Here is a 72,089-nt window from a genome sequence, read left to right on the forward strand (position 1 = left end):
TGAAAAACCTTAGAATATTCTAGACATGTAGAGAATTCTAGAGAGGGGGCATACTTGTAAATATAGAGGGACTTGTGTAACAATTATTATTTATCCATTAGTCCCTATGTGAGTAGTATAAATAGAGAGGCATACATTTGTAAAATCCATCAAGCAAAATCAATCAAATCTTCTATAACAAAAAGCTTCCTTCTAGCAAATTTCTCTTGTCTTTCTCAATTACTATTCCCTTAGCGATCTTGAGTGTAGTAAACTAGGCTGACTTGGCATAGCAAGATCGTGAGCAAGTTGTGCAAGAACGTGAACGAGTTGTCAAGTGCCGCACGTGCGCTTAGTTGAAGACTAAGGACGTGACAACGTGGTATCAGAGCGAAGGTTACGACTGAGGGAATGACAAACGACGGAGAAATCAACGCTGCTAAAACCCAAGCCAACGTCATCCAGGATGCTGCTGGCAAGAAGGGCCATAACAAAAAGAGGAATGACGCCAACAAGAGCAGGAGGTGCCGCCAGAGGTTGTGCCAAATGAAGGGCTTACATCCTGATAACGTCCAAATCCACCCTATTAATTAGAATGGGCACGGTCGTATGCAAATATATTTACCCAACTATGAGTCGGGGTCGAATCCCACAGAGAACAATATGTAGGCGATTAGGAAAAGTAGGAATTTTCACCAATGATAGCTAAAGCCAAACGATGGATAATATTTTGGTTTTGTTTGAGAGAAAATTATAACTAATGCAAAAATGTAAACTAACCTAGAAAGCAAGTAAAATGATCAATGGCCACAAGCATGGATACAACGGAAACTACGCTCAAGTAACGATCCAATGTATTTCATGATTTACAAATAATGGTGAGTTTATATTACTTAGCCTCGGATAATGACTCTAAATTAGCTTCTTCCGAAGACTAACTAGACTACCTAATTGAATATCCCTAAAGCAATTAGGAGCATTAAGAACACCCGAATATGGCTACAAGTGGTGTCGCCTATTCCTAGGTCGATTTCCATTAGATGAGGGTTAACGCCCCAAATTCTTGTTAATTAATCTTTCCTAATCCCGAGTTTGCCTCTTCCAAGTTTAAACCGAAATAAATGGGCAAGTCTTAGGGTTAGCTACTCCCTTAAGAATCATTCAACATGAGATTAATTAAAGAAATAATAACTCACTTCATTAGGAATAAAATCATTCAACACATAAGCAAAACAAGAGATTCAATCCAAACTTTAATCAAGAATACTTCCATAAACGAGATTCAAGTATTGAAATAAATACTACACACATAAATATTCAATACAAAACAAGAGTAGAAGAAAGGATTAAGAATATCTCATTAAAGTGCTTCCAATCTTCTCCTCCAATGTGTTGGTGTGAAACCCTAGCCTCCAAGGACTTGTGTTGAGCCAAAGATATCTGATGTTTTGCCCTAATTTTCTATTTATATGAACTGGAATGGAAGAAATCGTCAAAACCCAAGTTCTGGTCGAACTGGGCAGAATTTCCTTCTACGCGAACGCGCCACGTTTCTGCGCGAACACGTAGAATCACGCGCTTCCTTCAGCGCGGTCGCGTGTCCTTTCTACACGAACGCGTGGACTTAATAACGCGCGTGGGCGCGGTCGCGTCGGTTACCTGCGCGAACGCGCAGAGTAATTTTCCACGAAATTTTCCAGAACCTTCAGTTTGTTTCCAGTTTTGCAGCTTTTTTGCTTGTTTTCCACACTTTGGCTCTAGGGACCCCGTATTACCTGAAACATACTAAAAATCACGTAAAATAACATAGACTTGCTTAAAAACAAGTAAAACTTATAGCCGAAAAGCGTCAATTGTGGCGTAAAATCACGCCACATCACATCCCAAGAACCATCTACCACTAAGGCGAGCGAGGATGACGTGGAGGTCCTGTCCGAGGACGTCTCGCTCGGTAAAGAGTGGGTTATGAAGGTTAATGTGGGGATGGACGCCATCGACATATTTGGCCAACGTTTGGGAAAGGTGGAGGGCACTCTTAGCATTCTTGAAGGGCATACTCTTGAAGAAATTGAAAGCATCCGAAATGACTTTGAGGGGCGTATGCAGGCTGAGATTGAGGTAAAGCAAACCATCACTGCCTTAAAGTGCAGACTCATGGAGGCGTTGAGTACTATCGATGCCATGAAGGCAAAGATAGTGGCACTCGAAGAGCAGGTCAATGTTGGCGTAACCGAGGCAGCCAACAATTTTGTTGTGACGAGGGAAACTAAGATCGAGGCTCCTAAGCCACTGATGAGTCGTGAAATTACGCGATATTCGACGCTAATTCCTTAAGATTTTGTGACCCCTTAAGCACTTTTGTTGTTACTTTTTGTGTTTTTATGTTGTTTTGTAGGAAAAGATGCCCGGAGAGCATAAAAGAGCAAAATGGATCAAAATGGACCAAAATGGAACAAAATAGAGCAAAACAAGCCAAGTAGCTGAAATGAGTGATCGGAAGATACCAAGTGAAAAGAAAGTCAAAAGGAGGTCAAACTGGACATTTTTGCAAAACTGTCAAAACTGGACAGTTTTGCAAAAACGGGACAGATTTGCAAAACTGTCAAAAGTGGACAGTTTTGCAAAAACGGGCAGAATTGCAAAAACAGAAATATGGGGGCAGATTTTGACATTTTTTGGACTTGGAAAAATTTGGGGGGAGCTACAAAAGAGAGGCTAGGGCAAAACATTTTCCATCTTTTGCCATTTTGCAAGTTTTGGAGGCTAGGGTTTTCACCTACACCATTGGAGGAGAAGATTGGAGCACTTTAATGAGATAATTCTTAAACCTTTCTTCAATTCCTTGTTTTGTATTGAATATTTTAGTGTGTAGTATTTCATTTCTAGACTTGAATCTTGTTTATGAAAATATTCTTGATTAAAGTTTGGATTGAAACTCTTGTTTTGCTTATGTATTGAATGATTCTTATTGCTATTGAAGTGGGTCTTTGTTAATTTAATTAATCTCGTTCTTGAATGTTTCCAAAGGGATTAGCTAACCCTAGGACTCACCCATTTACTTAGATTGAGCTTGGAAAAGGAAATCTAGGTTGGGAAAGATTAATTAACAAGAATTTGGGTCATTAAACTCATCTAATAACTTGAGCTCGGACAGTGTTCAAAGGGGTTCGTGATGCACAAGAGGTGGAAAACTTTCTTTGGCACTTGGAGAATTATTTCAGGCATGGAAAAGTGAGGGACGATGAGGCCAAGATCAACACCGCTGTGTTGTACCTAACAGAGACGGCCATGTTATGGTGGAGAAGAAAGGTCGCCGATGCTGACAGAGGTCTATGCACAATCAACATGTGGGATCAGTTCAAGCATGAGTTCAAGCGACAGTTCTTCCCAAATAATGTCTTGTATGAGGCAAGACGTAAACTTAGAGAGTTGAAGCAGATAGGGAGCATTCGCGACTATGTCAAGGAGTTCACCACCCTTATGCTTCAAATTCCCAACCTTACTAGTGATGACTTGTTATTTCACTTTATGGACGGGTTACAGAACTGGGCTAAGCAAGAGTTGCAACGCCGACAAGTCAGTGATATAGACCAAGCCATAGTGGAGGCCGAGTCTTTGATGGATTTCAAGCATGACAAACGCGACAAAGGCAAAGGTCATGAGTCAAGGGGTGGCAATACCACAGGTGGGGGAGACCGCGCAGTAAGAACAATGAGTCTCAACAATACTACTCCAGGACTCAAAATGCCAACAAGTTCGATGGCAAAAAGTCAAATGGTCGTCAGGGTTATGCTGAGAAGATGGCGCAGGTCGAGAAAAAGGGATGCTACATATGTGGAGGACCACACGGCTTCAGAAATTGCCCCGACTTGAAGAGCCTCAATGAAATGGTTCATGATCGAAAGGAGCAGACACAAAGAGAGAGTTCAGACACCGCACAGTTAGGTATGATAGGCATATGTGGCGCTGTCAAGGAGCAACCCATCCAACCCGACGAGAATAGAAATCAATACGTGGATCTCACTATAAACAACAAGCTCGCTCGGGAATTGGTGGACACTGGAGCAACTCACAATTTTGTGACCGAGGTTGCAGCGAAGAGACTAGAGTTGAAGCTCGCTCCAATTAACGCCCTCGTTAAGACTGTGAATGCTAAGCCAGAAAATGCTCGTGGTGTAGCTAATGGCGTTGGTGTCAAATTGGGTGATTGGAAAGGTACGACAAATTTTACTGCCACTACTATGGATATCTTTGACATTGTTCTGGGACAAGAGTTCTTTAGGCATTGCCACGCGATGATCGACCCCTACCTCAAACGTCTTTTGGTCTTGGAGCGAGAAGTAGCTTGTATGGTGCCTACAGTGACTATACCGCATGCAAAGGGACAAACACAACTTTCAGCTATGCAGCTAATCAAAGGTCTCAAGAAAGGAGAGCCAACATTCATGGCAACCATTGCAAGTTTGGAAGAATACAAGGGTCCCCAGAACACACTGCCTCCTTGCATAGAGAAGTTGCTCGAGGAGAACAAAGATGTCATGCCCGATGAGCTACCTAAGCACATGCCTCCTAGACGTGAGGTGGATCATAAGATTGAGTTGGAGCCAGGGGCTAAGCCACCCGCATTTGCCCCTTATCGCATGGCACCGCCTGAGTTGGAGGAGCTTAGGAAACAATTAAAGGAGTTACTAGATGCCGGCCACATTCGCCCATCGAAGGCACCCTTTGGTGCACCGGTGTTGTTTCAAAAGAAGAAGGATGGATCGTTGCGCCTGTGTATAGACTATCGGGCACTTAATAAGGTCACAGTGAAGAACAAGTACCCGATCCCGCTCATTGCCGACTTATTTGATAGACTTGGACAAGCCAAGTACTTTACCAAGGTGGATCTTCGCAAAGGTTACTACCAGGTTCGGATTGCAGAAGGGGACGAACCAAAGACAGCCTGTGTGACAAGGTACGGAGCCTTCGAGTGGTTGGTGATGCCCTTCGGGTTAACCAACGCACCCGCTACATTTTGCACTCTCATGAATGAGATCTTTCATCCCTACCTGGATCAGTTCGTGGTAGTATACTTGGATGATATAGTCATCTACAGCAACACTTTGGGGGAGCACGTGGAACACCTACGAAAGGTTTTCCAAGTTTTGCGAGAGAATGAGCTATACATCAAGAGGGAAAAGTGCGAGTTTGCACAATCAAAGGTGCACTTCTTGGGCCATGTCATTAGCAATGGCGAGCTATGCATGGATGATGCTAAGGTACGAGCTATCCAAGAGTGGGAGGCACCTACAAAGGTAACCGAGTTGAGATCCTTCCTTGGCCTTGTTAATTACTACCGGCGTTTTATCAATGGCTATTCAGGTAAGGCAGCACCCTTGACCGAGTTGTTAAAGAAGAGAAAATCATGGGGGTGGATGGAGCACTGCCAAAAGGCGTTTGAAGACCTTAAGGAAGCCGTGACAGAGGAGCCAGTTCTAGCGCTGTCCGACTTTAGCAAAATGTTCGAGGTGCATACAGATGCTTCTGAATTTTCCATTGGGGGTGTCCTGATGCAAGATAGACATCCCATAGCATTCGAGAGCCGCAAGTTGAACGATACTGAGCGGCGTTACACGGTGCAAGAGAAGGAGATGACTACCATTGTGCATTGTCTTCGCATATGGAGACATTATTTGTTGGGGTCGAAGTTCGTGGTCAAGACTGATAATGTGGCCACTAGCTACTTCCAAACACAGAAGAAGCTCACACCAAAACAGGCTAGGTGGCAAGATTTCTTGGCTGAGTTCGACTATGTGTTGGAGTATAAGCCGGGCAAGGGTAACGTTGTAGCCGATGCCTTGAGTAGAAAGGTCGAGCTTGTTGCAATTACTTCATCAAGTTGGGATATACGGGAGGCTATAAAGGAAGGCATGCAACATGATCCCACAGCTAAGCAGCTTATGGAGTTAGCCACCCAGGGGAAGACGAGGCGCTTTTGGGTAGAAGACGGTATATTGCTCACCACAGGTCGGAGAGTCTACGTGCCGAAGTTTGGAGATATTAGGCGGCGTATTATGAAGGAGAGCCACGACACCTTATGGGCTGGTCACCCAGGTCAACGCCGCACTAGAGCCTTAGTTGAGTCGGTCTATTATTGGACGCGCATGCGTGAGGACATAGAGTGTTATGTGCAGACTTGTCTTGTGTGCCAACAAGACAAGGTTGAGCAAAGGTAGCCCGGAGGACTTTTGGAGCCACTACCAATAGCGGAGCGTCCATGGGAGAGCGTGACTATGGACTTTATCACCTGTCTACCGAAGTCCGACGATTATGGAACTATCATGGTGGTCGTGGATAGATTTTCGAAGCATGCCACTTTCATGCCCGTTTCACCAGGATGTACAGCTAAGGAAGCCGCCAAACTATTCTTCAAGAACGTGGTGAAATATTGGGGCTTACCAAGGCATATCATCAGTGATCGAGACCCCCACTTCACTGGAAACTTTTGGAGAGAGTTGTTCGACATACTTGGAACGGAGCTACACTTTTCCACTAGTTTCCACCCGCAAACGGATGGACAAACAGAACGGGTCAATGCCTTATTGGAGTGCTATTTGAGGCATTATGTGAGTGCACACCAGAAGGATTGGGCAAGGCTCTTAGACCTAGCCAGTTCTCCTATAACCTGCAACGGAGTGAGTCCACCGGACGAACACCATTTGAGCTAACCACAGGCCAGCAACCACAAACTCCACATTCACTACCGGCAGCATTCGAGGGGAAGAGTTTGGGGGCTTACCATATGGCCAAGGGGTTCGAGGAGCAGCTTGACACTGCTAAGTCCTACTTGAATAAGGCAGCAAAGAAGATGAAGAAGTTTGCTGACCGCAAGCGTCGTCCCACAGATTATAAGGTTGGGGACATGGTTTTGGTGAAGTTTAATCCAAGGCAGTTTAAGACACTACGGGACGTGCACCAGAACATGGTACGGAAGTATGAGGGGTCGTTTAGGATCGTGGCCAAGGTGGGTAAGATCTCATATAAGTTGGAGTTACCGCCTCATCTTAAGATTCACCCCGTCTTCCACGCTAGCGTGCTCAAGCCATACCATGAAGACAAGGATGATCCCAGCCGAGGTCAGTCGAGTCGGGCGCCGATTACCATCACCGTCTCTCATGATCGGGAAATTGAGGCTATCATTGATTACCAGGCTAGGCGAAAACAAGGGCAGAAAGCCACCACCATGTTCCTCGTCCATTGGAAGGGGCAACCACTGGAAGAGGCCACATGGGAGCGTTATGAAGACTTGTGGCAATTTAAAGACAAGATTCAAGAGTTTATGTTGCAGCAATGCGCCGCGGTCGTCGCAACATCAGGTGGGGGAGAACGTTGTCACGTCCTTAGTCTTCAACTAAGCGCACGTGCGGCACTTGACAACTCGTTCACGTTCTTGCACAACTTGCTCACGATCTTGTTATGCCAAGTCAGCCTAGTTTACTACACTCAAGATCGCTAAAGGAATAGTAATTGAGAAAGACAAGAGAAATTTGCTAGAAGGAAACTTTTTGTTATAGAAGACTTGATTGATTTTGCTTGATGGATTTTACAAATGTATGCCTCTCTATTTATACTACACACATAGGGACTAATGGATAAATAATAATTGTTACACAAGTCCCTCTATATTTGCAAGTATGCCCCTCTCTAGAATTCTCTACATGTCTAGAATATTCTAAAGTTTTTCAAGAAAGTCTTCCTAAATATTTTATAAGGATCTAAAGACTCTCCAAGAAAACTCTCCATGGCTCTAGAATCTTCCCATAAATGTTAACATCTTTGCCATGTAAGCATCCACATGTCTAAAATATGTGCTTATGTAGCAAGATGACTTGGAAGGTCATCACACTATACTAAATAGACGCATTCCTTTGTTTTCTAACCTTAAATTCCATTATCTGCCATTATGGCTGTGGGTTTGTGGGTTTCAGAAGGTAAAATGTTGCGTTCTTCACTTAATCATAAGCATAAGTCCTTTAATTTTCTTCTTTATCCTCTATAATTATTTTAAGCTGGCTTTCTTTCTAATCCTTTACATTTTTCTTTTCTTTCGCATGTACAACCGGAGCTGAAGAGTTTCACTTTGAGACTCAACGATACTTCTTACGGAGTCCGCATACCATCCACCGTCTTCGTTTTTCACTTTGCCCAAACAGAGAATTGCAGAGCATCATTATCCCTTCGTGAAAGCCGAAAATGGCTAAAATCATTTTATGTCACTTCGTTTATTTGCTGGCGTGATTTAAATGACTTGTGTGACTAACATTTATCTAACTGTGTGATTATGATAAAATATTTAGCTGTTTATGTTTAACCGAGCCTATTTTATATTGGGATGCCTTAATTAGTAAATTTAGGTCTTAAATCAAGTGAGTTTAATTGTTCCTCGTAAGTTTGGGATTTTTAGTTAGAAGGAGAGATATGCTGCCAAAGCGTCGTAAATTTTACACATTAACGCTAGCTTGTTTTGAGGAAATAAAAAAAAAAACGAACTAATTTTCATGGATAATTGTTCCACTTTAGCTCCTTTCTAACACTTGAAATACGTATTTATTAAAACAACTTTTGCACAATTTATATTGAACTAATAGTCTTTCTATAAAATCTTTAAATTTTTATTAATATTAATCTTACAATAACTCTTTTAATTTGTTAGTCCGCATAACTTATTTTCCTCAAATATTTATAAAACGTTACATAATCCAGCGCTTTCTCTAATTTATTTACAGCTAAAGTATTTTAGGAAATTGTTACCTTTTCTGAAAAGTCCTATTTTAAACAATATTATTATATTTCTATTTATAACTTTAGCAACATTTACAAACTATTTTCCCAAATAGTTAAAGTATTATATTTGTATATTTTAGTTCTAATTAATTAGCATAAGTCCGGTCGGTTAACCATCATTAATGGAATTTAAAGGATGCCTAATACCTTTTCTTTAAATTAGTTGAACCCGTACCTAGAATCATTTGGTTTCGTAGATTTTAAAATAGAGTTAACTTTAGATAATTACTTTAATTAACCTTAGGTGCCTAATTCACCATAAATAATTAGGTGGCGACTCCTAACTTTAAATAACTCCGGAATTACCCGGATGTTGTAAACTATTTTGACACTGGTTAAAATTGGGTATAACACATGTATGACAAAAGAAAGCTTGTAACATTGCTTCTCAATTTGAGACAATTCTTTTTACCATTGATCTTGTCATCCCTTTCTAAAATTAAGCATCTTTAATTTGCGATCATTTATCAACTCCTCTAAATTAAAATTGCATTCCATGGATTTTGCCCTGCAAATCTAAGTCACGTCTTCACTAACAACACTATTACTATGCTGCAAATTTTGGAGTAATATTCTTATGAAAAAATCTTGAGATAAATGATGAGCTGTGACATTAAAGAAAACTTAAGCTTCAAATTAAAAGTTCATGAGAGCACATACCCTACAACCTCTCATGATTAAGAATTCATGAAAGAGTGACCTATTCAAAAAGAAAGATCAACATTTCAGATGATGTTCAATAACATTTTCCAAACTTTCCACAAGGAATTTCTTAAAAAAAAGAAAGAAAGCTAATAACTGAAAAATAAATACTACTATGACATTTATCAATTTTGCTAATTCGAGTTTTACTTCATGAACATCACCTTTTAGTATTAATATGAAACTGGGGAAGCAATGAAAGTAATGAAGAAAAGAATGACACGAAAAGGTAAACGAAAGAGCAAATGAAAAATAAAGACAAAACTCACCCAAAGATTCGTACAGTTACGTCTGGTTCTATTCCTTTGGGACAAATGCACTCAGTTTTGCGTTTTTTCTTTTACCCTCTTCTTGTGTCGGTTCATAAGTCTTTTAACAAAAAACTCACATTCTCCTTTAATATGCCATGAACAATGGCAAATTATTTTGTGATTAGGCTATAGAAGATAAAAGTAAGGAAATTTCTCACCAAAACTATTACCGAGACACGATTAATAATTAAAACTTATAATCTTTAGATGCAGGAAAATCCGAATTCAAGATTGCCTGCAAAAGCTAAAACACACAGATTATCAATCAAGCAAACTGATCTCTTTTTGTTGCCAAAAAATTGTACACAACAAAAAAAGCACTTAAAATCTTAAAATTCTCTCTTTTTACAATAAAAACCTGTGCTAATACAAACAATGAATCCATTCTATAGATTTGAAAAGGGATATTCAATAGCCTTACCTAGCTGATCTTCATCTTTTTCTTTTTACTTTCCTATAAAATCCGAAAGCGTAGCGTTCCTTCAAAGTGGATAGACACTACTAAAAAACTACTGAAAACCGACCTCAGTGAGGTCGGAAAAAAAAGCGACCTCATGAGGTCGGTATAAGCATGCTTTTAATTTTATAATTTTTTTTCTTTAAAAGACCGACTTCCTGAAGTGGATAATTTAATAATAAATTGCACAAAACACATGACTTACCTCAATAGGTCGCAAAGTTGTCATGCTAAACAATATCGACTACACGAGGTCGGTAAATATTTTAAAAAAATTAAATATATATTTAATTGGGCGACCTCATGTGGTCGGAATGCATAATTAAAAAAAATCTAAAAACAATTTTTTCAATTACCGACCACACGAGGTCGAAACATTTTAAAATAAAAATAATTAAATTACGGTAACCGACCTCGCTAAATCAAATTAATATCACATAGCTAACACCACTTTTCCCCATTTTTCATTTCCCCCTCTTTTCATTGCCTCGATTTCAGCCATCGCCGCCCATCGCCCATCGTTCATTGCCCGCCTTCCGTAGCCCAGTTCCCGCCGTCGCCGTCTCCGGCGCAGTCCACCGTCCAATCGAGGTATTTTTTTTTTCCTTTTGGTCGTTTTTCCAACAGTTTTTGTGATTTGTCACAGAATTTTTAAACATATGTCGTTTTCCTTCTCCTAAATATACAAACATAGATACATGCCCCCCTTATTCATTACCATATAGTACCAATTATTTTTCTCCTCTCCATCTCCGTTTTTAGGGATTCAGTTCCACTGCTTTGTTGAGTCAATTTGCTGATTTCGGGATCGACTTTCCATTCTTGATTCCTCAAGTAGATTAATGTGAAATTTCTATGAGATTGTTATTCAGTTCCTAGCCATTTAAGGTATTTATTCTTGACAGCTTCCTCTTCTTTTAGGATTGGGTTTTAGTTCTAGGGTTAGGTTTTAACTCTGTTCTGAAGATTAAGGTCTATTAATGATAGCCCCCCATTCCATTAACATTAGGTTTTAATTCTGTTATGAAGATTTTGATTGATTAAAATTGAAAGTTGGTAAATTTGTTAATTTTTGTGAAGGGGTAATAATTTGATGGACCATTCGATTTAGTTTCCATTCTCAGATACTATGCCTGGTGGCTGCAAATTAGCATTGGTAGATTTAGTCACGTTTAATGTGTGAACTTAGCTTGTTTGGATAGTGTCGTACTACTCTATCGAACAGTTAAGGTTAGTACTTCGTACTACTCTTTCTTATTTCTCATTGCTTAATATGCTCTTTGTTTACTTTCCAATATATGGCACATCATGTTTATTTATCAAATGGTAAATTACTCGTTTCAACTCGCTCAATTTTGCTCCACTTTGAACTCTTGGTTTTAGTGCTTTGTTGATGTATGCTAACAGAGATGGTTGGGTGAAGTAGCTTTTAAGCTTTCATTTGTCCGACAATTTGTTGTTTTTAGAAGCAGGCTTAGGGTAGCATCCACAGAACTTAAAATAAGGATATTGTGGTAAGTTTGGTTATTTTATTGAAGTTAAAATAAATGTTTTAAATATAAAAATGTACTATATCACCCTCCACATCTTCACTTATTTATCTAAGTTTGCAGGTTAGAGAATAAACTAATTATTTTCCTTCTTGGTTTGAATATAAAAATGACTCCTTCTTGGTTTGAATGATTGCACCCATTGTTTGTGGTTTGGTTCTCTCGTTATTTATCTTTGATGCAACACTCACCTACTTTGATCAGTGACTTGACTGACACTAAGATTAGTGATACAAGCATCTCTCCAGCTTTCAACTCATTTGGTGTTTATGTATTCCCTTGCATAGTAAAGACCTGCAAAACAGAAAACTGAGTTAGTAAAAATTACCACCATGTTCTCTTCCCATAGGATTTAAAGCATTTAGCAGCAACCCAAAACAGCAAGTATGTCACACCACTTCTACAAATTCCATTTTGTGCAATATATTTTAATGTTTAAATTAAACATTGAATTTGTGTATTAACAATTTCAAATCTTGTGTAATTTATGTAGATGGAATCTCGTAGTTGGATGTATACTAGAACAAATGACGGTAGAGGGGGGATGAGGCAAGAATTTATGGACGGTGTCGTTGCTTTGTTGAATATGCAATGACACTTGAACCTTTTATAATCAAAGGCTTGGTTAGGTGTCCTTGTGAGAAATGTGCATGTAGGAATTATGAGACACCAAAGATTATTAGGCTTCATCTCTATACTCACGGCTTTCAATTAAATTATACAGTATGGACTAGTCGGATACTAGTTTGGGAGGATTTCAAAACTTTGTTGTTGGTGAAAGTAGTAGGGCAGCGGAACCTGATGTCCAAAATTATAGAATGCACGACATGATTCAGGATGCTTATGGGATGCATTCCGATTTTGAGCCACAGTTTCTCCACCACTTGATATGCGACGGAGATCAAGAACTTCTTCGGCTTTGTAATTTCAGCGCTTCCTGATTGTAATTACTCTTGTTGAAAGTCTCAAGAAATTGGCGAATTGACTATGCTGTTGTTCTTGCAATTCCACAACCTTTGTAGAATGTGGAACTTGTTTCAAGATTCGGTCTTTACACAATGAACAAACGACACAATTTGCAGTTTCAAACAACTCCTAACATTTGCGATCATAACATTTTCTTTTATAAGACACAATTATTTAGCCATATTGTTATTTCTTTTATGACCGCGCAAAGCGCGGGTAGATTTGCTAGTTTACTATAATATTGATTGATTCATTATTAATAAACTAATTACTATTCATTGCAGAGAAAGTGTTTCTGGCTCCCGGAACATGAAGCTCATGTCGCCCAAAACTTCGAGAAGAAAGCAGGGCAGCTGCTAAAGGGTGCATTAGGAAGGGTTCGTGAAGACCAAGCGAAGCCTGATTGGATCCGGCCGGAGGCCTATAACAAGCTATTGTAGTACTAGGCATCTGATGAATTTAAGAAACAAAGTGAAACAGGGAAGAAGGCCAGAAATTCTACGAAGGGTGGCTCCCTACACACTAGTGGGGCTAAGAGCCAAGCGGCTGTGAGGAAGGAGCTGGTATTTTTCCTTTAGTCCTATTGTAGGATAATCAATTTATTTCATTTTCTTTATTAATTACTCAATTATTCTTTTTGCAGGAACTCAAAGAAAAGAGGATATTGCCTCAAGATGAGGCATTTAGAATCACTCACGTGAAGAAGAAGAAAAACAGTCAAGAACCAGACAAATGGGTTGAGGAACGGGCTAAGCAGTCCTAGGTAAGTTTAATTGAATTTCTTTTTCTACTATGTGTTGGTTCTGCTTGTATTAGTGACCTTGTTCAAGATATCCAAGGTGAGTTCTACCAAATTAGCTAAAAGCCAAACGAAAAAAAGAAAAACAACATGATTTCTGCTGTACCAAATTAGTGACCTTGTTCAAGACCTTGTATGTATTTTGACTTGTTATCATCCAAAAAGTTCGAGTAAACCGTTGTGAAGTGTTCAGCTCACAAACTTTTCACAGATCTTGGAGACTAGAAGCTGTGCAACTTTGGGCAGAAGCTAGAACAATTTACTACTGTACTATTTCTGCTGCTGCTACTACTGTTATTGCGACTACTCGTGTAGAGTATTGTTATGATAGGAAATGGTATTTTGGCATTTTAGAGAAGAGGTTAATTTGTTATGATGGAGTAAATAGAAAGCAGGAAAGACTTCCGATTCAAAAAAATAATTAAATAGAAAGCAAGCAATACTTCTAATTCAAAAAATAAATAAATAGAAAGCAGGTAAGAGTATAGCCTTTTGGAAATAGAAGACGAAGCTGAAGGAGATACTTGCATGATAACTTCAAACTCAAACTATTAAGGGAATTGTAAAAGTATTGCTTGCCAAGTTTCCATAGATGGACGAGTCAAATCTATGTGGGGAAAGGCGCATTGAGTAGTATTTGGTGCCTTCACTTTATTCCCATAAAACTATATCTTTTGGTGATTTATGAGCAACATTCAGTTAGAAATCTATCCCCTTTGCTATTTATGTGTTATAACTCATTGGTTGAGTTTCCTCAGCGCCATTCTGATGTTCTGTAGGACTCAAGGCTTATATAGTTTACAATATGATAAAAAACATTCTGTTATACAATATGATATTAATTGCTAGTTCTTCTTTTTTGAAACTTTTGAAAGAGGTCTCTTTCTTTGTTCGAGTTGTTACACATATCAACTCCAAACGGATCAGAATGAATTTATAGGCACATTGCTTTAGCTAACTTGCATTTTTTTTTAAGCAAAGTCCACTAATAAATTCCTGAAGTGTAACCTGCTGCTGCCACTAAATTTCTATCCATACTAGAGTCACTACACTTTCTATCTATTAGTACTTCCAGTAGCAATTCTCAAAAAAACAGCAAAACCAGGACTTTTGCTCTGCATCTTTCCTTGTGTGACTTTGCACAGTACTTAGTGAAAACCAGCAAAATTGGTCTGATGCATGTCTGAGAAAGACCAGCAACAGTACAAGTGAGCTGCTGCTATCTGCAGCAGTTGTAAGTCCTGCAATATTACACCAGATATCCATAAAGTTTCCAATATTACCCGTGATATATCCTGCAGTCCTGATTTCCATACCAACTGTTGTAGCAACAAAATGGTGAATGACTGTATTGCATTGCTGTTTTTCAATTACTATAAATAGCAGCCTATTTGACAAGCGGTAATTTGCAGCATCAAACTTCTTCTCAAAAGATATGCTCTGCTACCATTCCTGTTGAGTTCAGATTTGATTTCTACCCCATCTTCTACAAGGCACAAACCATTCTCCATTTATTGTCAACCCCTCAGTAGCATGAGTATAGGATCAGTGATATAAACATCAACAAAGGTAGTACTGGTGACTTTGTTTTCTCTTAGAACATCAATTTCAAAACCTGCAAAAAGGAAAAATATGTCAGTAGAAAAAACTGCATTTAGTTTGTTGCCATGATATGAATACAATCAACGGAACCTTTGTGTGCTCTGTTTGGTTCTTTAGCAGTACTGTAGTTGCATTGTAGTTTTGCTTTCGACTCCATTTTCAGATTTTGAGAATAGGGTGCAAGTTCGAAATTGTACTTAGATATGCTTTGATAAAATAGTGTTATATTGGTTTTACCATTTAAACAGTTGATTTTCCTTGTTCAATTTCAGATTCAATTTCAACAATCACGGGCTGAGTTATGCAACAGTCTACCACCTGGCACAGAGCCTACAGATGAACAATTGAACGAATTGTGGATTGCGACTGTTGGTGGCCCCACTAGGTTTGGCACAACTTATGGAATGGCAAATAGAGCATTTCGTAAATTCCAGTCGCCCCTGGAAGGCATATGTTCTTCCAATGATGCGGGTCATTGGATAGAGCGAGTGTTATGGCCATGGAGCAGAAGATTCTTTAGCTATCTATGCAGTTACAGGCCTCGGAGGCTAGGGATAGGCGGAGGGACGAGCAGCTACAGGCTGCAGAGGATGGGGAAAGACGGGGGGACGAGCAATTTACGGGTATGAAAGCTCAATTAGACTTATTACTTTCTTCGAGGGGAATTCCCCCTTGTCCTGATGACGCTCGTAGCTCCAAGCGTCGATCTCCCCATTCTCAATCTAGGGCACGACATCGAGAGGTTAGTCAGGAACTGGGACTTGTAGATGAGCCAAGTAGTGGTGATGATGATGGGGAGCACGTGTCAAACACAGAACAACATGGTTGAATTTTATGTATCTTACACACTTATAAATTTTTTGGTGGATTTGTAAAAATGTGAAAGTGTTTGGTGGATGTTTAGTTTGATGTTGTAGACTAACTTAGTGTAGACTAGTATAAGTATAATGTTTTGTGGATGTTTGTAAAGGTTGAAGTAGTTTAATGTTTTTTGTGAATGTTGAATTACATTTTGATTTAACTTTGAAGTAGTTTCGAGTTGAATTTGATGTAGTGCGGGTTGTAGCATGTTATTATATGTGCTTGTTGGCAGCTATTTGAGCTGGTTTTAGTTAAATATAGAACTGGTTTGCATTGTTGGTAGGTGGGCAGTGGCAAAAGTAGCAGAATGTTGCCAATTTTTTTGGAGAAAACTGACCTCATGAGGTCGGTTATTTTAATTTCATTTTCCAGATTTTAAAGAAACTGACCTCATGTAGTCGGTTGTGTTCATATCATTTTGCACATTTTAAAGAAACCGACCACATGAGGTCGGTTGTGTTCATATCAATATCCAGACTTTAAAGAAACCGACTACATGAAGTCGGTTCATGATTGTCATTATTCATAAATTTATAGTTACCGACCGCATGTGGTCGGTAACAGAAAAATAAATAAATAAAATTTTCAATATACCGACCACATGAGGTCGGTAACTTGAAAAAAAAAAACTCATATAATTTACAGACCCCATGTGTTAATATACCGACCACATGTGGTCGGTAACAGAAAAATAAATAAATAAAATTTTCAATATACAGACCACATGAGGTCGGTAACTTGAAAAAAAAAAAAACTCATATAATTTACAGACCCCATGTGTGCTTATATCGACCGCATGAGGTCGGTATGTTAATTTTCCTTTTTTTGGGACTAATCATGTACCGACCACGTGTGGTCGCCTTTGTCCGACCTCATGAGGTCGCTAATTATTTGCGACCACCCATACCAGACCTACTTTTGTGGTCGGTTTTGAGGTCGCATTTTTTCAGAAACCGACCTCGTGTGATCGCTTATATCAATTTTTTTTGGTCGGTTTTCAGCAGGTTTTTAGTAGCGAGATTACACTTAAAATCTACTGAGTAGACTATTACAGTAGTCATTCAAGTGAAATTATTTAGAAAATTAATGATGGACTTTTGAGCTTCCAAAACTACTCCTTTCATGCACGATGTCATGATTAATTATAACTTATAACTTATAACTGCTGCTAGTAGTAATTTCCTTTTCATTTAATTATCTGACATTTAACTGTTATAACCGTTGCTAGTTAGTAGTAGATATTAACCAAAAATACAATAAGAATGAGAAAAATGCCAAAAAAAAGGAGAAAAAAGATAAATGCAAATGTTGGCCATAGAGAGGTGTCACATCACCTTATTTATGTCTAGTTTTATTATATATATAGATATAGATTATATTGGATCTTTTGTATACATTTGATTAGGGAGAATCTTCCTATTTTAACATTTGTTCAATAATTCAAATTTGTTACAGACAGCCTTACTGGAGAACAAAACATGAAAACAGAGGTTTTTTTGTTGTGATTTTTCATACAGAATTTGATTTCTCACAATTATGATTTTCTAGCAGTGGTTTGTTATTTTGTCTTAGTTGTAGACTTGTTGTGGCTGTTAAGTGTTACTCCATCTGATATGGACTAGCATGAGCAGGTAACCCAAGTGTTCGATATATGTCCTAAAAGAAAGTCGTGCCCAAACGAACAAAAGTATGTAATCCTTCATTTCCGAGAGCCAAACTATATGAACGTTGATCAATATTTTTTTAAAAATATATGTTTCACCATATTGATATGAGAAGACTTGCAACTTATAGTATTTTTAGTTTTTTGAATATCTATGTTGACACTCAATTTTGTCCCTCCTTTATTCTAATATATTTCCTTAGGCTTCTAAAATTATTAACGAACTAAATGCTTTGTTTTCACTACTATTTTTATTTTCTACTACTTTCTATATCGTTACTTTCAATATTACTAGCATTACTTTATCACAAATTTTAAATGGTTCGTCATCGTTTCATTTTAAGATTTGTACTCGTTAAATTAATTTTACTTTATTAAATCCTTTACTTTCTACATACTAATTACTATTGGTCTTCACATAATATATATTGTACTGGTTATTAAGTTAAAAGCCCAAGAATAATTAAAACGAAGAAGGAATGACCACAGTTTCAACCAATTCACATTTATTTTAAGCAGCCCATTACCCATTCTCACCCGTCCGGCCCAAACCATTATAAAGAAATTTTTACTCATTGTAGCTTCTTTTAAGACCTAATTAGTAATATTAACTATCCTTTTATTTAATTATATTTAGTAGCTAATTAACTTTTCTAAATTACAAATGGTTCAAAAAATACATACCCAAACACATATATCTTTCTTTTTTCTCAATCACTACCTATTTCAGATTTTTCATTTCTCAAAACCCTAAAAAATCTCTCTCCCCTTTTCTCAATCACCACCACCATGGCCGCACCGTCCCCTCTCTCTTTTCTCCGTCTCCCTCTGTGCTCACCCCTCTTTCTCTCTCTCTCTCTCTTTTCACTCTGCAGATCTGGCAGTGTGCATTGTTGGTGGCGGCGGTGATGGACTGATTTTGAGATGGCGGCGGAGAAGATGACGTAGAGGTGGAGAGATTAGGGTTTTGTTGGTGATGGAAAGATTAGGGTTTTTTGGTGGTGGTGGTGTCTCAGATTTGGGTTTTTGGTGGTGGTGGTGTCTCATATTAGGATTTTGGTGGTGTTGGAGAGATTAAGATTTTTTGGTGGTGGTAGTGTCTCAGATCTGGCCATGTGTATTTGTTAAAAGCCAAATACAAATACATTCAAAAATCTACATCTCACAAATACACCGTTTTTTAATGTATTTGTCTTTGTATTTTTGAGTGCATTTTTTAGTATATTTTGTTAATAGCCAAACACATTATTTTTTTGAATGTATTTGAATTTTTTGGTCTTGTATCTGAATGTATATGTTGAAATCCATTCAAATACACGAAAATTTGAATATATTTGGCTTCATAGTTGTTGGAATGTACATAATGTATTTGAAATACATCAAAAAAAGCCAATGAAATACATCAAAAAAAAAAAATCAGTAAAATACATAAAAAAAAAAAAGACACGAAAATACATTATGGCAAAAAAAAAAAATCACTGAAATACATCAAAAAAAAAAAAATCACTGAAATACATAAAAAAAAAATCACTAAAATACATCAAAAAAATATATATTAATATCTAATTTAATAGCTCCACCATTAAAGGCTAAAATCAAGGATCATGTTTTTTTTTTTACCTTGTTCTCATGTATTTGTTGGCAACAAATACACAGCGAAAACATACACTATTTTGCCAAAATGTAGCTACAAATGGTAATATTTAAAAGGGTAACTACAAATGGTAGGAAGCTACAATAAGATAGTCATTTGAGTAAGTTTGTCGACCAGCCCACCAGGCGAGATCAGCCCATCACCCTTTAACACCAATCGGCCCACACTATCCGAATACCCGATCCAGCCCACATCCACTTTCTACCCGACCCAGCCCATGTGTCTTTTAACATCAGTTGAACCAAACCTAGCCGCACACTCACCTCCCCTCTTTCCCCTTTCGACCAAGAATCAATTTCCTTTAGCCATGGCAGAACCCGCGCCCCCATTTTCGTGCAATACGCACAGCTCACCTCTTTCCCCTTTTGACAAAGATCCATTTTCGGTGCAACCTTCCCCTTTCCCACATTTTTAGTTTCGATTTAATTCTGGTTTGTATTTATGATCCCTTGTTTGTGCGTTTGATTTTTCTGTGTTTAATTCAGTTACTTAGTGTCCCTCATGTGATTTGCTCGCTCAAGCATATAGTATTTTCCTACTGTTTTCTTGTAAATCCCGTGGTTATTTTCAGTATTGTTGGTTCCTTAAAGTGAGTTTTTGGGCAACTGTGTGTTAAAGTTTGGGGTAATTAAGTTTAGTTTTCCCTTAACGCTATGAAGATTAGTTGAAATGCAGTCCTTTGTCTTAGCATTACTGTATGTGTTTGTGATTTTGAATTTTGTAGGTTTGGTTGATTTAGATTCAATAAAAGAATCTGTTCCTTTTTTTGTTGAGATGCATCTTGCTTAAATCATCTATACAGAACTCTGTTAGGCTCAATCTCCCTCGAAATTGGTTCGCACACTAGTTGACTGCCTCACACATCTGTGTATGCCTTCATATGAGTTGACTGCTATGGCATCCCTGTTTCCTGCTTATAGTTTGATTCAAGATCTTATTCTCTTTGTTCTGTTGTGAAGCTAATATGATAAAATAGCATGCTTAAAGATTATTTAAGTTAACTTTCATAGGGACCAGTAGGAGCTATCTGTGATTTTGTCGCTTGATTGTTACAGTTTTACCTTTAAACTTAAGACCATAATGTACTCTCAAATTTCCGCCAACTTACGTGTTACAATTGCTACTTGTGCCTTGACCTGCTAACAGCCCAAATTAATCAATCCCCTATACCTTTGGCATGCCACGTCTAGTTGATACTGGATTTCCAGATTCTGTGTTTTAGAGTTAGCAAGTCTTGGTTTCTGATTACTTCTGGAGGTTCTGGTTTTGTTATGAGATAGTTGAACCAAGTCATGATATTTAAAAACCATGAAGCATTTTGTATACTATTATCCGTGAGTAGCATCAGCAATATGTGCTCGTTTGGGCATGGATTAATATACGCTAGATGACTTTATATGTGCTGAAAGAATTTATGAGTAAAATCGTTGTTTGTGCTCCTACCCATCTTTCTTCATTAAAATTTATTTTGAGGGTATTGTTGCCATCCCAGTTTCTTTAATTTTCTTTTTTTTTTCCCTCCATAATGACTTTAATCGGGTTTTCTTTCTAATCCTTTTCATTCTCTTTCTTTGCATGAACTGAGAATTTCGAATCCCAAACATCCTCGAGTTGCTTCGACAACCTTGCTGCCACATTAATGAGACAATGTTGCGTATCGCTGCTGTTCTTTGTGACCAATCGCCATGACGGCTTAGGCAAACAGTGGACGTTTAAGGCCAAGCCTGCAGCTTGCCATCAGCTGCTGTTATGCCTCTGTTTTTTCCTCTATGTTCGAACTGCCTTGGGTATACAGAAGCCTTGGACCTTGGCTAAATGTCCCATTAATTTGTTCCGTTCTTGTTTATTTGTTTGCTCTATTTGCTTGTGTGATATTTGTTGAACGTTAAGACTATTAATCAATTTTAGTCATACTGATTTTTCAGGGAGTTTAAGTTAATAGGGGGGTATAGATAAAAAAAAGGTGAAGAAGGGTCAAGGTAAGCACTGTCACGTTTTAAGACAAAGAAGGAGAGGTCACAAAAAGGGAAACTGGAATTGAAGTTCAGTCAGATCACATTGAAATAGCAATTTTACGTTTGGCCATTATTTATGAGGAATTAGAATGGCTATTAGATCCAATGAAGAAAGAGGTTTGGTCAAAATCCCACCACACACGTTTTGAAATATAAAAAAAAAAAAAGCAAAGCAAACTAGTTTTTATGGAACTGTTCCACTTTAGCTTCATCCTAACATTTGAAATGCATATTTGTTAAAATAACCTTTACACAGTTTATATTAAATTAATATTCTTTCTATAAAACCTTTAAACATTTATAAAAATTAATCTTACAAACGACTGTTTTAATTTATTAGTCAACGTAATTCCTTTTCTCCAAATATTTACAAAACATTGCATCGTCTTGCGTTTTCTTCAGTCTATTTATAATTAAGCTCTTTTATACAAACTATTATATTTTCTACGAGTCCTATTTTAAATAACATTTTACATGTCTATCTATAGCTTTAGCTATTTTTTTTCTATAATATTATATTTACACTTAACCTAATTAATTGTAAGTCCGGTCAGTTAACCATTATTAATGGATCTTAAAGGATGCCTAATACCTTCCCTCTAGGTTAGTTGAACCCTTGCTTAGATCTTTCGATTTCGTAGACTTTAAAATAAAATCAACTTTAGATAATTACTTTAATTAACTTTAGGTGCCCTAATTCACCATAAATAATTAGGTGGCGACTCCCAATTTTAAATAACTCTAAAATTACTGAGATGTTGTAAACTATTTTGACTTCGATTAAAATAGGGTATAACAATCCAAACATTAATTTAAAGTGTTTAATTAATCTAATCTAATTTAGCTTCCAACATTAGTCAAATTGAATCTCGAGAAGCAGAACGTGACAGCTATTTTGGGACAGAGGAAGTAAATCATATAAGCAGAGAGGCTTACAAACTGCACGAAAGTGATATTGAAAAATATTTATTTCCAGAGGGAGCACAAACAATTGTCCATACAAGAGCCCTTTCCAATAATGACAATCCTAAACACATTACAACTTTGCACCTAACAAGAAGTTTAGTGCAAGCAGCTAAATTGAACATCAGAAACTGCTAAACAAATGAATATAAAAAACCAGATTCAGAAACAGAAAAAAAAATAAAAAAAATTTAGAGAATCATTTAGGGACAAGTAAAGCCCTGTAGAGCCTTCTTGCTGCAAACATTAAGAAGTAAGTTAAGGGAAATAGGGAGATTAAGGTTGATTCCCAAAATGTTAGCCTTAAGTGCAGTGCAAAGGCAAACAGCAGCCTCCAAGTCCACAAGATTTTCTATAAGACTGCAGCATGGTTTTACTGGTGGAGTTCCAAGTGTTACATTCAACAAACCATTAAGCACATTAGCACAAACACCTAATTTTAATGCATCAGTTGGGCATTTGCCTTCTTTCAAAGGAGGAGGGGGGCACGGCTTTGGGGTTGGCTTTGGCTTTGGTTTTGGTTTAGGTTTAGGACCAGGGCAAGTATTGCATGCACTCACCACTGTGAAGAAAAGGATATTGAATAGAAGAAACAGGGCAAGTGACTTAGCCATATTGGACTCTAAAATTTGCTAGCTAAAGGGATAGTAATAGAGAAATGTGTTGAATTGTGATGATGCAGAATTAAAAGGATGGTTGGCTTTTATAGGCTGCGTGCATAAGGATGGAAGATCAAAAGAATGATGAGAAAACATTCTTAACCCATGTGTGTAAACCTGGAATTGTAGCTAGCAAGAAGCATATTAAATTATTAATTAATCTGGTAGATCTTGGAGGTATGTGAAGAAGGAATTAATACAGGGGTGCCATGTTCCTTGTTTAGTTCCAACCTAGAATTCTATTGTTTTATTTCATTCCTCTATCAAAATATTCTATATACTGATGGTGCATTCCTCAGGCTCGTCGGTAATGTTTCCGATGAATTTCCCAATGAAAATCCCTTACCGACGACTCAAATTACGATGGAACATCCAAATAGTCAAGTACAGGGGATAATTAGGATAAAAAATAGTTTAGGTGTACACTCAGTAAAAGGTTTCAAGTTCAGGGAGATGTAGAGATATTTTGCGTATTTTCTAGGTTACTAGTTGATTACACTTTAGATAATTATTTGTATTTCACTTTAAATGACTTGACAATATAAATTAAAGATTTAAATTTGAATCCCAAACATTGCAGAAAATCTCCTTGTACTAAAATGCTGGCTAGAGTGTTACTCAAAAGGAAAGCAAAGGCTGTGTGACTGTGTGAGCAAACTTTGACAAGTTCCACAACCACCGAGGGGTGTTCTGGGATGGATGAGATCCTTAACTAGAGTTCTCGAATTTGAGTCCTGAGAGTGGCGAAATTCCTAGCTAGGTGTGCTACCCCATGTATCCCCTGTATGCAGCGATTCTAAATTAATCGAGCTAGTGAATTCCATATACCAGATGATTATGACAGAAAAGGACAAGGAAGTCGTGAAGCCCGGCGGTTTAGCTTAAATTGGATTTCTAATTCGGTCTTGGCATACTATAAGGGCTCGTTTGGTATGATGGATAGAGAAAAATAGTCCTGGGATAAAAATTAGTACCGCCTTATCCCACGTTTGGTTGGAAAAAAAACTCGGGATAACTAATCCCGGGATTAGAGTGTTTTTTTATCCCACCTTGAGGGTGGAATAACTAATCCCGGAATAACTTATCTCGGGATTAGTTATCCTGGGATAAGTTGTTTCCAACCAAACGAGCCCTAACTGTAGTTTAATAATCTAGTCACGGGCTAAACAAGAAGCTAGCAAGTGGGCTTCACTGGAATTTTAATTAGATTAAGAATATTCTTCTCGTGAATTTTGTCAAATATCCCCACGTCAAATTATTGATATTTTCTTGTGTTTATACTGACTAAACTGCTCTTGTTAATTTGTTAAAATATTTCTAGTGGAATCATCTTTTTGTACCAAGTATAATTTAGATGATGCGAGCTTCATTTTGGTTGGATTTAATTTGGAAATTGTTTTCTAATTCACAATTTATTTTGCATTTAGACTTGTAACTCTTGTTAATAGTAATAGAGAATTGGTCTGTCTCAGAGGAACTGGTTTTGCTCCTAAAACCATCAGAACATACAATTTCACTACTAAATTGATGTCCCGGAAGAAAATCCTTTCTTAGTCCCAACACAATCAGCTTTTAAATGATTATACAGAGAAACTGATTGCCTTGACTATATACTTCATTCTATTCTAAAAAAGTTAATGTAATTGAACCTACATTCTACAAGTTGCCTTGGAAATAAGAAATTCGACTAAACTTCATTCTATTCTCACTACTGGAAAATAGGCTTATGGCAACGCCGATAAAACCGTTGCTATAGACATGCGAACCGTTGCTATAGATCTATAGCAACGGTTTAACGTGCGTTCCATCTGCTCGCGTGCCAATATATCTATGGCAACGGTTTATGCAACGGTTGGTAAAACCCGTTGCTATAGCCATATCTACAGCAACGGTTGTTCCTCTTTCTGATGCAACGAGTTTTTTGTGTGTATTTGGAACGGTTTCCAACCGTCCCCATAGCCCTTTAAGCAACGCCTTTTGAGGATATTGCAACGGTTTCGTAGAGGTTATTGCAACAAGCTTTTCCTTTATTGCAACGGTTTTTGTCTATTACAACGGTCTTTTTGTATGTATAAAAATCCAGTGCAATTATTTGGAACAGCCTATTGCAATGGTTTATCTGAAATAGTAGCCCTGGTTATAAATTGATATATATATATATATATATATATATATATATATATATATATATATAATACAATACAAATTACATAAATCTGAATGTTCAACCCAAAATGCATAATTAAGTTTTACATTTCAAGATTTAGGATAAGTTTCAAAATGTTCGCTAGCAAAAAGATTCTTAGAACATGTAGAAAGCTTCATAAAAGATCTTCTCAAGTAAGATCAACGTCTTCACTGTCTCCTTCCCTTTCTTCATTTTCGATACCTACAAAAGAGAATAAATAATGTCACTACCCTTCAAATGCACGCGCACATAATACAAAGATAAAACTTATTATAAACAGATACCAATTTTGAAAAGGGACAGGGATTGAATAACTAATTCCTTGAGGTTTGAACTTAGCTTAGCTTAAGGAATTTTTAACTGTGAGACTTTGCATTTTTTTAAGACTTTTTGCATCACACAGAGGAACCATACTTGATATAAAAGAACTTAAATGCGATCCACATTTGACTCAAAAAAATGTTATCAACAACAGCTATTTCAAAATAATGAGTAGATTGAAAACATGGAAGGCGAAATATGGACCATACTAAGTCCTATTTCATACTAATGAGAGAAGGTAAATAAATTTGGACTCCTTAGAGACAACCTCATGCTTTCACACAAAAAAAAAGTTAACTATCTAACTCAAACCGGATTAAACTTAAGCTAAATTGTATGAACTAGAAAGGGAAGCTAACACCTCGACACACATCATTAAACATGAACTGTTTTGAAACATGATTAAGCTAATAACTTAGTTTATCTACTGCCTAAGTCACACGAAAACACATAATGAAATTTAATATGGGGATGGGGTTACTAAAAGTAAGCATTCAACTCACAATCTTTCACATATAGTAATAAAACCAGTTAACCAACGAAACCAGTATAAAAATCGATGTCGAACAGATTTGGAAGAGCAGCAAAAATCGAGTCTCAAATGGTTACCCAGAGCTCATTTTATACAAGAAAATCAGAATAATCCAACATTAAACATAACATTAACTTCGGGAAACAGTAAAGCTCACACCTTTCCATGAGATATTTACTAAATCGAAGTAATTCCACCCATTTCTTATCTTCTTTAAATGTTATAACAGCAAAATAAGCAAGCAGGTATTAAATTTACCAGTTTCAAAAAAAAAAAAACAATCAGGTATTGTAAAGATGAACTATTTGAGGACATCGGGGAAGAGGATGTGATTGAGGAACAACAAGCTATAACAACTGTACACAAGGGGAAGCAAGTGGCAGTAAACAAAGATCAAGTCGTGGTACAAAGAGAATTTGTAACAGTTAATAACGAGGTACAAAATGTTGTCAAGGGTCATAAAACTGGGCAGGGGAATAATCAGAGAAAAAGTTATAACAAGTGGCAGCCAAACAATGGCAAGAATAATGGGAAGAATCAAGGCAATGTTAATAAGCAATTTCCTGCACAAGGAACCAAAACTGTGACTAAGGTTGGTACTTCTAGTACCATGCAAACTGCTAAAACTGTTTGCAACTTTGGATGATGGCAATGAAGTGCATGAAGAAGTGTTGGAGGTTGATCAAGGTGGAGGTACAAAACAACAGAATGCTACAGGTCCTAATGCTAATACTGGTGTGGTGTTGCATGCTACTGAGGGAAATCAACAGCAGGTGAATGTTGATACTGCTGTGAAATCAGTTGGGGATGCAGCAGGTACAGAGGTGGGAAAAGTGTTGAATGCTGGTGTTAATGAAGATGTTGGTAGGGAATCTGCTGTAAACTCTAATGTTGTGCAAACTAAAAACAAGTTTGCATCACTAGAGGAGGGTGAGGATGAGGCATCAGTGGAAATTGTTGATCAAGCTACTGGTAGGCAGCTGGTTGCAGCAGAGAATGGTGCTAGTGTACAACAACAGCTGCTGGCAACATTTGATGCTACAGGGATTCAAAAAGAAGTGACTAATGATGCTGGGGTTACTTTGAATCCTAAGGCATCTGTGTGCACTCCTGGAAGGCAGAAACACTAATCTGGTAAGATTAAACAGTGGGTTGAAGCTTCTTTTCCAAGTCTAAATGTGCAGAAGGTCACCATGAATAAGGCTTGCCATGAGGTTCCTTCCACCACTTGTTTTACTGGTGAGAGGAATTTGTGGAGTGATCAGGTTGAAGAGGGGACTGAATTTCTGGTGGAGGAGGCATGTCCTTAAAAGCAACATGTTTGCAATAAGGGACATGCTGCAAGGAAATCTTATTGTGCCAGGTTCCATTATAAATAATCAGGAGATACATATATTTCCTGAGCAAAGTGCAGGATACTCAGAGAAACAGCAGCAATTAATACTAAATGAAGGGAAAGATCATGTGATGGACAAAAATGCAGATACTGATGATCAGACTCCAAGTTGTGGTGTGCTTACAAAGTCACCTGATGCATTGAAGTCTAATAAACATGCAGCACAATCTGGTGGGAAAGGTAAGATTATGTCACGACCCAACCCCGTGGGCCGTGACTAGTGCCCTAGCTGGACACCCATACACACTCACTTACCAAATCGGTATATCAAAGACTTATCCGTATTCAGCATACATTAAGTTATATAGATACTGAAATCGAGTGTCGTCTTAAGCGGTCATATATAGCAAAATATCATACAGAAGCCGACGAGGCTGGCGGAAAACACATCACCCAAATATATACGTCCAGACACTCACATATGGGTCGTCTCGGCCATCACAGCAAACTGACCGCTTAAGACATCGATCACAGACATAAACGAACAATAATGACCCATGACCCACATATAAGTCTACATGCCTCTAAAAACCACAACAGAAACATATGACGGGACAGGGCCCCGCCGTACCCCAAATGGTCATATTTACAGAAACATGTACGACAAAAGATATGTACCAAAAATATGGGCTCCGGATCAAAGGAGCACTCCAAAGTAGCAGAATAGGTATCCTACACTGGCGGGTCACCAGAACGAACGTCTGCACCTGCGGGCATGAAACGCAGCTCCCGAAGAAAGGGGGTCAGTACGAAATATGTACTGAGTATGTAAAGCATGGAATACTGTAATCCAAATCATAACTGAAATAAGGAGTATGGAAAATGATTACAGAATCAGTATATCAAAGCCTGTTCTGAAAACATAAGTAATGCAAATAAAAATCATGCATATGGCTCAGGAACGTGGTTGCCACTCCGACGCTGGCGCCACAACACATCATACTCCAGAAGGTTTCAAATCTCCGTACAGCCCCGACACACATCATAACATCATAACACATCATACGCCGTAACACATCATAACACCGTATATAGGCGGTACCCGGCCCTTTAGTAAGTGGCTCGGCGAACCGTAACACATCATACTGCCGAATATAACATAGTGCGCACGACAACAAAACTGGCCCGGGACTCGGCGAACGATATAATAGTAGTATGCACGAGCGGAGTAGTGAGAAACCATATGCATATAAATAAATAATTTCCAAGACTCGATGAACATATATATTTACCGACATCTGAAAGCTCAGAAACAAGTATCGGGTCAATCGGAATTAGTATACGAAAGTTATGAGCTTTTGAAGTACAAAACCTTCTAAAAGCGTTTCAGAAGCCATTTTTGGAAAAATCAAGGCCAAAATCATGTCAAGTATCTTTCGGATATCGTTATGGATCAAATCAAATAGAACCTTGGAATCATATGTACATATCAAAATATGTATCAAGGACTTTAGTCATATTAATCATCTTTTGAACAACATTCGGAAACATATCAACTAGAACTCCAAACATCGTAAATACGCATCAAACCATATGGAGTAGCTTATGGAAGTCAAGGATATTAGCCATCCTAGAGGCTCTAAGAATAAGAATCTTTCTGAAATCGTCCATATACGTCATATATTTATTCATAAGGATCATGCCAAAGAAGAAAAATGTTAGGCCTTACATACCACGCTCGCCTCCTAAGCTAATCCCAATTCAACTCTCGGGCTCCCCAAGATCTACAATAACGTTATTAATTACCAAACGTTAGCTACAAGTACTTAGAAATTCAATTCTAACTAGCACTTGTCTACAAAAATTTCGGCAGCATCTCCCCTGTAAATACAACAACCCCGAGAATTCAACTCGACCAAATTTATCAACAATCATTTCAACAATACCAACAATCAATTTGGAACATATTCTAACATTAGTAACCCGCACAACATTCAAAACAATCCCACCAACTCCGCTCCACCCGAAACTATACAAATGCAACAAAAGCCACAACAATAGATTTTCTTCCTCCAAATTCATAAACTACAACAATAATTCACACTTTAGCAACTTCACTTCTCACAATTACATAAAATCACATTAATTCCTACAACAACTCACAACAAATTTCAATGCCGACTTGAACCATTAAACCTTCATTTACATCATAAAGGCCACAACAACACAACTAACATGCTAAATAAAATTAATTCATCTTTCCTCCACCATACAACACTACACGGCCACAATCACACACACACACACCCACACGGCCCACACACAACACATAATATTTTCATGATTTTCATTCATTTCTACATACTACAACATACATAAACCTTCCATAACCTATAAAAGAAGAGAAATTCTTACCTTTTTCCTCAATTTTCCACTTGACTAAAATTTTTGGACTTGCCACCAAGAGTAGTTTTCTTGCTTCAACAATTATACCACGTTGAAGAGGACCTTTGAATTAGTAGGAATACTAGAAGAATTAATTTTTTTGGATCAAAGATTGAAGGCTTCAAATTTTTATTTTTTTTCTTGGCCGAGAGGCCCTTCTCTCTTGCTCTCCAATTCTTTTTCTTGAAAGTTCTTGAATTGATGAATAATAGTGGCCCTTTTCTCTTTTTATTTACTCAATTTAGCTTCTACATGGGCCTTGGCCCATTCCCCCTTTGGTCGGCCACCTTGGGCCTCTTCTCTTCTTTTTTTTTTCTTTTTTTTTTCCAAGCCCAATTATTCATGACTAATTATTTTGTAATTCATGAAACTATTTTTCCAAATTTCTAATTTTTCCCTTATCCTTCCTCAATATTTCCGCATCAATATTTTCATGAACAACTTATGTATTAAATAAAATCAAAATATTGCCTTATCTCTTACTAGTCACAATTATTTCGATTTATCCAAATGTGCAAAATACGGGATATAACAGATTACTTCCCAACAGCAAAAGCAGTATGATGCAAAAAATCCAAGAGCACAAGGGCAGAATAATTCAGGGAAGCTACAGTGCAGCCAAGAGGTGGATAAAAACAATGTAAGTCCAGATGGTGTTGAGGAGAAAACACATGCAGGCAGTCCAGAAATTGACATATCTACTGCAGAACATGCAACACAAGTTGATAGTAGTTGTGTCAACAAGCAGCAGCCAAGTAAAGCAAAGGGCCAGAAATCAATGCAACAACAAACTGTAGGTATTCATTATATGCAGGATTCAAGTTCTAGTTTGCAAGCAACCGAAACTGTAGTAGCAGCAGGTAATATAGTAAGTACACCTGCAGCTGTTTCAAGTAGAAATTTTTTTGATTGACCCATCTACTAATACAACTACGACAACAACACGGGTCAGTTATGTTTCATGTCTCGGCAATAGGAACTATCTGCTAGTACAGTTACAGTTAAATGGAAATGAATCACTTCTATAAATAAAGTATATCGCAGTCAAACCTTTTGTCTAGCAAGTGTGTCCCAGTGAATATCTCTAAAAAATGGATGCAGCTTCACCTGCATTAGGGTCATAGTCATTCTACAATTTATTCTCGAGATCCCGAATGAACAGAGTTAGGTTCAATATCAAAGTTAGTTGTAAAACAGAACATCACCTCTGATGCTCCTCCAGCTCCAAGTCTCATATTAGGATCTTCTGTTAGTAATCTGAAATTTACCACGATAGCAGCTTTCAAAAGTTGAGAGAAACAAAAATTTCTACAATAGATAAGTTACAAAGATAAGAATATTGTGTTTATTATTACTAAAGCCTTTTTTTTAGTCACCCAAACTTGCAGATCTATTATAATGTTGAAAGCGATATCGAGCCAAATATTTGAAATAGTTCTACATCAACTTTGTAAACAAAGAGGATTCTTCCTCATTAAATATGTCAAGCAGTAATACAGTGATATACAAATAAGAGCAGTTAAGGTAGCCTTACTGCAAATAGAAACACTGCACAGGCAGAGTAAGAGCCTTCCCCTAGTCCCTTTTGCAGGCGTACAGAACTGCATCTATGGGGAAGCCAGAAATCAAAAATTCACGAAAAAGGATGGTGATGCTGCAAACCAGCTTAAAAATGCCATTGTTGTAGCTGACATAAATCTCGTGCAGTGGTTCACTTTACATTTGTCAAGATCATTGCTAATAAGAACTGTAATTCCAGCTGATGCACAGGTGGCAGCAAATGTAAGAGTAGAAGTGATCCCATCACCAACGGCAAATAGACTGACAATTGTTGCATTTCTATAACTTCTTTTCACCAATATTGCATATACATCAGCTATAGAAAGTACAAGGCTCCATATGATCTATAATCCAACAGCTGCTACAAGGTAGCTGAAAGCAGTAACAGTGGGGAAATCAGAGGTGGTAACCATAACACAAATAGAGATAATGATGCAAATCTTAGTAGCAACACCTGAAAAATCCAGAATCAATTCAGCAACAATTAATTATTGTTCAAAACCGAGCCAGTTCACATTTTTGGCAGAATAGATCCACTCCAAATATATAATTATCACGATTATCCTTTACATAGAAGATTCTTCGTCTGTTCCATTGGGAAGGATGTGTTTTTCTTCACGCTAGATGGAAGTACTGTCTACTCTTTGTAAATACAGAAGAATTCCTGAATGGAAAAATATTAACTAAAAGCTTTTGGCATCTAATAGAGGGTCAAGATTGTTAATCGATTTTAGAGTATTTATAAACAAGTTTTTCATTATAACTGACAATGCTTTTTTAGTCAAAAGTCGAGTGCATTCTAGTGATCCACGGTCTCTCTCAAATTCACAAAATTAATTCCTCATAATTCAAGCATGCTAGGGCCTCCATCTATATTTCCTCATCCCATAAATGAGAACTAGCTAAAAGCTGAAGGTTCTTGGAAAACGAACTTCCCAACTGAAAACTAAGAAGATGAAAATGGGACTTTAAATAACAACCAGTATAAAATTAAATTACCAACGAAACCAATATAAAATTCAATATCAAACAGAATTGTAAGAGCTACAAAATATTATTGAAATTACCTTTCGACGAGCAACGAATTGAGGCGTTTGAGAGTTGACAATGCTTCGAGCTTTCACCGTGGACAACGAGTTTAGAACAAGAATAAACAAACACAAATGAGAAGCAAAAGAAAGGAAATTCCAAGAGCAAAGAAAACCTAATTTCTGTTAGATTCTTGAGAGAAAAAATCGTGTCTCACAAGCTCATTTTATACAACAAAATCAGAACAATCCAACATTAGACACGACATTAACTTCGAAAACAGTAAAGCTCACACCTTTCCGCTAGATATTTACTAAATCGAAGTAATTCCACCCAACACAACAACAAAATAAGCAACCAGATATTGTAAAAAGATTGAGACTAAAAAAAAAAAAAAAGGAATATCAAGAAATCAGAGCCCATACTTATTCAAAAAAATAAATAAATCAAAACTCATACCCCAAACGATTTTATTTTAGAATTGGAAGAACATGCAAAATAAATCCAGAAAAAAGAGATGAGAGAATAGAGAAGATAACCTGGAATGGAGTAACCCGGCTACGAGATTCAGTAGAGCATTGATAATTAGGGTGCAAAGTGAACTAGAAATTAGTAGAGAGAGATAGAGTGAAGTGGGTGATGAATTTAGTAGAGAGAGAGAGAGTTCAGTGTTTAATTTGGTTCAATACAGATTTTACGATTTTTGGCTAAAAGGAAAAATAATGTGGTCTCTGTGTCAGGCGGGTCTACAGTGAAAATAAGGAAAATTTGGGAGGGAATTTAAAATCGTTGCAATAGAAACAAAACTGTTGTCATATTAAAACTATTGCAACGGTTAAAAAAAACCGTCCCATTAGGGACATGTATGGTGACGGTTTAGATACAATTGCAACGGTTTAGACGCTAAAGTGTAGCTATAGCATTCTGTCCTTGTGCAACGGGTATAACCGTTGCAGTACCTCGGTTACAGCAACGGTTGTATAATCGTTGCAGAGGAAGGCGTTGCCATAGCCCTAATTTCCAGTAGTGTCTGAAAAAGTTAACGTAATTGAACCTACATTCAACAAGTCGGAAATAAGGAATTCGACTAAGTGCTACCAATGAATGTAACCGTAGCACTTATGTGTGAGTATACTTGTAGTATTTCTCATCATAAAATTTATAAAAAAAATAAAAAATGAAGAAGTTCAAAATTGAAACTTTATCATAGCATACAATCTTGAGATACTTCACCTGTTACTTACTACTGAAATTGTACGTAATATATTTTTATCTTGAGACTAATTTATGACTAAGGCATTAGTTGTATGCATTTTAAATTCCATGTTAATAATACTTTGATCAACAATAACTATCCTATGAAATTCAATTTTCAACTTTGTCACAGACGATACTTACTGGAGAATACAAAACAAAGCTTTTTTTTTTTTTTTGGTGATTTTTCATATAGAATTCGATGTCACTTTTCATTTTTCCATTTTGATCTGCTTTCCTAAAGCAAATGGATTTATTGAGATAGTAAACTACTTCCTTTATGTTTTATCCTTTAAGCAGTTATTTAGATTTAGAATGGTTTCGTCCTCTTTCCATCTCGTATTTCCTTATCGTTCTACTAATATGGAAAAAAATTCAGAGAAGTTTATAAACTTGGATGAATGCTACATGCTTTTTTCCTTTCAATTATAATTCTCTACCATTATTTCTGCTATTTAGGCGTAGTTGTAGTGGCTGTCATCTGATATGGACTAGAATGAGCAGGTTAGATTTAAAAGCCGTCAACAAGGTGTTCAATATGTCCTCTGAGATTTAAGAAGGAAAAATCGTGCCCAAACAAACCAAAATATGTACATTATAAGTAGAAAGGCAAACAAACTGGACGAAAGGGATACTAATAGAAACATATTTATTTCCAAAGGGCACATAAACAGTGGTCTTTCCAACCATTAGCAATCCGAAACAAATCACAACCTTGCACCTAACGAGAAGTTTAGCGCAGGAGATAAATACAACATCACAAACTGCTACAGAAATGAATATTAAAAACGAACTTCAGAAACAAAAAAGAAATTAGAGAATCGTCTAGGGACAAGTGAAGCCCTTTGGAGCCTTCTTACTGCAAACATTGAGAAGTAAGTTAAGGGAAATAGGGAGATTAAGGTTGATTCCCAAAATATTAGCCTTAAGTGCAGTGCAAAGGCAGACAGCAGCCTCCAAGTCTACAAGATTTTCAATAAGACTGCAGCATGGTGTCACAGGTGGAGTTCCAAGTGTTACATTCAACAAACCGTTAAGCACGTTAGCACAAACACCTAATTTTAGGGCATCAGTTGGGCATTTGCCTTCTTTTGAAGGAGGAGGGGGACACGGCTTTGGCGTTGGCTTTGGCTTTGGCTTTGGTTTTGGTTTAGGGCCAGGGCAAGTGTTGCATGCACTCACCACACTGAAGAAAAGGATATTGAATAGAAGAAACAGGGCAAGTGACTTAGCCATATTGGATTCTAAAATTTGCTAGCTAAAGGGATAGTATTAGAGAAATGATGATGAAGAATTAAAAGGATGGTTGGCTTTTATAGGCTGCATGCATAAGGATGGGACAATCAAAAGATTGATGAGAAAACATTCTTAACCTATGTGTGTAAACCTGGAATTGTAGCTGGCAAGAAGCATATTAATTTATCTGGTAGATCTTGGAGGTATGTGAAGATGGAATTAATACAGGGGTGCCATGTTCCTTGTTTAGTTCCAACCTAGAATTCTATTGTTTTATTTCGTTCCTCTATCAAAATATTCTATATACTGATGGTGCATTCCTCAGGCTCGTCGGTAATGTTTCCGATGAATTTCCCAATGAAAATCCCTTACCGACGACTCAAATTACGATAGAACATCCAAATAGTCAAGTACAGGGGATAATTAGGATCAAAGATAGTTTAGGGGTGTGTTCGGTATGGAGGAAAATGTGTTCTTGAAAAGTAAGTGAATTTCTACTTATTTTCTCGGGTTCGTTTGGGTAGTGGAAAATAAATAAATTTCTTACTTATTTTCTCATTTTCGTTTGGTTGGTAGAAAACATTTTTCGAAAAATACCCACTCAAGCCCCACCACATCCACAACCCCACCAGCCCCTCCAATTTTTTTAATTTTTAACCACGCAAACTTTCAATTTTTATAATTTTTTAATAAATATAAAATTAAATAGGAAGTAGAAAATTCGAGTGGGGTAGGGGGTGTGTGCGGGGATAGGTGTAGAGAATAAAAAAAGAAAACTTTTCAAAACTTAAAAAAAAAAAATTAGAGGGGGTGGTGGGGTGTCGGGGGGTGGGTGTGGGTGGGGTGAAAAAATAAAAAAAGAAACTTTTTTAGGAAAAAAGAAAAAAAAATTGGGGGGGGGGGGGGGGCAGGGGGTGGGGGTGGGAGAGGGGGATGTGTTGGTGTAGAAAACGCAGAAGAAACATTTTTGGGTGCGGGGGGTGGGTGTTGCATAGGTTGCGGGAGTGGTTGGGGTTGGGTTGGGCAGGGAGTGTGTGGTGCATGGGTTGCAGGAGTGGTTGGGGTTTGGTAGTTGGGGAGTGGGGGTGGATGGTGCAAAAAACAAAAAACAAAAAAAATTCAAAACTTTTTTTTCAAAACAAAATTAATTTTTTTGGGTGGGAGGGGGGGTGTTGGGTCGCGGGGTGGCGTGGGGGTGGGGGTGGGTTGTGTGGTGCTAGGGTGGTTGGTGGAATGCACTTGTGGACTTGTTTTCTCTACTTTTATTAGGAAAGTCATTTTCCCCATTTTTGAAGAACTTGTTTTCCTAAACAAAATATTTTTCAAAATTTTTGGCTAAACGAACGTGAGAAAATCAAAAAATATTTTTCGGAAAATGTTTTTCTCCATAACTGAACACACCTAGGTGTACACTAAGTAAAAGGTTTCAAGTTCAGGGAGGTCTAGAGATATTTTGCGTATTTTCTAGGTTAGTAGTTGATTACACTTTATATAATTACTTGTATTTCACTTTAAATGACTTGACAATATTAATTAAAGATTTAAATTTGAACCCCAAACATGGCAGAAAATCTCCTTGTACTAGAATGCTAGCTAGAGTGTTATTCAAAAGGAAAGCAATGTGACTGTGTGAGCAAACTTTGACAAGTTTCACAACCACCAGGAGGTGTTATGGGATGGATGAGATCCTTCTATCTTTGATTAGAAATCTCGAATTTGAGTCCCGAGAATGACGAAATTCCTAGCAGGGTGTCCTGCCCCATGTATCCCCTAGGCAGCGATTCTAGATTAATCGAACTAGTGAATTCCAAATACCAGATGATTATGAAATAAAAGGACAAGGAAGTCGTGCGTTCGGGGAAATGTGAAGCCCTGGCGATTTAGCTTAAATTGGATTTCTAATTCGGTCTTGGCATATACTATAACTGTAGTTTAATAATCTAGTCACGGGCTAAACAAGAACCTAGCAAGTGGGCTTCACTGGAATTTTAATTAGATTAAGAATATTCTTCTCGTGAATTTTGTCAAATATCCCCACGTCAAATTATTGATATTTTCTTGTGTTTATATTGACTAAACTACTCTTGTTAATTTGTTAAAATATTTCTAGTGGAACCATCTTTTTGTACCAAGTATAATTTAGATGATGCGAGCTTCATTTTGGTTGCATTTAATTTGGAAATTGTCTTCTAATTCACAATTTATTTTGCATTTAGACTTGTAACTCTTGTTAATAGTAACAGAGAATTTGTCTGCCTCAGAGGAGCTGGTTTTGCTCCTAAAACAATCAGAACATACATCTGTTCATACTAAATTGATGTCCCGGAAGAAAATCCTTTCTCAGTCCCAGCACAATCAGCTTTTAAATGAGAGAAACTGATTACTTTAACTATATACTTCATTCTATTATGAAAAAGTTAACGTGATTGAACCTCTACAAGTTGCCTTGGAAATAAGGAATTCGACTAAGTGCTACCAATGAATGTAACCGTAACACTTATGCGTGAGTATACTTGTAGTAATTCTCATCATAAAATTTATTAAAAAAACAAAAAGAAGAAGTTCAAAAATTGGAACTTTATCATAGCATACAATCTTGAGATACTTCATCTGTTACTTACTAGTGAAATAGTACGAGATACTCTATATTTTAATCTTGAGACTAATTTATGACTAAGGCATTAGTTGTATGCATTTTAAAGTCCATGCTAATAATACTTTGATCTACCATAACTTTCCTATGAAATTCAATTTTCAATTTTGTTACAGACAATACTTACTGAAGAATACAAAACAGAGCTTTTTATTGGTGATTTTCATATAGAATAGAATTGGATGTCACTTTTCATTTTTTCTGTTTTGATCTGCTTTCTAAAGCAGGTGGATTTACTGAGGTAATAAACTAGTTCCTTTATGTTTTATCCTTTAAGCAGTTATTTAGATTTAGAATGTTTTCGTCCTCTTTCCATCTCGTATTTCCTTATCGTTCTACTAATATGGAAAAAAATTCAGAGAAGTTTATAAACTTGGATGAATGCTACATGCTTTTTTCCTTTCAATTATAATTCTCTACCATTATTTCTGCTATTTAGTTGTAGTTGTAGTGGCTGTCATCTGATATGGACTAGAATGAGCAGGTTAGATTTAAAAGCCGTCAACAAGGTGTTCAATATGTCCTCTGAGATTTAAGAAGGAAAAATCGTGCCCAAACGAACCAAAATATGTACATTATAAGTAGAAAGGCAAACAAACTGGACGAAAGGGATACTAATAGAAACATATTTATTTCCAAAGGGCACATAAACAGTGGTCTTTCCAACCATTAGCAATCCGAAACAAATCACAACCTTGCACCTAACGAGAAGTTTAGCGCAGGAGATAAATACAACATCACAAACTGCTACAGAAATGAATATTAAAAACGAACTTCAGAAACAAAAAAGAAATTAGAGAATCGTCTAGGGGCAAGTGAAGCTCTTTGGAGCCTTCTTACTGCAAACATTGAGAAGTAAGTTAAGGGAAATAGGGAGATTAAGGTTGATTCCCAAAATATTAGCCTTAAGTGCAGTGCAAAGGCAGACAGCAGCCTCCAAGTCTACAAGATTTTCTATAAGACTGCAGCATGGTTTCACGGGTGGAGTTCCAAGTGTTACATTCAACAAACCGTTAAGCACGTTAGCACAAACACCTAATTTTAGGGCATCAGTTGGGCATTTGCCTTCTTTTGAAGGAGGAGGGGGACATGGCTTTGGCGTTGGCTTTGGCTTTGGCTTTGGTTTTGGTTTAGGGCCAGGGCAAGTGTTGCATGCACTCACCACAGTGAAGAAAAGGATATTGAATAAAAGAAAGAGGACAAGTGATTTAGCCATCTTGCAAGAATATTTAATTTGCTAGCTAAAGAGAAATTAGAGAAATGTATTGAATGATAATGGTGATGAAGAATGTATCATATGGCTGGTTTTTATAGGCTGCATGCATAAGGAGGGAGATCAAAAGAATGAGGAGAAAACAATCTTAGCCCATGTGCACAAACATGGAATTTTTGCTGGCAAGAAGCAAATTAATTAATCTGGGATCTTGGAGGTATATGTGAAGATGAATTAATACAGGTCGACATGTTCCTCATCTAGTTCCAACCTATTAATATTACAAACACCAACAACACACCCAGCGTAGTCCCACAAGTGCGGTTTGGGGCGGGTAGAGTATTCGTAGACCTTACCCCTACCTTGGGAGGTAGAGAGGTTTTTTCTGATAGACCCTCGACTCAAACCTAATAATATCATTGTTTTATTTTATCCCTCTATCAATGTATTTTATATACAGACGGTGTAAAATATATTAATATGAGTGGAGTTTATAGTAGGGGGTTATCTTATTTTCTAATTGACTAGTCAATTGCACTTAGATAATTACTTGTATTTCACTTTAAATGACTTGAAGTGTAAATTAAGAATTTATATTTGGACCCCAAACATGACAAAATCTCCTCACTAGAATGCTAGCCAAACTAGTGTTACTCAAAAGGAAAGCAAAGTCAGTGCGACTGTGTGAGCAAACTTTGACAAGTTCCACGACCACCAAGGGGTATTGTGAGTTTAGTGAGATCATTCTATCCTCAACTAAGGTCTCGCGTTCGAATTCTGAGAATAGAGAAATTTCTAGTACTGGGCGCGTCCTCTTTTATGTGCCCTATGCGACGAATCTGAACTAATTTAGCTAGCCACAAGTTCAGGGAGATATGAACCGCTGGTCCATTATTGGATTTGTAATTCGGTCTTGGCGCGGCATACTATAGTTCAATAATCTAGTCACGGGCGACACAAGAACCTAACAAGTGAACTTCACCAGAATTTTAATTATATTAAGAATATTCTTCCCATGAATATTGCCAAAGAACCCCAGCTCAAATTAGTGATGTTTTCTTGTGTTTATACTGAATAAACTACTATTGTTAAATTGTTAAAATATTTCTAGTGGAACCATCTCTTTGTACCAAGTATAATTTAGAAGATGCGAGCTTGATTCTGGTTGGATTTAATTTGGAGATTGTCTTTTAGTTCACAATCTATTTTGCATTTAAACTTTTAACTCTTGTTAATTAATAGTAATAAATAATAAGTTCTCTTACGCTCAAGCAAAAGAAGAAGCTCGGCTATTTCCCTTCTATTCTGAAAAATTGACCTAATTGAATCTACATTCTACAATTTGCTTTCAAAATAAGGAATTCGATTAAGTGCTACCAGTGAATGCAATTATAGCACATATGTGTGAGTATTTGAAGTATTTCTCATCATAAATTTTGTAAAAAGAAAAAAAAAATAGAAGAAGTTTACTTGTTGGAACTTTGTATAGTGGCATACAAATTACAAACTTGATATACCTCATGTGTTGCTAGTGAAATACTCCTAGTTAGTTGTTTGTCTTCAAACTAATTTATGACAAAGATATTAGTTGTATTTGTTTTAAAGTGTATACTAATAAATAATACTTTGAAGTTTGATCTACCATAAATATATTAAAAAGTTAAAGTTAGCTCATATTGTGTAACATGGTATTAAGTAACGAATGTGTAAACTAGGATCAGTCGAAAAGAGTTTCTCTAGAACAATCCAAGATTGCAACTTTCTGCTATTTCCTCTTTTACAAAGGAGAGTAACTATGCAGAGTTTATTGGGCCTAATCATTATGAGTTGAGGATGGGCCACTTTCAAAAAATTGCGTGCCCTTCATATGGATTGGTCTTTATTTTTGGGCAACTTACAATAATAACTACCTTTTAAGGATTATTAACAATTAGTAGCTACTTTTTATCAATTTACAATTCGTAGCTAGCTTATGACAAATTCGTTGTATCTGAGTTTATTTGAATACACTGTTCATTTGTATCCAACCTTATCTGATGTCACGTGTATTTGACTGTATTTGAATACATGCAACCTTAATATCTCTGAATACATGTGTATTTAAAATGATTGTATTCCAATGCATTTAAATAGATGACGGAGATGTGGATTTTATTGTATTTATATATTGTTGTAACCTTTTGTTTGGCTGTATTTGATATATTCGAGCTCCGATCATCAAGCTCGCCGCCAGGCGTCGCAAGGGTTAAATGTATTTGACTATATTTTAATGTATTTGAGCTGTCGCCGGCTAGTATTTCACTGCTATAGAGTGTATTCAAGTGTACCAAACAATGAAAGGGGTAAATTTGTATACAATAAGAAAAATTCAAATACAATATTTCAGATACACTGTATTTACTCGAAAAAATTGTATACAAAAATATGTATATAGATCATTCAAACAACATATACAGTCAAATAAATCTAGTTTGCTTGAAAATACAATCAGCCAAATTCATTAAACTTATATTTACACTAAAAAAATGACGAAATACACTCAGTCATGAGATACAAGAAGGAGAAAAAGTCATCGATCCCGGTCAAATCTTCGGTCAAATACAAAAACAAATACGCTAAAATTTTTACGAATACGCTCAAATACACTCAGATTTGATATACAAGAAAGAGAAGAAACCATGGATACTGGTCCAATCTCAGGTCAAATAAAAAAAAACACTAAAAAAATGTCCAACATCAGGAAGCAGGAAACAATCCAGTATGTTTGCTCCTCCACCCATACGAGAATGTGTCTGCATATCTTCATGCAAATATTCTACAACAAAATTCATAAATTGAATAATACAGTCTCTGATCTGGACGGTGGCGACAACAGTACACTCAGATCTGGGCGGTGCAACGAAGAGAGAAGGGCAGAGAGTGGTGAGAGATGACAGTGCAATAGAGAGAGATGGGTTAGAGACTGTGGATGAGGAGAGAGAGAGAGAGAGGTGAAGGAGCGGATTTGAGAGGGAATGGAGAGAGAGAGAGAGGCGATGGAGGAGAGAGAAAGGTGAGGGAGAAGAGAGGAGTGAGGGAGAAATACCAGCCATAAACCTAATATATTTTGGTATAGCTACGAATGGTAATTTACAAAATCACTATAGTTACTAAATATAAATAAATTAAAAGGTAGTTATGGTTAATAATTACCTGTTAGAGGTAATAAGCCAAGTAATTATTCCTTTTAATTTTTACGCCTTAAATAGCTGGTCTTTAATTTTTTTTCCCTACTTGTCATTTAATGAAAATTTGTGGGTCAAAGTACCCTTATTCGCTAGTCTATGAAACCAGAGATTATGGGCTCGAACCCCAGCAGAGTAAAAAAAAAAATGACAAGGCAAGGTTTTCATAAAAACTATGTCTATTCGGGGTAAAGTTATGCCTTAAGGCATAGTTCTGTAGAAATTAAGTTATACTACAAAACTATGCCCTAAGGCATAACTTTGCCCGAATATGCATAATCTCCATGAAAACCTTGCCTTGCAATTTCTTTTTTCAGTTCGAACCCAAAACGTGAGGGGTATTTTCGGCCACCTTTTTATTACTTAAAGTGTCGAAGGACAAAAATGAAAGACCAGCGATTTGAGGGGCAAAAATTAAAGACCACCCCCGAAATAAGGCATTTGTTCGAATGGCCCGGCCACTTTTAGCAAAAGGTAACCTTGGTTGAAACGCGAAATACTTGTACTGTACTATTTCCATTGAAGAAATTGCATGATTTGTCATTCAAATGGGTTGGTCTTTAATTTTTGTCCTTCAAAATCGAACTTATGCCTAGTGGAGCGTGATTTTTAACGGCATGGACATAACTTGTGAAATATTTTGATGCGAAATTATAAACTTATGCCCCGTGAAAAAATTATTTGCGTTGAGGGACAAAAATTAAAGACCAATGCAAAATGGAGACAGAAGTGCAAATGACCCAACCATTCCTTACAATAATGGAGTCCACTAATTGGTATACATTCTTAATCTAAATTCAAAACTTGGGCCGCAGAACTAAGAAGCTTAGGCATATAAAACAATTCTCTAGTTCCAACTAGTGGTGTTCATGGTTGAGACAACTACATATATATACATCTTAAGGAGAAATATTTACGAAATGTGACGATAGTTTTATATTTACAAAACATAACATTACAAACCATATACAATACATGCTTTTAAATATATATATATATATATATATATATATATTATTTTTTTTATTTTATTTTTTTTAAAAATTTTTTTTAAAAAAATTATTTTTTCGCTCAAAAATTTATGTATGAAAGTTGTATGAAATGTGTATATCTCGCTCAAGGCTTAGAAAGTTCGCTCAAAATTTAGTGTATGAAAATGGTATGAAAAATGTATGAAATGTGTATATCTCGTTCAAGGCTTAAAAAATCCGCTCAAAATTATGTGTATGAAAACAGTATGAAATTTGTATCTCACTCAAGTCTTAAAATTTCTGTTATATCCCGTGTTTTCACACGTTTGAAAAAAACTTGAATTATATTGGATTCTTGAGATATAAGGTCAAATTTGATATTTTGTTGGACATAGGAGCTATGCATGAAAGAATAGAGTCATGAAAGTGTGAGACAAGGCTAAGGGCAATTTTGAAAATTAGTTTCGGGAATTACAAAACGTGGACTATAAGTCATTGGGCCAAAAATAATGGAATGGAATTTAAGGCCCAATGCATTGTAGTGGCCGGCCATAGTGGCCCAAGCCCAAAAATTTGTATTAAATTTCCATGTGATTAATTATCATAAGGTCTTGATCCAAGCCCAACTAATTAGTCATGTGCATGATCATGTGACAATTAATATAAGAAGCCTAAAGTCTTCATTATATGCATTAGAACATTCAAGAAAAATAAGCAAGAAAGAAGTCAAGAACAAGAGCAAAAAAACCAAGAGGGTTTCGGGTTTGGCTTAGAAAAATAGCCACCAAAAATATTGCTCCAAAAATTCATTTCTTGTGATTTTCCTACTAAGTCAAGGTTCCTTTGTAACTTGGTATAGTTGGTTTGGAGTGGGGAGCATTAGATTCCTCAAAGTGAACACAAGTTCAAGTGAAGAAGACTTGAAGAAAAGGTAAGAATTTCTACCTTTTTATTGTGTTATGAAGTTTTGATTGTGTTGTAGTATGTAGAAATGTGTTGATTGTATGGAAAAATGGAAGTTTGTAATGTGGGTTTGGAATTGGAGGTGTAGCCGTGTGTATATATATGTTGTATAGCCAAAATGTATAGAATTCATGTTATATTTTAGTTGTGATTGTGATGAAATGCATATGGGAATTGAAAGTTGGATGAATTTAGTTGATATGGAAAAATAAGCATATGGCCGTGTGGTATATTGCATTTGGAATAGAAATGAATTAAGTTGTTTAGTGTATTGGAGTGTTGTTGTAATGCTTGATATGTAAATGAAGTTAGAATGATATAAGTTTGTATTGAATTGGAATGTAGAAACTTATGTCGTTTTAGTATGATTTTCCGACATTAAGGAAATGAAGTTGTTTGGTTGTGAATTATGATGATCATTGATGAATTTGGAAGTTGGAAACTTGTTATGAAGTTGTATGCCAAAGATTTGATGTTTTGCATAAGTTATGACTTTGGCGGAAAGTTGTATATTATGTATATCGAGTGTATACCTTAAGGAAAACGATATGAAATGTTTCTAGAACTATATGGTGATGATCTTGATTGTTGTTGAATGTGAAATTATTGATATTAGTTGAAAGTGGGCTGAATTGAAGATTTTGTCAACTTGTGAGAAAAATGACTAGTTGAGGGATAATTGTGTTTTTAATGTTCATTGTTGATATTGTTGTTGTCGTTTGGGTTGTTGTTGATGATTTATAGCCGAGTTGAATTCTCGGGGTGCTATATGTATAGGGGAAGTGCTGCCGAAATTTCGGTAGCCAAATATGCATTAAGTTGGAACTTTGGTATTCATAGCTTACAATTGGTAAACTTGACCAATTGCAGTTTTTCGACGAAACGGGAAGTGAGTTTGGAAAGGCTTAAGGAGCGTGAAAGGTATGTAAAGCAACCCCGATTCTTCCCTTGGCATGCCCTTAGTGTGTTAGGGTCGGATCCGGGCCTCGAAAGACTTCTTGGCCCTCGAAATCCGCAAGAGAAAATTTCAGTTTTTCCTTCAGTAGAATTGAACCATCTTTGATACGTTATTTCTTGAAATTATGCAACTTTGCTCCAAATTACTTGGAAAGTCATAGAATGTCTGTATAACCTTTTTAGGTGGTACCATAAGCTTAGAGGGCATGATTTGAGCCCGCCGCCTTATTTGTCCCGAGGCGGGCCCACTATTTCCGGTTTCTCCCTTAACGTGCTAAAGCTTCCTTTTCAAGCGATTTTTGAAAGAAATGTTTTGATTACCCTACTAATCGCTTAACGAATATTGTTTTAAATATTCTATTAAATATTATAAATTATTTTGACACTCAGAATGACTTCAGGAAGGTTATGTTTCTGTAATTTATTATGATGTCCGAGATACATTTATTATGATTCCGTCCGACTCCAGTGGATTTGTTTGGCTGTGATACGCTTCATTGAGTCTTTGAAAACATTTGTGATATTTTTAAATTGCATTAGTCTCTCACTACTCCATTCGTGGATGTCCCAATGTTTCCCACACTGAGCCCGGGCCAGGATATGTTGTCAAGCGTGATTCTCTGCATTGTTCGCCGCGCCCCGATGTGAGGGGGCAGGTATACGCGTACATGGGTCTGTGGAGTATGATGTGCCATGTCCGCCTATTCTGATCTGATCTGTTATGGCCATTCTGATATGACATTTTATGATACGGGGCCACGCCCCTTTTTCTGATTCCTCTGTATTGTGGCACCAGTGTCGGGAGGGTGACCACGTTCTGTCTGCCGAGTCCCGTGGCAGGGGCCGGATATGATATGACATATGTTTCTGTACACATTCTGTCTGTTTTGGAAAATATGCATTTGACACTCTGGATTTTGTACTCATTTTCTGTAACCATTATGATTTGACTTCTGTGATTCCGCTTTACATATTCAGTACATATTTCGTACTGACCCCCTTCCTTCGGGGGCTGCGTTTTCATGCCGCGCAGGTACAGACGACAGGTTCGCTGATCCATCTGTTTAGGATCCCACTTCTGCTATTTTGGGGCGCTCTCTTCTTCAGAGCCCATCTTTTGGTACAGTCTGTCACTGCTATCTGGATATGTACTTTGTTCTGGGTATGACGGGGCCCTGTCCCGTCTTATGATTATGATATGTTCTGTAGAGGTCTGTGGATACATCTGTGTGGGTTCTGTACATATGTTTGGGATACTTTGTTCTATGATGGCCTTATCGGCCTATGTGTGCCAAGTCTGCTTTTCTGTTAAATTCTGTAGTGTCCACTGATATTATTATTATATTATTATTCTGTTAATATGCTAATTTGGGTATCGGGTACGTATAGATGCCCAGCTCGGGCACTGGTCGCGACCCACGGGGTTGGGTCGTGACAATTTCGCTCATATTTCTGTATATATAGTTCATGTTAGATTTCTATAAAATTAATACAGCTACAACAATATTGTATACAACTTTGATACAACATTCAAGGCTTAAAAAGTTCGCTCCAATTTTATGTATGAAGAACGTATGAAATGTATGTTGACACCCAATTTTGTCCCTCCTTTATTTCAATTTATTTACTCGGGCTTTCTAATATATTGACGAGCGAAACACTTTATTTTCACTATTATTAATTTTTACTATTTTTACTATCAACGTTACTAGCACTACTTTATCACAACTTTCAAAATGGTTCGTTGTCATTTCATTTTAGGATTTGTACTCGTTAAATTAATTTTACTTTATTAAATCCTTTATTTTCTGCATACTAATTATTATTTGTCTTCACATAATATATATTGTACTAGTCACTAAATTAGAAGCCCAATGGAATTTATATGGAGGAAGAATTTCAGCCAAATAAATGGCCCAAATAATCAGCCCACTTGTCTAAATTCGGACCCAGCCCACGTCCTAATAACTAGCCCAATACCCGACCAGCCCAACTAAAATACCTGACCCGGCCCAACTCCCACATTTTTCATCTTCTATCCTAAAACAAAAATACCAAACCTAATCCCTTCTCTTTCTCCTTCAAACCGCCGCCCCCTCCACTTCCTCCTCTCTCTCTTTCTTCAACCCACGCTCCTTCCACTTCCCCTTGTCCCCCACACCTCTCCCCCGCTACTTCGTCTCTCTCTCATACGCTCCTCTTTCTTCTCATATTTTCCTATAAAAAAGGGATTTTTGGAGCAAGAAAAGGAAGGAACTGAGACAAAAGAAAAAAAAAACAGAGGGGGATTCGATTGGGAGGGACACATACCATCTTCCGCACTTGATTTTTTTTTTCTTTTCCGGTGAACTTTAGCCGTGACCAACCATTGCTCAATTTTCATTTTTCTTCGTTTTGAAACTCTAGTTACTTTAATCGGGTTCGTTCGAGTTCGAGTTCGAGCATAGATTCGAGACCTCGACGCCTCGTTCATTGCACACAAAAAAGGTAAACAAGGATACACTTATTGCTTTTTTTTAATTTTTAGTTTCTGATTTAGTCAAAGCTTTTAGCTTATTCTGCTATTTTTCTTAATTATGTAGTTTTCTTTGTCGTCATGTTATTTGTTTGATGTTTGGGAGTTGTTAGGATAGGTTGATAATTTCTAAAATGAATTTAAAAGACGTATACTGTATTTCGGGTGTTTAGACTGAATCGCCAGGACTTAGAACCTATTTAAAGTCGAATATACATAGGATATACAGTGGGTTATCAAGGTAAGAAGGAGACATACATTCGACATACATCCGATATACACACCGTGGTGTGTATATCTTAGGTATACTGTGTATATGGTTAAAACAACTCGACACTAACCCTCTTTTACTCTATTTGTTCGAGTAATATAACTTGACGCGAATGCAATCTGTTTGGGGTTATATACGACGAAATGATTGTATGACATGTCGAGGTTGTTTGCTGTTTCGTTTTGGTCTCTAGTTTATGTTCTATGCTCAGTTCTATTAGCAATCATATACTAGGCCTAGTTCTATTTTTAGTTTGATTAGTATTTTAGACGGAAATAAACATGTCTCAGATCCTGATATCAGTTATGTCTGAGTGTTTCGTTTGTGAAAATTCAAAAAAATAAATCATGTCGAGCCTATTTCTGGATATCATACCCAATTCTCATGATTTGAAGTAAAACCTTTCATTAATTCAAAACGATCAGATAAGCCAATGACATCATGTTAGTTGTTTAGTTTAAGTTGACTGATGTTATGTATTAGTATATAAATCTGGGCATATATGGTATTTTGCTTTAAAATACATGTCGGTTGATAGTTATGCCTCTTCGATCTCGGGTTAGCGTTAGCTTAGTTTCTTAATATAAGCTGGTTTAATCAATCTGTGTGTATGCGAATATTGTTGATTATGACAGATATATACGAGTCCTGTCTGGGTTAAAAGAGTAGTGACTGATTTTGAGCATTGTTTTGGGCTGCTGCGTGCTATGATTGATATGCCTAGATGGTTTGAAAGCCTAATCATGCTCGTTTAGACTACGTTTATGCATATAAACACATTGCGACAGATCTGTTAACTCACGCTCATGTGTGTATGGAACCTAGTTGATCCTTTCCTTATGTGCTAAAGTGACCAGCAATGTTATCTTGATTGTCACCCAAAGTGCTATCTGGTTTCTTTCTTTCCCTATCACCCTGGTTGAAATTTAAAGTGCGATATGTCCTTTTCTATCTTTAATGACGCTAGAAGACACACACTGTTAATCAAAAATCTAATTCGAACATGGACCCATTATATTTGTTTAACTTCTTTTCCCATTGCTTGTTCAATATACTAATCATTGGCAGCCCTCCCCTGTTTTAGTTGAAGGCCATTGGCCTGTTTTGAATTTGCATTACATATGTCTAATTTTATTTATTGGGTTATATACTAATCCTTTTTCTTTTGTTTTTATGCATGACCATCGCATACGAGTCCGAGAGACTCGTTCTTCTTCCGCATATGGCGTTGGGCTAAAAGCCCAATATGACTCTTCTCCTGTCCAGCCCTGTCCACGACAAAAAATAACAAAATATAAGTTTTGGGCCAAGGCCCAATAGACAGTAACAGCCCGCAGCAGTAATACAAAGGAATTTATTGGGCCTAAGCACAATAAATGTGAACAGTTCAGCAGTTGAGCCCATAATAAACGGGTCAAACTCATTTATTCTTCTACTCTCTTCCTTATTTTTATGGTTGTGTATTTTTCTTTGCTTTGTATGACTAACATCTTATTTTATTAACTTAGATAAATTCTAGTATATTAAGGGTTGTAGTTTAGTAATGGGTAGTTAATTCCACAAGTTTATATTCACTTCTAATTATGTTCTAAACTATTTATGGTATCTATAACATTTATTCGAGTAATTGATTTTCAAATAGCATGCCTACGCATTTTTTGGGTTAAAGGAATCATTTTCATTCTTACCATCTTAGGAATTTCAAAACGTCACTAATACATAAAAATATGAATTCGATCATATTTTATAAACATTTTCAAAATTTACCTAATTATACATATTTTTAGCCGAAATTGGTTAAATAAAGAGTGATAACAAAATAGAAAGAAACTTACGGCCTTTTCATCATATTTAAGAATATAGGTCTAGGCATTTCTACCCCATCCTGTTCATACAATATTATTTTTTATCTAAAGATCACATTTGTCAAATCATCTTTTAAAAGGCTATTATTCATAGGCAAATTACCCTATTTTCTACAAATCTTATTTTTTTGAATAACATTACTATATTTTTCATTTAAGGCCTTAGCAATATTTTTGAGTTTCATTTAACATTTAGAATCTTCTTTTACGCAAATTATTATGTTTTCTACAAGTATTATTTTAAACAACACTATTATACTTTCGTTTAGAATCTTAACAACATTTATAGGTCGTATTTTTAAAATAGCATTAGAAGTACTCTTTATACAAATTATTATTTTTCTATAAGTCCTATTTTAAATAGCATTCTTACATGGCTATTTACCACTTTAGTTATATTTACAAAGCTATGTTCTTTTCTATAATACTATATTTACACTTAGCCTAACTAATCGTAAGTCCGGCCGGTTAACCATTGTTAATGAGTCTTAAAGGATGCCTAATACCTTCCCTTTAGACTAATTGAACCCTTACTTAGAATCTTAAGTTTCGCAGACTTTTAAAACGGAGTTAACTTTAGAAAATAACTTTAATAAACTTTAGGTGTCCTAATTCACCATAAATAATTAGGTGGCGACTCCTTAAAATAAATAAAAAACAGGAATCACCAATATGTTGTACTCTACTTTAACCCGGTTAAAATGGGGTATAACAATGTGTATATCTCGATCAAGGCTTAAACATTACACTCAAAATTTTATACATGAGAATGGTATGAAATGTGTATATCTCGCTCAAGACTTAGAATTTCATTCACATTTTTCGTATATAAAGTTCATATTAGGTTCTGGAAAATTAATACAACTACAACAACATTGTTCATACAATATTCAAGGCTTAAAGTTTTCGCTTACAATTTTGTGTATGAAAATTATATTAAAAATTTCGCTCACATATACACATTTCATACATGTTTCATACAGCTTTCATACACAAAAAATTGAGGTAAATTTTTAAGCATTTGAGCAAAAAAAAAAAAATTAAATTTTAAAAAAAATATATATTTTAAAAAATATATATATTTTCTGGAAAAAAAAATAAAAAATGAAAATCCGTCATGTTTCGTAATATATCATTATGTTTGTAAATAAGGAAAACTATCGTCATGTTTCGTAAATATTTCTCCTTAACATGTATATATGTAGTTTTCCCTTCATGGTTTGGTTAAAAACCGATCCAAAGTGAAATTCAAATCAAATCGAATCGATATTTTTTTTGGGTTTGATTTAGTTTGGTTTTAAATTTTAAAATTCGATAATATTTGATTTGGTTTTGATTTTATTAAAATAAAACCTAAGATAATACCGAACCGAGCCGATAACTTATATACACGATTTTTATAATTATATATATAAAAAATATTATTTTAGATCGAAATTACCATGAAAGTCTTGAAGTTTAATCACATATTTTTCTTCCAAAGGATTAGCTAAATTTTTTGTGATCTTTTATTTTTTAGTATTCTAACTTACATAGAATATATCATCAGATATTTTATAGTTAAATATATTTGACTTGTTCTGAGTATACTTTAATGAATTTACATTTACCTAATAAATTTTTTGTCACTTTTGTTGTTTGTTTAATGTGAAGAAATAATAGTAGAAAAAAGAAGGAAAGAGTATATATATATGTATTGTTACAAATCGAATAACCGAACCAAAACCGATAAATGTATATTATATTTGATTTGGTTTGGTTTAATATTTAGAAAATTGACTAAATTGGTTTGACTTTGATTTTGACCAAAAACCGATCCAAACCGACCCATGAACACCTAGTTCCAACTCAAAATGAAGAAATTGCACGGTTTTAGGAACTAGTTGAGAAAAAGGGGAACTTTATTTTGGCTACTAATGAAGTATTAGTATTTGTGCTAAAATTATGTAATGTGAATTTTAGTGTTATATAATTACGTTAAATCATCGTTAATAAATGGTGGGTCATTAATTCATCTAAAAGTTACTTGAACTGAGTCAAGTTGGACTAAACAATTGGTCATAACCCAACCTTTGAAATTTCTTACTAAATTCTTTTTCGTTCATTTCTTTAGAATTTGTTTAATTACCAAACAAAACTAACATACTTTTTTTTCTCTGTTACGATTACATATAAATAACATAGTATCATAAAACAATGTGTACCTTATTAGATAACTTAAAATTCACCTATAAGTAATTTTTATTATAAGCATTGACAACTTACAAAAAATTCCTTGTACTGCTGCTTTTTGGTGCCGCTTGGAAAGTGTATCAGCTTGTGGGGATCTTACTAATGACAAAGCTCAATTTTGAGTGAGTCATTTGCACCTTTTTCCCATTTTGTGTTGGTATTTAATTTTTGGCCCTCAGGGCAAATAATTTTTTTACGGAACATAAACTTATATTTTAGCATTTAGTATCCCATAAATTATGATCCCCGCTCTTAAAAACTTATGTCCGCTTGACATAAGTTTAATTTTGAAGGACAAAAACTAAAGATCATTTGAAGAACAAAAATTAAAAGCAGCCCATTTGACGGGCAACAATTAAAGACCGCCCATTTGAAGGGAAACCCGTGCAATTCCTTCATTTCCATGAGTTGGAACTAGGGGTATTCACAGGTCGGTTTGGATAGGTTTTTGGTCAAAATCAAACCAATTTAGCCGATTTTCTAAATATTAAAACCAAACCAAATCAAATATAATATACATTTATCGGTTTTGGTTCAGTTATTTAATTTTTAACAATACATAAATACATACTCTTTCCTTCTTTTTTCTACTATTATTTCTTCACATTAAACAAACAACGAAAGTGACAAAAAATTTATTAGGTAAATGTAAAATCCTTTCATTAAAATATACTTAGACAAGTCAAATATATTTAACTATACAATGTCTCATGATATATTCTATGTAAATTAGAATACTCAAAAATAAAAGATTCTTGAAACTTCATCTTCCTATGGCACAAAAATTTTAGCTAATCCTTATGGAAGAAAAATATGTGATTAATATTCATGAATTTCATGATAATTTCGATCTAAAATAATATATTATTTATATATATAATTATAAAAATCATGTAAAAATCATAATTTCTCAACTAGTTCCTAATAACTTTTATAAAATGATCTATAACATAAATTTCTCTTTATTAATTCGTCATGTTTTGATCCATTCAAATTTAGCCTAACCCATCCGTTTGATACTCGAGCGGAAGTAGGGATGTGAAAAATAATTATGGTAAGTGCACTCATCTTCTCAATCATAAAACACATATGCCACATAATACGATCATTAACTTAAGATTTACAGAATTTCAAGGGTTGAGTCATGACTCATGCGTGTGCTGTTGTATTCTGAAATTTGGTTTGCATCAAGATTAGATTTTCACATTAACTTAAAGTACATATTAATTGAATCATTCACAGTCTGAATTAACAAACACTGTTTTGAATTTAATGGGAAGTGATTAGCAGTAAAAATGTAAAATCCTATTAAATTTTAACAAAGCATAGACTACAGTATATCTTAACTTATTATCAATAGAACTTCTACCCAAACGGAGAGGAAAATTTAAGAAAATGAATGAGCATGGTCCATCAATTCTTACTTCCCCTGCTCATATTTATTGGCCTAATCCTAAAAAAGTACTTTTATGGAAAGAAACATAAAAATAGCTATTTCTGGTTATATTAGTTATCTATTAAATTTATTGCACACTAAAAACATTTAATATCTTTTCATTTAATATCTTTACTTAATTAACGTTCAACTAACTGAAGCTGATGAATATGAAAATTGAACCAATATGTCATTAGTAGTACTCTTATTCTCGGAGTTCGGACCATGTTATTAGTCGTTTTTTTTTTAATATATATTGTTATTATTAGTCGTTTCTCTAAATTGAATTTGTTACAAAAATACAAAATACAATTGATATTTTAGAAAGACGAGAATATAAGAGTAGAGAAACGACTAATAACATGGTCCAAGTATAAGAGTGCCAGTTATTGAAGCACTGTATCATTTGTTCAAGTGGATCAAATCTGAAGTTCACAAAGAATAACACGAATTACAAGGCCAATGAATAGTCACGGGTGTGTTTTCTGTACCTATTGCCTATTGGTTGGTCTTGTGATCCCCAAGACCAATAAAATAAACTCCACCAACACATTCAACTTTCAACAAAAGATCTATACAAAAATTATTAGCCACCTTTATTCCAGGCTAGCATTAGTTCACATGTCTGCATGCATGCCAAAATTCAGTGGCTCATTTCTCAATTATTTCATATACGCAAATTGCCTATAAATACATACCTCAATTTCTCTATACACTACACCTAAAGAAGTAGTACTACTACAAAACATAAGTGCTCTGCTTCAATTTGTTATGGATTCAAAGAGATACTTAGTTACTCTCTTTTTATGCTTTAACATTCTTTTCTTTACCCTTGTAAGTGGCTGCTGGAGTGGATGCAATAATCCACCAATTCCAAAACCAAATCCCAACCCTAACCCTAACCCAAACCCGAGCCCATCCAAGGGACACTGCCCTAGAGATGCCTTAAAATTAGGAGTATGTGCCAATGTGCTGAATGGGCCGGTCGGAGCGGTCATCGGAAACCCACCCGACCCGCATTGTTGTTCCGTACTAGGTGGACTTTTGGATCTTGAAGCTGCTGTTTGTCTTTGCACTGCATTGAAAGCTAATATTCTCGGAATCAACATTAATATTCCAATTGCACTAAGCTTGCTAATTAATACTTGTGGCAAGACTCTCCCATCAGACTTCATTTGTGCCTAATAAGCTATAGTGCTTAGATCTCTTTTGGGTAGCCACAAAATAAGTATTAGCGACTCTCAAGCTAACACTTTAATTTTCATTTTCTGTCGCTACTAATTAAAGTCCGCATTGTTGTAAGTGTCTGATGTGAAGTATTTGCTTTTTGTTGTTGTAGCATTCTAGGAGTTTCTATTTTGTTCACTGAAGTTTCATTTTATATTGTAGTTCTTCTTTGGTAGGACTTAATAGAGCACTTGACCACTTGTTCTAAGGGATTGTTCTTATATCTCTTTTGTTGTTCTAATAGTGCTTTAATTTCTTTGTTGACTTGAATTTCTTATTATTTCACCAATATTGGCTTTCTTTAAATATATTTTCTTGCTTGAACAATCTAGTAAGAATAAAGCACAATATAGTGTTCATGCAATGCCTAAATAGTTTCTTCTGAATTCTTGCGGGGAGTGTTTCTCCTTTAATGAGCTTTACATGGTATAAATACAAATTAGTTGGGCCGCAAAGTGGGAACACCTAATAGAAAACAAAATAATAATAATGACGACGACTCAGTCACACAGTTAGTAGCTACTTATTAGCAAAAGATGTTGTAGAAATTAGTAAGTCATGAACAAGTAGTGCCTCAAGACTATCATTTTGTATTATTATCTTTGTGGATGTAGTTTCAAAGAGAACAAAACTCATTGTATCTGAATGCACATGATCTGAATATATATATTCCGATTTATACGTAGTCTTCTATGTTTGTCACTTTCATCAAGGATGGAACTATGTTTCTTTGTTCGTGAAATTATTGTTCAAAGGTATATAGTCTTGTTTAGTGGATTTGTTTCTGTCTTTTGTTGAATCTTTATCACGGCTTGATAGATTATTTAATAAGCCAATAATTTTTGTCCGTGTTTCAAAATACAGTAACCAACATGTTAACTAATCGATTACGATAAATTGAATCGGATTTTGCTGTTTTTTTTCTGCAGTACCTCGACGTGACATGAGTGTGAAAAGGGTTCAAGAGTCAGTTTCTTTTTATAAGGGGTAAAATTAGTTCTTTTGGATTTTTTACCTCATATTGCAGGGGATCTCGAAAGATATGAAAGATCTTCCTCAAAACCATTCATACGACTTTCATCAAATACGAGTATATATATATATATATATATATAACTTATATTTCCCAAAGACCTTAGCATTTGTTTAAGATTTTCTCTTCTTTAGCTTCTTTATCCAGAGCTAATATTCCTTGTCCTTACTATATATTATTTATGATTGCTAGCAGTAAATAGAGAAGATCCCAGACATACAGTTAACTTGAAAGAACCTCTTGCTTCACTTCAAGATGGGATTTTCTTATAAGAGCACGGTTGGTAGTACGGTTACGGTCTTATTGTTCTTTTTATTTATTATACGAAAGTGAATCAGCTTTTTCTGTCTTGCATAAGAGGTCTTCTGAAAGAAGAAACGATTTGGTCTCAATAAAAGAGCATATGAAAAGAAAATGGAATTGAAAGTTCCTTGCCTTAGACTTCGAGTTGACAGAGAGGAATGACAGAACTCTTGGCCTTACGAGACGCGGGCAACTTTGCTATTCAAAGCTATAGAAGTAAGAAAATATTGTAAGAAATTGGCTATATATATATATATATATATATATAAGTCGAATAAATGAGTTCTTTTTTATTCTGCATCTTCACGTGACTCAATAGGAGAGATTGACCCTATCTCATACTTCTTCAAATAGCAAAGATTCAGCTTCTAAGGAATGATTAAAACGATTTATCTTTTGAATAATCGAAAGTTCCCATTTTGACTTCATTATTTAAAGAAAATTTGATAATTAAAAATCACTTTTGATCATCGTAGGAAAAAAAGTCTTTTTTTTAATTGAACCATAAACGATTTCAATGATTTAAAATAGATAAATACACCAAACAACAAATCCAATTTTTTTATGAGATGGATTAAAAAAAATTAATGTAAGGTAAGATTTTAATTCTTATTCTTTTTTTTTTCCATCTAATTGATAAAATCCAAAGAATAGGGAGGGTTTTGTATCTATCAATTCGATCAAATAGATTGAGCAATTGTCACCGTTTATAGATATTGAAATGAATGCCTTCTGATTACCGATTAACTCCTATCTATCCCATTCTACGGGACTGATGCATCATAAATCAAAAGAAAAGAAGGGGTATCCTAGTCTTTTTTATTTTTACGAAATGCGAGTTGTCTAGGCACAAAGCCAAATAAGTCCAGATTACGTCAAGTTTTTGCTCCTTTTTTATATTTTAGCCTAACTCATTGATTGAGAATTAAGAGACTTAGTGAATATAATTAGTACCAAAAACACCCCTCTTGGCGAGAAGTCAAGAAATCCACACACACAAAAAAAAAATCTAGTTAGGCTAATTTAGGGGGTAGAGAATACAAGATAGGGAATATAGATTCTTTCGCATCTAGATTCAGTTTTTTGAAGAAAAAAATGATTCATCGAAGAAAAAAATCAGAAACAACAATCACATTCCAACTAACATTTCGAATAGAATTTATATATGTTATGGGAGGGAAGGACTCAAACCTCGGAATAGAAGGACCAAAACTTGTTGCCTTACCACTTGGCCACGCCCCATTTAGATTTCTATTCAATACTAATAAAGTATATTTCTGGTTTTGTTTGTTTGTCAACTCTAGTCCAAATATTTATAGCATAGATTGGATTAATACTAGGATTTTGCTATGTGTAGATATAGAATTCAACTTAATTTATTGATCATTACATATAATTCAATTAAGATATTTTATGAAAATATGAAACTTTTTCTATCAAAGGAGGATTTTTGATTGGGCGGGTTCAAAGAAAAAGAAGAATCTTTGGTTTACCTTACTTACTTTCCTTTTTCTTATATCAATAACTCAATCAAAATGCAATTATCTCCAAGAATAGAAAAGTCTGTTATGCTTAATACCTTTTGTTTGATCAGTATTTGTCTTAGTTCGACCCTTTATTTGAGTATTTTTTCCTTCGGCAAATTGCCCGAGGCCTATGCTTTTTTGAATCCAATCATAGATATTAAGGAAAAGGGTCAAAATTACTCATGTACTTTGAGAAAAAGTTTATATTTACCCCTAGTAACTTATGCTACTAGCCCGTGTCCTCACCGTTAATGAAGTGTACAAATTTATCCACATCCCTAACGGATGCCAAAGTGTCATTTACACCTCATTAAAAATGCCACATAATATCCTAGTCACAATATTCTATTAATTTACCGCTGAATTAAATTAATCCGCCCCAAGGTCAAACCCGACCCATAACCCATCAAGTTAAACCCCAAAACTTATCTCTTCAACCTTCTTCATCTCCTTCCTCCATTGAAACACTCCTTCCTCCATTGAAACACCATGCCCTTAGATGGTATAAAAAAATTACACCGTGCAATTAGGAGCATTAAGGAATGTGGATAATACATTTCCCATCTCCAAGCACACCACAGTGCGATTAGTAATGAACTAAATATCCTCATCATCAAGCTCAATAGCCTTACTTGTAACCATACGATACAAAATACTAGAAAACACATCCAAAATCAAGAACTTCAGCTAGAAAAACAACATTTACACACTCGAATTAGTGTTGACAAAAACACAAAAATAATCCTTTTTGCATTTACAATGTGATTTAAAATTAATTTATCATAGTTACCTGAAAAAGAAAAAAACCATATTTTAGGGCATAAGCTAAAAGCATGGTTATTCCTGAGCAAAATCAGTGATACTAACAAATAAAAGTTCGTATTGCAAAAAACTGTAAATTTAAAGACATCATATTAACATTGGGCTCATGCATTTACAACTTGGAACTGAAAACTACAAGACACCTCCTTATTTGTCAATAAAATTAATAATACAAGATCAAGGTGTCAACATTATAGTTTAGCTATGCTTTTACTATTACCAAATGTGTATAAGTTAGCATGAATTGACGGTATAAAAAAATTACACCATTAGATTACTTAAATCGTAATTAACTACAAGTAATTTTCTAACTGATCACTATTCGGCAACCTTAAAAAAAGGGAAAACAGTCTTTTATAAAAGTCCAAATACACCGATAATATAATAAAATCCTTACACTGATAGTGTATATAATTTAAATTCCATATGTGGTGCGCCAGTTACGCCTTGATCGTACCATAGGCAGAAAATGAAAATAACAACTTTGGTTAAGAATGATCGTTTTCTCTACTTACTACTTTGACCAGTTTACCAAACTCTTCTTATGAAAGCATTATGCTAGTATGGTATGGTACCATTATTATGCTGGCATAGTGGTGTTCTCCTCGTGCATTGTGGTACTCATCAACTATTATAACTTTTATCATGTCTATTTTTAGAAAGTTATGCCTCAAAAGGGAGTTATATTTGTGTTTGCAACATCTCCCGTGTAGATAGGGCATCAAAGTGAGGTAATTGATAAAAGCATGGACAACAATATAGGTGTCTGCAACAAGTCAAGCTAGGATTCTCCAGAACAAAGAATCTCGATCTAAATTTGAACCAGAAGATGGGGTTCAAAGAATCTTTGTTCACATCATCCATCTTCGATGATTGATTTGAGAGGGATTAAATATAGGAAAGACATATCCTTAAGTATGATTGCTTCAACTTCTGGACACTTCAAGTTGTCAATCTCATCTATATATATATATATATATACTTGTAGAGAAAGATGTGTTTAATTAAAACGAAAAGGAAAGTGAAAAGTCTAAAAAAGGTATTAGAGGGACCATTAAGATTTTAAATTCAATTATAAATGAAAAATAAGGCAGCTCAAGACCGGCTTGGCCCTTAGACCGATAGGCTTGATAAAACTTGGTCCAGCCCGATCAGACCCCTTAACATCAAATACTTTGAGTTCTTTAATTATTCGTCATTATTTAGTTTGATTATCGTTAATATATTTTGATATTTCTACAAAAAAAAAAAAAAGAGTAATGGGAATAATTAATGTTCCTAATTGTTATTCAGATTATGGGAGCTCTTCGGGTTGTTTGTGTACAGAAAATATAGACACTTACTAAAAGGTTTGATTTAGTGTTTGCTTTTGAAATTCCAACATAACATAAAATTAAGTAAAGATAATTCATATATATATAAAAAAAAAAAAAAAAAAAAAAAGAGGAAAACATAAATCTATATGAGATGTTGGGCAGGTGAATAGGTTTATTCTTAATCTGATATTTCTGTTAGCTAAAGACTTTAACATCTAAAGATCTGAATAGGTGTCTTCTTCACCTTATTGTTTCCTATAGCTGTAATTGTGTGTAAAACTTCCTAAAATGAGTTTTCCAATATAACATAAAATTAAGTAAATATAATTCATAAAGAAGGAAATCATAAATCTATAAGAGATGTTGGGTAGGTGAATATATGTCTTCTTCACTCACTGATGTTTTCTGATAGCTAAAGACTTTAACAACTAAGAATAGGTGTCTTATTCGCCTCACTGTTTTCTATAGTTGTATTTGTGTGTAAATATTCCTATGAGTTTTGCAATGTCAGAGAAAACATTTTGAAGAAAACAATATATGCATTATATTGAATCACATGAGTTTCCTTGCCTTTTCAAAGTTGAAAATGCAAATAGGAAAGAACCAATTTTTTTGTTCTAATGAGTCGGGAGAACCCTTTCTGATGTAGCTGAGAAAGTTATGATGGTTGTTATGGCCTCAAAGGAAATACCAAAAACAGCTCTAATATGGTCTTTGAATTAATTTGTTCAGCCTGAGGCTTGTGTTACCCTTCTCAAGGCAGTACCTTTTCAAAGTTCTTATTTTTGGGCCGAACTCAGATGTCATTTTGGTTACAATTAACTGAACTTTTAAGCTCTTATTACAGTTTTAGCCAACACTTACACCAATACATCACCTTCAATACTAAAAATGTTACGAAAATATTATCTTTGAAAATGTTCACTCTCCAACTAAACACCAAAAAGATCTTCCAGTTAAATATTTTTCATAAATGGACACATTTACCTAGGGGCGGCTCAATAAACATTTATGATGGCCCTTAGATCGATGGGCTTAAAAAACTTAGCCCATCCCGACACAACCCCTTCACACCCATACTTTGAGTTTATCTATCACATCCTTTTTTTTCTCACAAAAATGATTTATATGTTAAGATCAAAAGGGTTTTCAAATCGAAAGTGACGAAAAAATATGTTTCAAAAAGGAATTTTATTTAGAGAAAAAGAGTCGTCACTGGGAATCTATTTTTGGTGTACCAAATCACCGTAAAATTAACGTCCCTTTTAAAAAACAAGTTTGACTCTAAAATACTGATCATGCGACATAGATTCCGGTTAAGGAATTCTGTTGACCAAGGGAAAGGTGTGAAGCATCCATCGAGTCTCGTTGTTTTAGCACGGTCACTTTAATTAACTCGAATCGGCTTGAATAGAAACCCAGTCAGGTAAACTCAAACAACAAACAAGCACGCGCACAAAAGAGTTCGAAAATAATATCTAAATTATTACACGCCAAAATAAAAAGAAATGCAGGAAAATAAACCTACATTGCTTATTCTATAGTATACTATGCTATCCTCGACATCCCGGGGTCTTCTCACGAGCGGCCTTCAGTTTACATTGATTTCCTCCGGGACATCCCACCCGGGAATGAATACATAATGTTCGAGAAGTGAGTAAAGAAAAACACACAAGCAATTAATAAACCTAATATATTTGCCTAACGTTTATGCTGAATCGTAAAATTTGCCCATTTAATTCACCGGTCCCACAAGATTCTAGCCGTTGAAATGCAATAAAACATTTACGCCCAAACTTTCTTTTCTATTTTAATATCTAATCTAGCAACTGTTATGTCCCGTGCTTTCGTATAATTGGAAATCGAGAAATAAACAAGACTTGTGTGTTATAAGGAAATATTTTTGATTTTGGTGAATATGACTATGTTGGTTGTGGAATCATTAATGTTAAGACATCGGGGAAGGCCGAGGGTAAATTTGAAATTTCGGAAATTAGTTTCGAGAATTACAAAACGGGACGTTTTATGAATTGGGCCAAGAGAATTTGAACATAAAATTGAGGCCCAAAGTGTGAAGTGGCCGGCCAAGTTGAGGTCCAAGCCCATTCTTTGCAAGTCATGTGTTATGCACATGACTTTAAGTGGATATATATCAAGGCATACTTTGGAAATTATCAAGAAATCATTCAAAACAAAAAAAAAAAATTGGAGAACACTCCATTGGAGCTCTCGGCCGAACAAGGGAAAAGGAGAAAAAAAAATTCCATTTTTTGATAACGTCCAAATACACTCCTCAAAGAGAAAGTGTACACGGTCGTATGCAATATATTTACCCAACTATGAGTCGGGGTCGATCCCACAGGGAACAATATGCTAGGCGATTAAGAAAGTAAGGAACTTTCACCAACTACGCTAAAGCCAAACGATAGGTAATATTTTGGTTTTTGAGAAAATTATGACTAATGCGGAAATGTAAACTAACCTAGAAAGCAAGTAAAATGATCAATGGCCACAAGCATGGATAATAGGAGATTACACTCAAGTAACGATCCAATGTATTTCACGATTTTACAACTAAGAACGGGTTTATGTCAATAGATAATGATTTCTAAAATCTCATTGAAAGTCTTCCAACCAAATCAATGAATTTCACTCTAAGCTTTTCCAAGCCTTAGAGTGTGATATTAGGCACAATCAATTTAACCTCAAGTAACTATCCTCTTCCGAGCTCAAGTTATTAGATGAGTTTAATGACCCAAATTCTTGTTAATTAATCTTTCCCAACCTAGATTTCCTTTCCCAAGCTCAATCTAAGTAAATGGGTGAGTCCTAGGGTTAGCTAATCCCTTTGGAAACATTCAAGAACGAGATTAATTAAATCAACAAAGACCCACTTCAATAGCAATAAAAATCATTCAATACATAAGCAAAACAAGAGTTTTAATTCAACACTTTAATCATAGAATATTTCCATAAACAAGATTCAAGTGAAGAAAATAAATACTACACACTTAGATATACAATACAAAACAAGGAATTGAAGAAAGGTTTAAGAATTATCTCATTAAAGAACTCCAATCTTCTCCTCCAATGGTGTAGGTGAAAGAAACCCTAGCCTCCAAGCTTGTAAAATGGCAAAAGATAGAAAATGTTTTGCCCTAGCCTCTCTTTTGTAGCTCCCCCCAATTTTTCCAAGTCCAAAAAATGTCAAAATCTGCCCCCATATTTTTGTTTTTGCAATTCTGCCCGTTTTTGCAAAACTGTCCACTTTTTGACAGTTTTGCAAATCTGTCCCGTTTTTGCAAAACTGTCCAGTTTTGACAGTTTTGCAAAAATGTCCAGTTTGACCTCTTTTTGACTTTCTTTTCACTTGGTATCTTCCGATCACTCATTTCAGCTACTTGGCTTGTTTTGCTCTATTTTGTTCCATTTTGGTCCATTTTGATCCATTTTGCTCTTTTATGCTCTTCGGGCATCTTTTCCTACAAAACAACATAAAAACACAAAAAGTAACAACAAAAGTGCTTAAGGAGTCACAAAAGCTTAAGGAATTAGCGTCGAATATCGCGTAATTTCACGACTCATCAATAGCCTTTGTTATTAATCCAAAAATCTTAGTTTCTACATAGTTGTGAAGTGCTCAAGACCCTCTTCAACGGGGTATAATTAGTTTGACACAAAAACTACGTTTGCGACAAGTCGGGGTTTCAAGAAAAGGTGAGAATTCTTACACTTTTGTGTTATAGAATTGATATGAATGTGTTAAGGATTGAGAATAGACGAGAATCCCGTAACTTTGATGTGTGAATGAAGCCGTGGGTGTGTGTATATTTTGCAAAGTGGCCGTGTGCCCTTAGGAAGGAGAAATAAATGTGAATTGATCTTGTTTAGTTTGTATAATGTGTCGTTGTGACCTTTATGTCATAAATGATTGATTGATGAATTGGATTGGCGTTGGAAAATGATTTCGGAACGTTATCGGAAAGTATATACCTTTGGTATATTTGTGTATATCATTGTATATCGTTGATGCTAAAGACTTTAAATGTGACATGTAGTTGATGTTAATGAATTCGGAATGAAACGACGCAAGTTAGAATGTTCGTCGTGACTTTTGATGTTTTGAATGAAATATGGAAAATAATGAATTTCGGGAACTTTCGTATATGGTTTGGAATATATTTGGGATGTGATTGAATGATCTTGAATGAGTAAATGAATATAATGATGTGGATATAGATTTGAAGTTTTGGAAGTTTAAATGAAAAGTTGCCAACTTAGGTAATAAGGTGGAACTTTGAAGCTAGAGTGGTTTGATTATGATTTGTGTTGTTGTTGATGTGTGGGCTGTTGTTGTTGATGTATTTTGAGCCGAGCTAAGTCTCGGGGATGTTAGATTTATAGGGGAAATGCTGCCGAAATTTCGGTAGGCAAAAATGAAGTTAAAGGCATTTTTAAGCCTAAGAATCTCAATTGGTAACTTTGACCATTTGCAGATTTCAGACGAGACGTGACTTGACTTTTGGGAGAGCGTAAGACGTCTGTAAGGTATGTAAAGCTTCCCACTTCTTCATTTGGCATGTCTTAGTGTGATAGGCGAATATTGGAACCTCCGGAGCATTTCTGCTCCTCAAAACCCGATCCACAGAAAAGTTACTATTCATTCAATTCAATTGAAGCCTAAAGGCTCTATTTTGGCTAGAATGCAACCAAATGTCCAAAACCTATCGAAATGTGATCGGGTCACCTTAGAATGATTATGTATGACCTTTTGGCCCCTAAACGTTCGTAAATTATGTTCGCCACCTCAATTTGGCTCGAGGTGGGCCCACTAAACCCGAGACGCCCTATTTGTCTTATTGGGCTGTCCTTTTGAATAAAGTTTGATACGATACTTTCGGTTTTGGAACTTCCTCCTACGAGATATGTTATGAATATTATGATATGCTAAGTTACGTTTTGAGCCATACGTAATATTTTGGAAACGTTTTGTGAAATGAAACTTTGTATCGACTAAGTATTCGATTATTTTGTACTATGAAATGACTTATGAGATTACTAAGTTTTGAAAGGCTATTTTGAAATATGAATTGCATTTGTTTGCTCACGACTCCGCTCGTGCCTTATTATGACTTCGTTCACCGGTTCCCGGGCCGGTTATGATTCGTGCGCCTTACAATAATTCGGCCGTATGCTGTGTCACGGTTCCCGAGGCTTCGCCATAGGGCCGGGTTCCGTTTGGAGTTATGCTGTGATATGGCTCGTGATGCGATACGCTCACCTATGTTTGTGTTTGTGTTCGGAGATACGGAGATTTGAAACCTTCTGGTGTTATGCTGTGTGTGGCGCCAGCGTCGGAGTGGCGACCACGTTCCTAAGCGTTTGCATGATTTCGTTTGCATTATGTATACGTATATGATTTTGATACGGATTTTGACATCCCGATTTGTACTCCACTTTGTTATCTGATTTGCTTTCAGTTTTGATCCATATTTCTGTACTCCGTGCTTTACATACTCAGTACATATTTCGTACTGACCCCCTTTCTTCGGGGGCTGCGTTTCATGCCCGCAGGTACAGACATTGGTGATCCTCCACTGTAGGCTTCACTTTCTGCTATTTTGGAGTACTCCTTCTGATCCGGAGTCCACTTTTGGTACAGACTCCTTTTGCTATGTATATGCTCTGTATATTTGACGATTTGGGTACGGCGGGGCCCTGTCTCGCCATATGTCTTTGTTTTGAGTTCGTAGAGGCCTGTAGTCATATATGTGGGGCGAGGGTCCTATATATGTTTGTTTGATTTTGTTCTCTGGTCTTAAAGCGGTCCGTTTGTTTTGATGGCCCTAAATGGCCCTTATGCTTATATTTGCACTTCTGACCGGCGATGTCTATTCCGCCGCTCCGTTTGGATTTGATATGACATTTTGATTTGTGCGACCGCTTAAGACATATTTGGTAAAGATTCAGTTTGATATGACTTTGATGAATTTTTGGAATATGCTCGGATTTGGTAAATGAATATGTGGTTTGGTCTGGGTACCCAGATAGGGTGCCAGTCGCGGCCCACGGGGATGGGTCGTGACAGCAACCCAATTATAAAACAGAGTAAATAATTAAATTAAACAAAACGGTACCTAATCAAACTAGATCAAATAAAAAATAATAATAAAATGAAACTACTGCATCCAACTAAAACTATTTCCCTAACTCACGCTCAGATTTATACCTCTTCATTATTTAACCCCATGACCCACTTCCATTAATCAATTATTTTCAAAGAGCAAAGCAGAAGACTAAATACTATAGAGAAATGACAACTAAGAAACAAACATATGGCTACTTCCGTCTAAAATCAAACAAATAAGCAGTAATAAAACATAACAAATAAGAACCATTTAGACTTAATATGGGAATAACATCAATTAAAAAGCACAATATCTAAGAAAACCCGATGAACAAATGAGATTAAAACAGGGATTAAATGAGAAATTGGACCCTTTTTTTTTTTTTTTTTTGTAAAAATTGTTTTATTACATAGGGGGAGGAAAAGGGGATTACAACGTGGGGATTGAAAAATTTTACTTTGTGAGTCGCATAACAAACATTACTTATGTGAGACAGTTAATTACTTGACAAGTGTCCTAATGGGTCCCACAATAAACTCCTTTAAACATATTATAAAAAAAACAACATTAAAAGTCTTATATTTTTCCTAATTAAGATGTTTAGCTAGAGGATAATAAAAGGACATTTAGAAATAAAAAAGATTTGCAGAGGCAATGACGGCATAGTAAATGGGCTATATTCCAATTTAAAGTGGTACAAATATACCCTCCCGTTACAAAATGATGCAAATATACTTTTTTTGCTGACGATTTTTTTTTAAAAATCATTTAGTTTATTTTTTAATTAAAAAAATACCAGGTGGCTTTAAAAAAAAATCTATCCATTTTTTTAGTAGCTATATTTTTCTAAAGCGACATGATAATTTTTTTCCTCGCGGGCCCGGTCTGGTTTGTTTAAAAAAAGAGGTAGACTTTTTTTTAAGTCACAGAGATATATTTTTAAATGAACCAGACCCGACCCACCAGAAAAAAATTTACCATGTGGCGTTAGAAAAATGTCTACTAAAAAAAATGAGTAGACTTTTTTTCAAAGCCACATGACCTTTTTTTAATTAAAAAATAAAAATTCCGTTAGCGAAAAGGGTATATTTGCACTATTTGTGTAAGAGCAGGGGTATATTTGCACCATTTTGTAACGACAAGGGTATATACACCAATTTTTTAACGGGAGTATATCTGCTCTGAATCGCAAAGTTAAGAGGTATATTTGCACCTTTCCCTTTATTTTACTCCATCCGTCCCAAAAAGAATGTATTCCTTTCCTTTTTGGTCTGTTCCAAAAAGATTGACACTTTTATATATTTAGAAACAATTTAACTTTATGAGATGATTTACAGCCACATGAATATCTAAGGCTTATTTTGGACCACACGTTTTAGAAGTCTTCCTTTATTTCTTAAACTTAGTGTCAAGTCAAATTAAGACAATCTTTTTGGACGGAGGAAGCATGTTTTAGTTGAAGATTTTTTCATTTTCAAATTCAAAGTCTAGAAAGGATTCAGTATGTTGCCAGTCTCAGAAAAAGTCCAGAAAGGATTCATCGTCAAAATTAACATTGTCAGCAAACTTTAATTAAAAAAGGTGCTATTGCTTTACTTCTTATGTTTTTTTAGGACAAAGTATGTGTTATTGCTTTACTTCTTCATTGGAGAAGTAAAAAGGTGTCAAAGTTCTTCAATTAAAAAATATAATGAAGGAAATGATTCCTAAAATACAGGATTTTAATTGAAAAATATAATGAAGCAAAATTTTTTCCTTGTAGCTATTAAAATTTGAATATAGCTTGCTACTATGCTGTAATAGCCTTTTGCAGTTTTTTTTTTTTTTTTTAATTTCATTTTATTGTCCTCTAACTAAACATCCTAATTAGGAAAAATATAGACTTTTAATGTTGCCTTTTTTCTAACATGTTTTGAAGGGGCTTGTGGGACCCATAAATCCACTTGTCGAGTAATAAATAGCCTCACATAAGTAATGTTTGTTATGTGACTCACAAAGTAAAAGGGGATTCGAATCCTCACCAACAAGATGAGAGTTCAAGTAGCCAACCAACTGAGCTACTAGATCCCTACAGAAATTGGACCTTCAATGTAGAAAACAAAACTTTTATTCGAACGAGACCGCCAAACAGAAACTCGAACAGAGAACCTCGACTAAAACCGACCAAACATCGCCGAGTTGTTCTCTTTTGTTCGGATCTAAACCCAAAACCTCAACCCAACTAATTTCCATCAATGAAATTCATGCTTAAAAGGAAGTGGGTGTTTAACGGTGGGAAAGTGGCTTGTTTTAGGAGCTTTTTAGTGGGTCTTTTGTGTGGTAAAAATGAGGTTCTACATAACTGTGTGTGGTAGTGACCAAAGCATGATTTTACGTGAGAGGAAGTTTTTCTTTTCTTCCAGTGAATTGCGCTGAGTATATTTTTTATGGATAGGTGTAGTGTGAATTCTTTTTTTTAGGTTAGGAAATTAGGTCTAGCTTCCTTTTTATAGTGTGTCTAATTTTGGTAAGTTACCTAAAAAGTCCTTCTAATATTAAGATATTCTTATTCCTAAAATGGAATGTGTCATGGATATGGGTAGAGATGAAATTTGCCAAGTGGTGAGCTATCATTGGTTCAATTTTTATTTTTCTTTTCTATTGAAATGATTTATTAAAATACCAAGATAAATATACTAGTCAACTACTTTTAAATCAAAACTAAGCAACAATTAAATAACTAGACTAAGGGAAAATCCCCCAAAAAAGTAATTAACTAAAAAAAAATAGATTAAAAAAAAACCTATTTTTTGTAGTTTTTCTTTCTTTGAAACACAGAACCCGTACTCTAAATATGGTAAATATTTTTGGGCTTTTTTATTGTATACAAATAAAACCCACTAAAAACAATATAAAAATCAAAATATCAAAATTAAATCTAAAAAGAAATATTTTACTCTAAAACGGCGTAAAATCTAAGGGAGGGTCAAAAATCACGTGTCTACATTATCTATATCTATATTATTTTAAAAGCATGAATATAAAAGTTGATTGACCAAAATATCCTTCAAATATTGAACGACTTTTATACCCTTAATAAGCTTAAATCATATTTCCCTCAAAACCTAAAAGAAACGTGAGGAGTATTATCCTACTGACACTAGGAACTTAAGTTCTTATCCTATTTGTATACTATTTCTTTATGTTTTTAAAATTGCCATTTTTTCATAGTAATTTGACTAATTGATCTTCTATTTTTTTTCTATTTGAATTGTATTCCAAATTTAAATGATAGTCAAGCCAAACACTTCTATATAAAAAAAAAATAAAAAAATAAACATTATTCCACATTCCCCGTCGTAAACTCTATAGGGAATATTATTTTTTAAGCCATGATACCGCTTCAAAAAGAAGATAAAAAGATTTTACAAACTTCTCGAAAGATATTTAATAGTCATCACAAAGCTGATTGATTGATTATTTTATGCGATTTAGCAAATATAAAATTTTATGTTGAAAAAATAATTGTTGAAATAGTTTCTTCGTGTAAAAATTCCATTGTGAAAACTATCATGATGTTAGAACAAGTTAAATATTTTAAAAATAATAACTAAATATTCTGAAAACTAGTTGCCATTCTTATAAATTAATTTTGATCAGTAACGATTTTCAACAAGTTTATGTTCTTATGTAAATGAAAATAAATATATATTGAGTCACTTAATTCCTAATATTGGATTTTCTAAGTTTCGATGGGGTAAAACGAAGGAAAAATATATACCAAGAACACTATTTTCAAAGACATAGATACAATTCTATGCAATAATAACATTTTTATACTTCATAAATTAAATTTATGTAATTACAAATAATATTACCTAATAATTTTTACCACGATCGAGATTGTCAAGGAATAACGCGCGAAGCACGTTTATAGAGACTAGTTGTATTAAAAACATAAATGTCCTTAGAAATGTTGATTGAACTTTTTGACCTTAACTCCAGAATAGACAAAATAGTCATTTAATATTTTTCCTAATATTTAAAATTTTAAAATAAAAAATCAATTATGATTGTACCATATATAAATCCCTTCCTATTTGAACTATAATAGCTTGCATTCCAAGACTAAAACAAAAGAAGCCTCACATTTATATATAGGAATTCTGTATATATTTCTATGCATGAACCACAACAAAATAACCTTCCGTCCTCGACAAAGCATCATTATACTTTTTACAGCTCAGCGGGGTATGAATTACAATGCAAGAAGTGTCAAGAGAATTGAACACACTTTTACTTGCTGAATTCTCTGGTAAAGCTCTAACACTACAGTCTACATAGGAAGTGACATTTTTTGGTATATGTATAATTGACTAAAATTCTACATCACTCAAAATTTATTTGTTGCCCACTGAATGCTTTTTCCTACTTTTGACGTTGTTTATGATTGCTTCTTCTGAAGCAGTAATTTTTGTGCAAGAATCTTGCTCCAATTTATCTATTGGAGAAGCCTCTAGTGTTTTTAACCAAAATAGCAAGTTATTGTTCACATTATTATTGCATGTATGTGGACGTAGTTTATGATTGCTTCTTCTAAATCCGTAACTTTGTGCAGGAATCTTACTCCAATTTATCTATAAGAGAAGTCTCTTCTGTTTTTCAACCAAAATAGTAAGTTTTTGTTCACATTCTTATTGCATGTGTTGACGTTGTTTACGACTGCTTATTCTAAAGCTGTAATTGTTGTGCAGGAATCTTGCTCCACTTTATTTTTTGGAGAAGCCTACGGTGTTTTGCTCCACTTTATTTTCTATTTTGCCATTTTCCCCACTTTAATTACTCCTAGATTGTGCAAAGTTAATATATGGGATAATACCTAAAAGATTCAGAACCTCTCAAAATTGTAAAAGTATAACACCCTCAGGCTTCTGCAGAAGAGGCGAGAAAAATTAATTATTCGAATTTTCTTTGCTTTAGTGGGTAAGCATTCATAATACGATACACTTTTATGCAAAAAGAACTAGAGGACAAATATATCATTTTTTGGGCAAATTTGTTTTTTCAATTTTTGTGAATGACAGTAGGCTATATGACCAACAAGAGCTAAGATTTTCATTTTTGGCCTAACAGGTTCAGCATATAGGCTGGACCGAGAGGTTGACTAAGCAGATAAAATTCAACATGCAGATAGCAGAGACACACATTGACCTATACAAAAGTCAAAAGTAAAATAAATCAGATTATATTAAAAAAAAAAAAAAAACCGGAAATATTTTTTGCCATGAGAATTTTTCACTTTTTTTACAATTTTTTTTTCACATTATTTGAAAATCAGCATTTGGCCATGAAATTTCCAAATACAACTTGAAATTCTATTTAGAATTTCAAAAACACTTAAAATCTTTTTTTTCACTTTTGTTACATTGAAACAACTATATAGTTTTTGCAAAAACTATATAACCAAACACAACTCCAAATTCAACATTCCAAATAAAGTGAAAAATATTTAATTTAAATGGCCAACCGCCTACCTAGAATCCCTAGATACTATATATATATATATATATATATATGTATTTTATATATATAGTGATGCACACTGAAATTTTGACCCCTAAATTAGTGATTTCATACTTTCATAATCTTCATAGATTGATGCCGCAATTATGATTCTCCGAAGAACCGGAGATTTCGCCAAGAGAAGCTTGACCGGTTGTAGATGAGAATTTGTCCCTCGAATGTTTCCTAGCACAATTAATCTTAGGTGATTAAATGTTACAGCTGTAAACTTTCCTTCCAAATCAAGATACTCCTGAGCGAGAGATACACCACTATTATCCACCTAAGAAATAATAACAAAAACACCAAATTTCAAAGAAGATCTGAGGTAAAAGGAAGCCACTAAATAAAGAGAAAGAAAAGAAGCAAATTATTAAGTAAGAACCATGATTTCCAGATATTGTAAATATGGGAAGCTTCTCATCAAGCACAAAACACAGGAGACGAAATATAGTTCACTTATAGTCTGTTTGACCAAACTTTTAAAAACAGCTTATTTTAAAAAGTATTTTTTTCAAAAGTACCTTTCAAAAAAATACTTTTGGCTAAAAGCAGTTTGTGTTTGGCCAATTAATTTAAAAAGTACTTTTGAGCAGCAATTAGTGTTTGACCAAGTTTTTAAAAAGTGCTTCTATGTGTATTTTTCTCAAAAGCACTTTTTTAAAAAGTACTTTTGAGAAAAATACATATAGAAGCACTTTTTAAAAACTTGGCCAAACACTAATTGCTGCTCAAAAGTACTTTTTAAATTAATTGGCCAAACACAATTTTTTTTAGCTTCTGAAAAACTGCTTCTGCTACTTTCCAAAAAAACTTATTTTCTCTCAAAAGCTTGGCCAAACACCTCACTTTTTTTTTAAAATAACCACTTATTGAAAAAATAAGTATTTTTGGGGGGAAAATAAGCTTGGCCAAAGGCTAGATAAACATCATAGAGGTAAAGATTTTAGACACAGTTTAGATGAAAGAGAAGACTAGTCGGTACT

At 35.3% G+C, this 72,089-nt stretch overlaps 4 protein-coding genes and 2 long non-coding RNA genes across 8 annotated transcripts; 3 read left to right on the forward strand and 3 right to left on the reverse strand.

Moving 5' to 3' along the window:
• Positions 1–10,706: 10,706 nt before the first annotated feature.
• LOC132635095 (uncharacterized) lies at positions 10,707–16,268 on the forward strand. Of its 3 annotated transcripts, XR_009580424.1 has the most exons (6): positions 10,708–10,866; positions 11,038–11,163; positions 11,400–11,505; positions 13,076–13,354; positions 13,435–13,554; positions 15,465–16,268. It is a non-coding gene; the product is annotated as an uncharacterized LOC132635095 (long non-coding RNA). The 3 variants fall into 3 exon arrangements; XR_009580425.1 differs by lacking the exon at positions 11,400–11,505 and having other exon boundaries at positions 10,709–10,866; XR_009580423.1 differs by lacking the exons at positions 11,038–11,163; positions 11,400–11,505 and having other exon boundaries at positions 10,707–10,866.
• A 2,301-nt stretch (positions 16,269–18,569) lies between these two features.
• Positions 18,570–21,283, forward strand: LOC132635096 (uncharacterized). Its single transcript, XR_009580426.1, has 2 exons — positions 18,570–19,801; positions 20,956–21,283. It is a non-coding gene; the product is annotated as an uncharacterized LOC132635096 (long non-coding RNA).
• Positions 21,284–22,252: 969 nt separating this feature from the next.
• Positions 22,253–23,007, reverse strand: LOC132638151 (14 kDa proline-rich protein DC2.15-like). Its single transcript, XM_060355124.1, has one exon. It carries the CDS (start codon positions 22,960–22,962, stop codon positions 22,552–22,554), a length of 411 nt encoding a protein of 136 aa, XP_060211107.1. The 5' UTR covers positions 22,963–23,007; the 3' UTR covers positions 22,253–22,551.
• An 11,292-nt stretch (positions 23,008–34,299) lies between these two features.
• LOC132638153 (14 kDa proline-rich protein DC2.15-like) lies at positions 34,300–35,071 on the reverse strand. Its single transcript, XM_060355125.1, has one exon. It carries the CDS (start codon positions 34,906–34,908, stop codon positions 34,498–34,500), a length of 411 nt encoding a protein of 136 aa, XP_060211108.1. The 5' UTR covers positions 34,909–35,071; the 3' UTR covers positions 34,300–34,497.
• A 3,097-nt stretch (positions 35,072–38,168) lies between these two features.
• On the reverse strand, positions 38,169–38,982 carry LOC132638154 (14 kDa proline-rich protein DC2.15-like). Its single transcript, XM_060355126.1, has one exon. The coding sequence runs from the start codon at positions 38,775–38,777 to the stop codon at positions 38,367–38,369; it is 411 nt and encodes a 136-aa protein (XP_060211109.1). The 5' UTR covers positions 38,778–38,982; the 3' UTR covers positions 38,169–38,366.
• Positions 38,983–53,912: 14,930 nt separating this feature from the next.
• Positions 53,913–54,698, forward strand: LOC132638155 (14 kDa proline-rich protein DC2.15-like). Its single transcript, XM_060355127.1, has one exon. It carries the CDS (start codon positions 53,979–53,981, stop codon positions 54,390–54,392), a length of 414 nt encoding a protein of 137 aa, XP_060211110.1. The 5' UTR covers positions 53,913–53,978; the 3' UTR covers positions 54,393–54,698.
• Positions 54,699–72,089: the final 17,391 nt, after the last annotated feature.

Source organism: Lycium barbarum, chromosome 4, assembly GCF_019175385.1.
Source record: "Lycium barbarum isolate Lr01 chromosome 4, ASM1917538v2, whole genome shotgun sequence".
In the NCBI taxonomy this organism is placed as follows: domain Eukaryota; kingdom Viridiplantae; phylum Streptophyta; class Magnoliopsida; order Solanales; family Solanaceae; genus Lycium; species Lycium barbarum.

Excerpts from the sequence above, each read along its gene's own strand:
- LOC132638151 (XM_060355124.1), bottom strand. The coding sequence starts at position 22,962 with ATGGCTAAGTCACTTGCCCTGTTTCTTCTATTCAATATCCTTTTCTTC.
- LOC132638153 (XM_060355125.1), bottom strand. The coding sequence starts at position 34,908 with ATGGCTAAGTCACTTGCCCTGTTTCTTCTATTCAATATCCTTTTCTTC.
- LOC132638154 (XM_060355126.1), bottom strand. The coding sequence starts at position 38,777 with ATGGCTAAATCACTTGTCCTCTTTCTTTTATTCAATATCCTTTTCTTC.
- LOC132638155 (XM_060355127.1), top strand. The coding sequence starts at position 53,979 with ATGGATTCAAAGAGATACTTAGTTACTCTCTTTTTATGCTTTAACATT.